Source organism: Thalassophryne amazonica, chromosome 14 (genome assembly GCF_902500255.1).
Source record: "Thalassophryne amazonica chromosome 14, fThaAma1.1, whole genome shotgun sequence".
In the NCBI taxonomy this organism is placed as follows: domain Eukaryota; kingdom Metazoa; phylum Chordata; class Actinopteri; order Batrachoidiformes; family Batrachoididae; genus Thalassophryne; species Thalassophryne amazonica.
Window position 1 is genome coordinate 79976498 of NC_047116.1, and position 72089 is coordinate 80048586.

The 72089-nt window shown below is 42.5% G+C and overlaps 2 protein-coding genes across 2 annotated transcripts in view; both read right to left on the reverse strand.

Moving 5' to 3' along the window:
- Positions 1-6546: 6546 nt before the first annotated feature.
- LOC117524306 (tRNA wybutosine-synthesizing protein 2/3/4-like) lies at positions 6547-45511 on the reverse strand. The gene is made up of 8 exons (XM_034186071.1): positions 45429-45511; positions 21996-22185; positions 19013-19095; positions 18815-18893; positions 14344-14390; positions 11482-11602; positions 10538-10726; positions 6547-6890 (listed from the first exon to the last, which is right to left on the reverse strand). The coding sequence occupies exons 2-8, from the start codon at positions 22162-22164 to the stop codon at positions 6547-6549; spliced, it is 1032 nt and encodes a 343-aa protein (XP_034041962.1). The 5' UTR covers positions 22165-22185; positions 45429-45511.
- Positions 45512-70576: 25065 nt separating this feature from the next.
- slc10a2 (solute carrier family 10 member 2) overlaps positions 70577-72089 on the reverse strand; it is a 17854-nt gene continuing 16341 nt past the window's right edge. Inside the window, exon 6 of the mRNA XM_034187187.1 lies at positions 70577-70795. Coding sequence (XP_034043078.1) covers positions 70671-70795 — 125 coding nt within the window. The 3' untranslated portion in view covers positions 70577-70670. The remainder of the gene's footprint in view (positions 70796-72089) is intronic.

Here is a 72089-nt window from a genome sequence, read left to right on the forward strand (position 1 = left end):
ATATATAATATATAAAAAACATCATGAGGTTTATGTCACAGAAATCCTACTTTACAGTCACACTGCAGTCATTGTTAAATTATTTCCTTTTGCATTTATAATAAACACTTGTATTTATTTAGTGTTTGTTTTTCTGGTAGAAATATGATATAATCTACCAGACTTCAAAAAACAGTTTCCATGTTATTTTATTTGTCTAAAAATAAATGTCTGAGGTTCCTTATGTTAAACAAAAAATTATCTAATCTGAATTAACAGGTGGTTTTAATACAGATGAAAGGTTTCTAAAGAACCATTTGATTTATTTACCTATTTTAATTACAAGTGTTGTAAACTTCTTTTTTTTTTTTTTTTAACAGTAATCAGAAATTTTGAGGTAACAACAACAACAAAAACATTTCCAATGATTTTTCTTCAGAAAACTGCTCTATAAATGAGCAGTCCTGTCACGTTAATGTTTTGTACTGATCAGTGGTTTCTGCACCAATCGGATTGGTCCAATCCATTTTGTAGAGATCAGTGGTTTCTGCCACGGGTCTTCCGTGTTTTGACCCGACGCGTCATTCCTATTGGACAATGCCAAGGTACATCACAGCTCAGAGTGTCGAAAGTTGGCGCACCTCATCTCGACAGAACACCGGCTCTGTGGTATGCAGGAGTCAATTGCACGAGCATCTATACGTTCAAATAATAATTAAAAAAATACTGTCATCACTCTTCACTCTTGGTCAGTCTCTTACAATGGTGCAGCGTAAATACACAAGCTTTCCAGGAGCGCACGTCTCCTCCGGTGCACACTATTTTTTGGGGAGAGGGGGGCGACCCCGCCCCCTGTGATAAACTCATCGCCCCCTTAATATTTTTTTTCTGGCGCCGGGTCTGACAAAACGGAAGCAAATGCACACAAGCAGAAAAAAGTTTTGAGAGAGAAACTACTGCTAGGATTCACACAGCAGCAATTAAGGAGCTGAATGTCCGTAGCTGTTGCATTTAAAGATTAACAAAAGTAAAGCACAGTTAAGATAAAAGAAACGATTCCAACCTTGTATCAGTAGAAGAGCGGAGAGAAGTCCCGGCGCCGAGGACTCAATCCATTCACAGGGGCGGGAGCGGCCGCCTCCTCTTCCTGCAATCTGATTGGCCACCCTGTATGCTTCTCCATTGTCATTGGCTGTTGGTCATGTCAATCATTGTGCTCAATGTAAGTCTCCGTTGTGTGATCAAACGGAAACAAAACTGAAACCTAGAATAAGACTGCGCCGTGTATGAAACACTACAGAACTTTTATTTTGACACAAATTCAGGAAGTGGCTCTGCAGCTGCGCCGATTAATGCTGTAGCTTCACCGATCACGGACTTTCCTCGTGTTGACCATAATCTCTATAAATATGGGAGGGCCGGCCCACGCACGTCTAAACGTGCAGCGGCCCCACCGGGCAAATGCCCAAAATCACAGATTATCAGTCCGAGCCTGTTGGACACTGATATCCTACTGTCAGATAATCACAACACAAAGTCTGTCATTTTTGAATGCGTAAGCAGTATAACTGAATGATCTATTAAAGCCATGGGAATGGGAATGGTTGACATGAAAAGAGTTTAAAAACAAAAATGTCTCACTACAATAAACTGAAGGAAGTCTCTATCATGGAGATGGATGAAAGAATATGTGCCATAAGTGGTTTGCAGTTTGAAGTCTTTATATTGTTTTTGTATTGTTATACACCAACATGACGCACAAAATACTGATAGACTACATGATTTAGAATTATACCTGTATAACAATTCAAGATAACATCAAGAAAATGCTACTTACAACATATAATCCTAATGACATTAAATTTCTAAGAATGTGTTGCCCGTGGGGATCCACAGGCTTTAGATTGGGTAATGTTTATAAAATAGGGTAGCTGACATTTTTGTGGTAAGGTGGCAATAAATTAAGCAAAGCTTGTATAATGAGTTGGAACAGCATGGTCCAGAATGTTTTTAGAAACACAGACCTCAACCATTTTTAGAACGCAACCTTTTATTTCCTGTTAATTATGTAATTTTTAATGTAATGTCTTAATGTATTTATAAATTGTTTTTGGTTCTTGTTATCATATACACACTTATTTTTATTTCTACTTCTATTTTGTCATTTGATTTTTAAATGGATCACAATGGAAATAAGTGTTTTCACTTTCTTGTGTCATCCATGTATTTTTAACGTATTTACAATTATATCATGTACTTACAATCCCAATTCCAATGAAGTTGGGATGTTGTGTAAAATGTAAACACAATACAATGATTTGCAAATCCCCTTCAACCTATATTCAATTGAACCACACCACAAAGGCAGATATTAACCTAAGTGAAGTTGTACCTCAAGCAAGAATGGGAAAGAATTCCACCTAGCATCAACAATTAGTGTCCTCAGTTCCCAAATGCTTATTGAGTGTTGTTAGAAGGAAAGGTGATGTAACACAGTGGTAAACATATCACTGTCTCAGCTTTTTTGAAACGTGTTGCAGACATCCATTTCAAAATGCGCAAATATTGACACAAAAACAAAGTTTATCAGTTTGAACATTAAATATCTTGTCTTTGTGGTGTATTCAATTGAATATAGGTTGAAGATGATTTGCAAATCATCACATTCTGTTTTTATTTACATTTCACACAACGTCCCAACTTCATTGGAATTGGGGTTTGTACCTTGAACTTAAAAATCACTCACATTCACACTTTAATGTAAAAGAGGACTTACTGCTCCCGCTGGAATGGCGTGTCCAGAAAGTAGTTAGGAACACACACGCATGTACAGCTGCTGTAAGCAGGTGGTTTTAATTTTACAAAGCCCCTGGGGTCCTCACAGTCTTACGTGTTGGATCATGCAGAGACATGCACCACATGGCCAAAATCTCAAAAATGGTACTCCCTTATAATGCAATACTTTTCTTCTGCGTCTCCTTAAGCAACTACTCATTCAACTCAAAGTCTTTCCGCTGGTACCCAAAGATTATCCAAAAACACCTATTACTAAAGATATCCACTCCAACCATACAGTAAGACAAGACGCAGCAAGACCCTAAACTTCGACCTTCATTTTCCTACAAGGATATGGTGTATCTGGTAAAGTATTCACAGCGCTTCACTTTTTCCACATTTTATGTTACAGCTTTATTGCAAAACGGAGTAAGGAGTCCCTTCGGCTTGCTCCCTTGTTTGCACTTGGGTCGCCACAAGCAAATCAAGGTGGATCTGCATGTTGCATGTTGAATTGGCAAGTTTTACGCCGGATGCCCTTCCTGACGCAACTCCACATTACATGGAGAAATGTGGCAGGGGTGGGATTTGAACCCGGAACCTTATGAACTGAAACCAAGTGCATTAACCACTTGGTCACCACCCCTGCTATTGCAAAACGGAGTAAATTCCTTTATTCCTGCTCAAAATTCTACTCACAAACCCCATAATAACAACATGAAAAAAATTTTTTTTAAAATTTTTGAAAATTTATTTAAATAAAAACTAAGAAATCACATGTACATAAGTATTCACACCTTTCGCTCAGTACTTTGTGGATGCACCTTTGGCAGTGTGGAAGAACCAATACCAGGTTTGATTCCCATGGGAACAGAAGGTTCAGCCAATGCCTGGAGTCCACAGGAAGCCGGGACCACATTAACTCAGGACAAGAAAATCACAGAACTGCTTAACCCTCATGCATCTGGTGGAATATTATTTCCACCTGGACCGGACCTTTGCAAATCTTTCACCCAACATCACCCAACCAGGGCAAAATAAGTGACCTTCATCAAGTACTCTGCTGGGTTTTAGGTCAAAAGCTAAATCACAAAATGGCTTTTTCCTCAACATCAGCGATATCAGATTTCTTTTGAATCTAAATTTACTATAAAATCCTCACCTCATATTTTGAAGCTCCTTCGAAATTAGCATATTTTCAAACAACCCGATTTATGATTTCACTGTATAGATATGTGCTAAGACATTATAAATCACGGTGCCAAAAATTAGACTGGCCTAGCTAGTGTATTCTTTGATTTGTGAGCAATCAGAAACATGAACACCATGTCAAATTTTTGGGCTTGCTACCTTGTCAGGCCTTTGTGAAAGACAGATCATATGAGATAGACCAAAACTTGCTCAATTTTCCCCACTCTACACAAAACGTAAGCCCAGGGTGTGTAGTTTCACATCTGTGAATCTAATTAAGTAGGTTATTAAAGTTTAAAGTTTGTACAAACAGTGTTTTCGCAAAATGTGTGTGTGTGTGGGGGGGGGGGGTCACTAAAATTTCCTATGGCTTGTAAACTTTTCAAGATACAGACCTAATATTTGGCATTTCACTGTAACTTTGTAACAGGAATAATATATCAACTTGGCTAAACAGGGTTGAGGGATGACCTGAGAGCCAAAGGCATATAGCGAGCTGTACAAGAAGTTGAATCATAAGGAAGCAGAAAAGGACTAATCAATTGGCCAGACAAAGGGACAGAGCTGGTAAAAGATGTAGATGTAGATGGATTGGCAGAAAGTATGTGAGGGTAGTGCAGGACATGTACAAGGATAGTGTGACAGTGGTGAGATGCACATTAGGAGTGACACTCATTCAAGGTGGAGGTGGGACTACACCAAGGATCAGATCTGAGTTCTTTCTTGTTCACAATGGTGACCGACAGGTTGACAGAGATCAGACCGGAGTCCTCCATGGACTATGATGTTTGCAGATGACATAGTGATCTGTAGTGAGAGTAGAGACAGGCTGAGTCCTAGCCTGGAAAGGTGGAGAAATGCACTGGAGAGTAGGAATGAAAAGTCAGTAGGAGTAACACTGAGTACATATGTGTGAATGAGAGGGGGGAGTCCAATGCTGTTACAAGTAGAGGTGGTGAAAGTAGATGAGTTTAAATTCTTGGGGTCAACTGCCCAAAGTAATGGAGAGCATGGTAGAGAGGTGAAGAAGAGAGTGCAGGCAGGGTGGAGTGGGTGGAGAAAGGTGCAGGAGTGATTTGTGACTGAAGAATATCTGCAAGAGAGTAGTGAGACCAGCTATGTTGTACGACTTAGAGGCGGTGGCACTAACAAAAAGACAGGAGGCAGAGCTGGAGGTGGCAGAGCTGAAGATGTTGTGATTCTCTTTGGGAGTGACAAGAGTGGACAGGATTAGGAATGAACATAGAGGGACAGCTCAGATGGGGTTGGTTTTGGAGACAAAGTCAGAGAGGTGAGATTGAGATGGTTTGGACATGTGCAGAGGAGGGACCTAGGGTATATAGGGAGAAGGATCCGAAGATGGCGCCACCAGGCAGGAGAAAAGAGGAGGTTGATGAATTGCAGGTGGTTGGTGTGACAGAGGAAGTTAGGGGACAGGGTGAGATGGAAACGACTGAATCTGCTGTGGTGACCCCTAACGGGAGCAGCCAAAAGAAGATTATCAGATAACTTCAGATGTAGTTTGAGTAGACAGTCAAATGGACTTTATAAACATTTGACAAAATACAATGTAAACCTTAAAAGTTTAGTCAAAAATTAGTCAAGGGGTATAATGGGCCTTTCTTTCATTCTTGTTCAGTCCATCCAAAGATCCATTTTATTTATTCATACAAATTCTAGACCTGCTTATGGTCAGTTTCCAAACAAAAAAACACTGCCATGTGGCTGTTTCCAGTTGCATAAAAGTTAATGTGATAATGTGATATAAGATCACCCTCAAGTACTGACGTAATAGCAACTCCGAGGTTAATAACTTGTACACCTTATAGCGTTTATGAATAACCAAAGACTAATTTAATTCATAAACTTCCAGATTTTCAATAATTTAATAATATAACTTTTAAATTGAAATTTTGCCTTTTAAGGATTGAGTATGACAAAATGTGCAAATGTATAATTACAGAATACAAAGTAATACACTGTTTCAAACTGTACAAAACCTTCTGTGAGTTCAAACCCCTGTAAATTAAAGTTAAAATATTCACAGTACATATAGTCATAACAGCTTGTGCATGTTTGCTGCATTCTACGCTCATGACCTAAAAAAATATATCTGAATGAGGAGCATGCATTCTACATTCTGTTGAAGGTGTTGCATGGAACGTATCGTCCGTCTTTTGACCGTTTCTTATTGCTCTTGGGTGAAGTGTGTCTTTGTTAAACTTGACAAATATAAGACTGGTGTGTTTTAACATTTGTCACATAAAGAACTGTTTGTAAGTTATTTCCTTGCAGGCTGTTAGGAGTCGGTTAAGGTCATCTGCCATATGGTGATAGATGTGTGCATAGTACAAGGTCGCCCCCCCAGTACCAGCAGCAGGTCAGGTAGGTTCTGGGTTATATCCCCGTGCTCATCATCAAACAGGTCTTCTTCGTCTGCACAGCTCCAATGTGTTCTGAAGGCTTGTTCTCAAAAGTCAAACAGTCTCTGACCAGCTGTCCACCTTTCTCCATCACAGCCTTCTGAATGTGGTCCAGTCCTGATAAGCTTTGGTCAGTGTTCTACCACTATAGTGCTTTCTGGAGTGAAGGTCTCTAGTTCTATATTGCACTCTGACCCCAGATATTTAAGTGGTGCTGGGAAGCACTTGTTCTTGAAGGGCCTGAACTTCTCCTCCAACAGCTTGCGCCCGAGTCCTGAGCTGGTGCACAGCTGCTGCTGGGGGTGATGGGCCTGTAACTGGGGCCGAGCCCAGTGCAGCGTGGTGAATTCTTGGTGGAGGCCTCAAACCACTGAGTGTAGCAACCTGCTCCCAGGTCTGCGTGGGGAAGCTGTACCTCCATAAGCAGTTCTTTGGGAAGTTTGGCTTTCGCCTCCTCCAAAGACAAACATACTGTCCTTATAGGTGACAGCTGAGTGTCCAACCAGTCTAGAAGGACCAGACCTATGACAGAAAATAAATAGGTGGTGTTAGTTACATGGGTGCTGGTGGAAACATTTCTTTTGACTGAACATTTTAATGGATGGCTAAGGGGGGTGGGTGAGCATGGATGCGAAACATCTGTCTGAGGACAGAGGGCCCAAGAGGAGAGATATATAGAGAGAGAGAGAGAGAGAGATCCCACCCCTCCACAAGAAGTAAAGTTTGAAAAGTTACATGCTTTTAGACATGTTTTGGGTTACCCTGAGGCACAACCAAGACAAGATGTGAGAAGACATCTTTAAAGAACCAGTGATATTATCACACACACTCACACAAACTAATATTCCTGAACATTATCATGCGAGACATATTAAATACAGGAATGGAAACTAAAAAAGAAATGGGTTTGTCATCTGCACTGTACTGTTCATCAGGATCTGAGGAGAGCAAATCTGGTTGGATAACGTACGTATACAGTGACTTCTGATGGAAAATGAGTTTGGACTCAAACAATATAACAATTGTGAAGAATCATCACATTGTTACACTGATTTAATCAAAAACATTTTCTATCTGTGACATGAAAGAATTTCAAATATCATCTGCAGTCTGCGGTGTGCATTCTGCTTCACCGTTTTCTTTTTTATTATTATTATAAACTAGCTGATTACCCACCCCAGAGTGGGTCTGATTCAAAGACTGAAATGAAAACTTCATCTTCACGAACAAAGCTATCACCTCCCACCTATCCCAGATTCAAGAGAACTGTTAGGGCACAACTAAAGCCGCCTCAAGAAGAGACAGCTGCTATTGCTATTACTACTGCTACTAGTACTGCTACTACTATGCTACTGCTACCTGCAAAAATGTCGAGGTTAAAAGGTCAAAGGAAAATAAGAATAGAAAAATATGACTTCACCTATTAGCACACTTGCTGATGACAACACAGCTCAAAAGTGTCCTCTCCCCTTAACTACTACTACTACTACTACTACAGTGCTCAATAGCCTGTGTCACTCCCTGCGTATCAAGCATACTGTATGTGCGCCAAGTCTGTCTCAAAGCCTGAGGTACTGTTTAGACAGGACACGGACACACACACACACACTTATCTCTTAGCATGTAGATATTCTAAAATGTTATGAATGATGTAAAACAAAGACAGATGTTAAACTTGCCAGTTCTTAGAATTTTTATTTTTCTTAAACCATTTGAGGAGTGTAGACGAGGACGATACTCTTCCTTTGCACAAGTCGCTGTTTACATTTACACTCTAAATATAAACTGGTTGAAATGACTGATCTCTGCATTGATGTGTGTCCAATCAGGCACTTATTCAGAACAACCAATCCAGATTGTTAACACTGAACTCTAACAACAGGTTTGCTTGTTTCAACAGATACATCAGTCAGCCTGTGGCCTCAGTGATCTGATCCCAGAGCTCATTTTTCACTCTGGAGTTTTCTCATCACCCTCTGATTCAAAACGTGCCACGTGATACAAAGGATTGCTGCTTTAATTTCACATTCTAATATTTCACCAGGGCACACAGCAGCACTGGAACTTAATGAGTCTTTTCATGGAAATGATGTGTTAAAGCTGCTTCTGTATTAATGGAGCAGACTCTTTGAGTAATGAAGCATCAAACAGACTCGTGGCTTTGACACTTAAGACCAATCTAACACTGCCCTGTCACTTTTTTATGTGGTGAGCATTTATTTTTATTTACCACAATGCTACATCACAGGACAGCTCTCTCTTGACTCCACTGTAAGCAACTGCGTCATGAAGCAGTGCTTCATGACACAGTCAGATTCAGCTAATGCAGACTTCCAACACTGTACAGGCTGCAACGCTCATTTCTGCTGCAGCGACAGTTGTTTTTCCGTGTTTGGAATATACGGACAGCTGTGTAAAAACTGCATCCTCAGTACCCACGGCACTACTGATAGTAGAAAAATGAGTCACATTTTCAGATTTTGGCTTCAACTTGGTACAGAAACGGTTACTTCTGACAGCCTTTTTGAAAAACGTTGCTTTCAGGCAGAAACACTTAATTTGCCACCAGAAGCGGGAAATTGATACATCCACTCTGGCTCACTCAAAACGTTTCTGATTGAAGAGGAGAAAAGTGTCGAGTTCTGCTTGTATTTTTGGCAAATCAGAATGCAGCTCTGCTGCACAGACAGAAAATAATGGCACAGTACATGTAGGCTAAAAAACGTTGACGACGTGAACGGAAAACATACACAAGTTTATATATTCATCAGATGGACTTGACAGAGATTATCATAATTTGGATGGAAAGCTGTCTGTAGATGGAGGTCTTGCACCCGTGACAGTAGGATGAATAACAGTAATGACCAGAGGTGAGAGTAGTCACCATCAAGTCACTCTCAAGTCATGAATCAGCAAGTCCCAAGTCATAATGACCACCAATTGTTTGCAAGCTGACTTGAAACTTGACTTGGGACCTGCAGATTGATGACTTGAGAAAGACTTGAAGTGACTTACTCCCACCTCTGGTAATGTCTATTGTGTGCTTCAGCCTTTTGTGCCATCATGTGTCAAGTTTCCAGCTGTGACGATGCACAAAGCAACAGTTCAGCAATACTCAACACATCAGCTAATTATGCACAGTGTATTTCTGACATTTAAAAGGACAAAACACTCCGCCATGCTTTACACAAGGCAGGTTCATGACACATGTATACCCTGCTTGTACACGTGATGAAACTGAAATGGGAAATAAAACTACCTACTCAAGAAAAAATACAAAACAACACCTTTCTGCTTCATCTCAGGCAGCTTTGGTGGCCACTGTCTACTGGCGCCCAGTGACAGGTTGGTCCTATTTACACCTGGTAAGCATTATATATTTCTTACATTTCGTATTAAAATCTCCATAGTCTACAGTGAAATCCAATTGACATGTCACTCATCACTCTGTCCTCTGGCTTGTGAGCATATCCATTAAAAACAAACAAAGGGAAAAAAAAACAGATGCAAGCTCTCCTCGTGTTCATGTCCTTGTGTTGTCTGCAAGTTAATGATCCACACTTTTGTTTAGTGTTTCATGAGTTTTGCCTGCCATTTTAGTTCTCGGATACCAGTTTTGAATGGCCTTCTATGTACCGACCACTTGCCTTGGTTTTGGGTTACCCTTCTGGCTTCTCTGTATCAGGAGACTTTTCCCTGAGTAGACTACCTTCTGTGATAATGACCCGATCCTGTAAAAGCAACAAGGACAACTTTATGGTGATTCTACGACTGTTGAATTGTTTTTAGTGCTGTAATGCTAGCATAGATTGTCTACATTGGAGTCCACTGTCTTACCCATTACAGTGGATGGAGATCTTCACAATGCTACATATACAACCAAAGTTTTGGTTTTAGGTCTCTGTCTGTCTTTGGTCTGTGTTATCGGTCTGAAACTGTTTGCACAGAAACCACTCATGACAATGAAAGAATTAATCAAATGCCTTTACACTCTGCATCCAACTTTGTACTCAAATTACATGCCCTATAAATCGTGACTTGAACATGCCCTATGCACCTTCAAGACAGCCCAGTATGATAATTTGATATTTGGCTGGTGGTCCTTTAGAAACTATAGCAGTATCTACAGCAGAAAAGGAAAAAAAAAAAAAAAAAAAACTACTGCTCACTTGTTTTCAGGCAACTCCATGTGTGATTGGTGGAGTTCCACCTCCACAAGTCCCTCTGCTCTCGTAAGCCTTGCAAACCGCCAAACAGGTACATGCAGTCCTGGTAGGACACTGCAGAATGGCTATGTCTGGGACCTGGACCCAGTGAGCCTTGTTGTGAACCATCTGTCAGAGACCAATCCATGGTATCTGTCAAAAACACACATACCAACACAAAAATGCACATCAGTTCATGAAGTATCTTCATAATACCAACAGTAAGTCAAATTAATGTCTCAGAACCACGCTTGTGCTGCAAAAAGGGTTACCATTATATGTTTAATGATGCTATGAGGTACATACAATCAGGTCCCTAAGTATTTGGACAATATGGTATGATACCAATTACCAATTAGACCTGTATGGTATAGTGGGCAGACAGAAGCCACTCCGTAAAAGGCACATGGCAATACACCTGGAGTTTGCCAAAGGGCACCTGAGGACTCTCACAACCAAGAGAAACAAAATTCTCTGGTCAATGAGACAAAGATTGAACTCTTTGATGTGAATGTCAGATGTCATGTATGGAAGAAACCAGGCACCATCATACTGTGGGGATGATTTCAGCATCAGGAAGTGGGAGAGTAGTCAGGATTGAGGGAAAGATGAATGCAGCAATGTACAGAGACATCATGGATGAAAACCTGTCCAGAGCGCTCTTGACCTCAGACTGGAGCAACAGTTCATCTTTCAGCAGGACAATGACCCTAAGCACACAGCCAATATATTAAAGGAGTGGCTTCAGGACAACTCTGTGAATGTCCTTGAGTGGCCCAGCCAGAGTCCAGACGTGAATCTGAATGTACATCTCTGGAGAGATCTGAAAATGGCAGTGCACCGATGCTCCCTATCCAACCTGATGGAGCTTGAGACAAAAAAAAAGAAAAAAAAGAAGGGAAACTCACCAAACTCCAAAGCCCAAAATTCCTGTGAGGACCCTCTAATGTCTATGAGGCCTCCATAGACAAGCATCTTGGAACCCAGTACCACAGCGCTGTGCCCCTTCCTGTTGGTTGGCATTTGGTGCTACAAACACAGACATACACACATGTAACAGCCACCAGTCTATTGTTAAGATCACTTGGTGAGAACACTCTGTCTCCAGAAACTTCACTTATTAATACAAGCAATAGTTGCCTTAGTTGCCACCAGGACAAAGAATCAAATGTATTTGATAGACCTGTCTAACTTTATTTTATGGTTACTGTCCTTCTTTAAAAAATACCAACATGACCCAAAATAATAAGTTTCCTGATCCTCACCTAGTTATCTATCTATAGACAAAAATGATACACAATTGACTGTTAGCATCAGGGGGCTAATAATTTTGACCCTCGCAGTGTTTGGTTTTGTGAAATATTTTGTTTCTGTGTTGAAAGTAAAATGATGTAAACATCCAAATAACACTAGCATGTTTGGAATGTTGTGTTGAAAATTCATTGCTCTGTTAAAAAGTACTTGGGAAAATTTTGAAAAAAAAATGTTACATTTTGTAGGGGGGGCTAATTACACCATGCTCATCTGTACGGCTTAGTTCCCTATTTTTTCACTTTGAGGATAACTTTTAAGTGTCGAGATCAATGCTGAAATACCATTTTGGCAACATGTCAAGAATAAAGTTGAGACATCAAGAAATAATTTGAACGTGAAATAATAAATCAATGAATCTGCACATATTGCTGCCTCTACAAAATGCCTTGCATAGGCAAACTGGTGAAACTATTTCAAAACAGGAAATAATGATATTATTGTAATATTATTTGATTGTTAATTATATAAATATCTATTATTATACATTTGTAATACTCATTTATATTGCACTTTCCAATTAAAAAAAAAAATCAAAGTGTTTACATGTAGAACAAACTTAAAATGTCACAGCCCTCAAATAATTTAACATTCAAATATATCCATTACAGCCACATCATGGTAATCAGAACAATGTCAATTAATATAATTTAAAAACCACACACCAATTGTCAATGTTGGAAAACAAATATGCCTTCAGAATTCATTAAAATTGTTCCATAAAGTTGGAGCACAATAAACAAAAGATCTGAATCCAGCAAACTTCTTAATCTTAGGAAGACAGTGTACGCCTGCATCCTGAATGGTATACTATATGACTTTTGTCAGTCACCAACAGGACCTTAAAATCAACTCTTACTCTAATAGAAAGCTAATGAAGGATGGCCAACACAGTGGTGATACGGTCAAATTTCCTCATTCATGTCAGACTTTTTTGGGATAACCAGAAAATAACAAGACCCAAAAGCCTAAATCAATGTGTCAGCATCAACCACAGACAGGATAGGTCTGATCTATACAATATTATATACATGTTAACAGGCAACCTACAGGTCAAAAAATAATAATAGATAAAAAAAAAGGTCACAGTTCAGAAACAGAAATCACACAAATGTGAAGAGATGGCCTTAGTCATACACTTATCTTCAACCACTTAACCAAGATTGGGTCGCGGGGGGCTGGAGCCTATCCCAGCAGTCATAGGGAGTGAGACAGGATACACTCTGGACAGGACGCCAGCCTGTTATAGGGCTTTAGTTACACAAACTGAAAAATCAACAGACGCAAGAATACACCTGTGTGCGATACCAATCAAGTCTCAAACCAGTGTTCTAAATGCTCCAGCACAAGCAGTGTAAAACAGATTTTGCAACAAATACAGACTATTGGCTTCTTGTTCTTATGCCCCCCCACCCCAATGTGCTCTGGACCAAGTTAAATTCACAGTCTTCACTGTACACTACCCTGGTGTTTCTGAAAAACAATTTCTCCAAATAAATTGCTATTTCTGTGATATATTTCTTTCTACTAAAGAAATATAGCATTTTCTCATCTTGAAAAGGTAAATCTATTAGTTGCACACAAAGTGTCAATTTCTTAAACCTTCACTCCATGACAAATGTAGTTTGTCTTCACTGACAAAGTATCTGGTTGCATTTCATATACTGGTGTATCAAGAAGGGTGGACTTGTAATGCTCTGATTACTTTTATGAACATCAGCTGTAATTTCTTGGAGAAGATAAGACCTATCACAACAATGTTGGTGTCATTTTAAAGCTTAGGGTGGTCTCTTTCCAGTGATATGCATTTCATAACATTTGGACATAAATAAAGGAACCTCTGGTCTGTTTAAATAATTTGTCAGGGGTGGACTCGGTGGCGGCGATTTAATAAACACACAGTCCATGTTTTGTCCAGATGTCTTTAAATATGGTATATTATGAAAGAACAAGTTATTCAGAACATTTTGACACCAGTTCCATGGAGTTTGCATACAAATTGACTGAATAATGCTATTTTTGCAAACAGAAAAAGGTCAATTCCGAGAAAAATGACAAAAATGTATTGAATTACAATACATTTTTCATTTATTTATGTCACATAAATTGTTTTTTTCCTCAAACTAAATGGAATAATTAAATCCAGAAAGTTGCATTTGAAAGGGATACATGTGTATACTTTACATAATGAATTTTGAAAAAAATGACCATTTTGACCCCGTTACACTTTTTAGGCTCAGTGAAATGCAACCATTTGGGAATTGGTGATGTAAACATTAGAGAACTGGTCTTGAAATCATATAATAACAATAATAATTATTCTTCTTCTTAGTAAATGTACACAAGTTGCCACATATTTTTGTATGTGCATGTACGACTGTATACAAATGTCCATACACTGAGTGATATGCTTGTTTGAGTCAGACTACTAAATATCTTGTAAGAAAAACATTCTGTACCTGGGATGAGGTCATCTTTCCCTGCCAGTGCAACCATTTCTGCTTTGCTGAAACACAAAACAGAGGACAATAACAATAAATCTGAACAAGAAGACACCCCAGCAAACACATGACAGTCAGATAATACCAGGTTTTGGTCAGGATTGAGTCATGTTAGTAATGACATCAGCTTGATGTTGAATCATGACATCCCAGTGACACGATGTCACCTGAGTGTCATTTTGTAGATCATGCTGTGACATCTATTCATGACATCCAGATGTTGCAAGATTGGTTGGGTGTCTTGTATTCTTTCAACAAATGAAAGCAGAGGACTTGGTCCATGTTAATGATAAGCAGAGTTCATGTGCATGAATCATCCACCTGCCTGTAAAATTTCTAGCAGAACAGAAATTAGCTAGTATTTATTGTGTGCCGTATTGATATGTGTGTTTTAAAAAAATTACTTCAGTGATTAAATAAGCTGCTTTCATAAAAGGCTTGTGAAAACCCAGTTTATCATGAGGGTTGGTTCAACCTCATTCCACACATTACTGATCAAAACAAGAAAATTACACATGCCGTGGCACAGCATTTTCTGACAACAGTCACAAGTGCTACTACAACTGCAGTGTGCAGTAGTGCTGTGAGTGTATTTTGTGCACACCGGTGCTTATCATGAGTACTAACTTGGGAGAGGGGGAGGGGGGCACTATGGTTGAGCAGTAGGTACACACAGATGTGAAGCCATGAAGCTTATGGTTAAATCACAAATCAAGTTACAAGTAGTGTGACGTCTAACGTTTGGGACAAGACCAGCCAAGACTGAGAAACAGAACCAACAAGCTCTGGTATTTTATGACAGGAAGCACATCCTGTCTGTATGTCACAACTGCAGCACATACAACCCCAATTCCAATGAAGTTGGGACATTGTGTAAACTGTAAATAAAAACAGAATACAATGATTTGCAAATCCTCTTCAACCTATATTCAATTGAATACACCACAAAGACAAGATATTTAATGTTCAAACTGATAAACTTTATTGTTTTTGTGCAAATATTTGCTCATTTTGAAATGGATGCCTGCAACACCTTTCAAAAAAGCTGGGACAGTGGTATGTTTATCACATCAACCTTCCTTCTAACAACGCTCAATAAATGTTTGGGAACTGAGGACACTAATTGTCGAAGCTTTGTAGGTGGAATTCTTTGCCATTCTTGCTTGATGTATGACTTCAGTTGTTCAACAGTCCAGGGTCTCCGTTGTCATATTTTGTGCTTCATAATGCGCCACACATTTTCAATGGGCGACAGGTCTGGACTGCAGGCAGGCCTGTCTAGTATCTGCACTCTTTTACTACGAAGCCACGCTGTTGTATCACGTGCAGAATGTGGCTTGGCATTGTCTTGCTGAAATAAGCAGGGACGTCCCTGAAAAAGACATTGCTTGGATGGCAGCATGTGTTGCTCCAAAACCTGGATGTACCTTTCAGCACTGATGGTGCCATTACAGATGTGTAAGTTGCCCATGCCATGGGCACTAACACACCCCCATACCATCACAGATGCTAGCTTTTGAACTTTGCACTGGTAACAATCTGGATGGTCTTTTTCCTCTTTTGTCCAGAGGACACAACGTCCATGATTTCCAAAACAATTTGAAATGTGGACTCATCAGACCACAGCACACTTTTCCACTTGGTGTCTGTTCATTTCAAATGAGCTCGGGCCCAGAGAAGGTGGCGAAGTTTCTGAATGTTGATGTGTGACTTTTGCTTTGCATGATAGAGTTTTAACTTGCACTTGTAGATATAATGACAAACTGTGTTAACTGACAATAGTTTTCTGAAGTGTTCCTGAGCCCATGCCCTAAGATCCTTTGCACAATGATGTTTGTTTTTAATGCAGTGCCGCTGAGGGATTAAAGGTCACGGACATTCAATGTTGGTTTTCAGCCTTGCCGCTTACGTGTACAAAGTACTCCTGATTCTCTGAATCCTCTGATTATATTATGGACTGTAGATGATGGAATCCCTAAATTCCTTACAATTGAACATTGAGAAACATTGTTCTTAAACTGTTGGACTATTTTTTCCACACAGTTGTTCACAAAGTGGTGATCCTCGCCCCATCTTTGCTTGTGAATGGCTGAGCCATTTGGGGATGCTCCTTTTATACCTAATCATGACACTCACCTGTTTCCAATTAACCTGTTCACCTGTGAAATGTTCCAAACAGGTGTTCTTTCAACTTTCCCAGTCTTTTGTTGCCCCTGTCCCAGCTTTTTTGAAATGTGTTGCAGGCATCCATTTCAAAATGAGCAAATATTTGCACTAAAACAAAAAAGTGTATCAGTATGAACATTAAATATCTTGTCTTTATGGTGCATTCAAATGACTATAGGTTGAAGGGGATTTGCAAATCATTATATTCTGTTTTTATTTACACTTCACACAATGTCCCAACGTCATTGGAATTGGGGTTGTACTTCAATAATTACTATTAGTAGTAGTAGTAGAAGTATTCCCAAATAAGTGTTGTTTGGGTATTAGAATTATATTGCATTTCTTCAATAATTTTGGATTGAGCAAGAATGTTTGGATTCCCTTCCTTTATGATTTAAATTTGATGATGCATTATATTTGGGCAACATGGTGTCTTATGGCCCAGTCACACGGCACTTGACGAAGGGCAACGAAGCCCTGACGAAACAAGAAATCTGGACTTTCGTTGGCATTGCTTAACCTTTGCGCAGCTTCGTTCCTGCAGCTGGCACTTCGTCAGGATTTTTAAACTGTTGAAAAATTTGAACGAAGGGCAAAGAAATCCTCAATTTGTCTATGTTTCATTTTGCTGTCATTCTTGACGTTTTTTAATCATTTGTTTAGTTTTTGTAACGTTATTGTTTAATTTGACTTCGTTGGAGCAGCTGAATGTTTTCACACAGTGCATAAGCCGGTTTGTGAGCGCCGAGGCTGGGTGGGGGGTCAGCTTCAATGTGCTTAGGCACCTTACATAGGCCAGAATTAATTTTTTGTATGGATACAATTAATTATTTTGCCACAAGCAACTGTTGAATTTGAAACAACAAAAAAGTTGTGCAATTTCCGATGGTACATGAATGCAGCTTTAGCAGCAGCAGCAGCTGTGCTTATTATTTTGTATTAAATATAACAATATGAGTGTAGGAATGACAATTCAGTTCTGTACATGTGGCAACAGGTAGATGAATCAAATGATTATATAAAGAGCTGTTCTGGAAGGCAGAATTCACGTTGTGGATCAGTGATCAGCTGGTGGAAATAACCGCACGTGAGTCAATGCGCGCGTTCACACGCACTGATTAATTTACTGCTCTGATAGATTCAATCATCTTTACACTTACATTTATTCTCCCTTTTGACAGGTTATGGCTTAGTAACGTAATACAGTGATACAGCAGTGATCACAGCACGCTTTTTTGTTGTTTTATTTATTTATTTTTTCTTAATTAGACCAAGACAGAGCGCGCAGCATGTCAACAGACAGTGAGGATTCTGATGATGATGGAGATGATCCCTCTTTTGTTCTGGACAAGGAACCAGAGCAGGTGGTCCCACCGACGTGCACACAGATCTCCACAGCTTCTGTCTGCAGTTTCTCCAGGACTCAGGCGCTATGAGCTCTGTCTCAGCGCCGAGTCCTGGAACTCAGAGATGAAGACACACACTGCTCCAGCTGTGGCTCAAGGTGCATTTCGTTAAAGCGTCGAGATCGTGAGCTTCGGTTTTGTTAAGTTCCTCTTTCGTCCCTTTTGCGCTCTTGCTTCGCAGGCTGTTCGGTGATAAAGCTCTTTCTTCCACCTTTTCTCAACGAAGTGTGACTTTTTTTTTACTTTTTCCCTTCGTTCAGGAATCGTCGTGTGCTGTGTGACTGGGCCATTAGTGGTTAGCACTGTTGCCTCATAGCAAGAAAGTCATGGGATTGATTCCCCCCTGTGGCGTTTCTGTATGAAGTCTGCGTGTTCTCCCCGTGTTTGAGTGGCCTCCTCTGGGTGCTCCAGCTTCCTCCAACATCCAAAGACATGCAGGTTGGGTGGACTGGAAACTTAAATTCTCTGTACGCGTGCTTGTGGGTATTAATGTGTTTGTCTGTCTACTGTACATGTGGCCCTGCGGCAGACTGGCATCCTGTCCAGGGTGTACCCCACTTTACACCCTATGACTGCTGACATAGCAGCCCCCCGTGACCCTTCACTGGAGTAAGCAATTGAAGATGAGTGAGTGAGTGATGCATTATATTTCTGACAATTCTGCAGCACAACAACATAATGAGAAGCTTTTCCAAGTTTCAAGCATAAATGCTTCAAGGCAATGCGATCACATATTATCACCAGACTTCTAATCCACATGCAAGTACAAGTTTTTTTTTGGTAAGCCTGAGCAGTGGAACCACTGCTGACAGTATTGGCTGCTGCACTGTGCAACACACATTAACAGTGGAACTCACCAATGTCAAATACCCAGAGGGGACATCTCCATTTAGAATATGCCGAATCCAGCATGCCTCCAAACACGTACAGAAAACCCTGTAATACAGTCAGACGGAGAATCGGACCAACTAAGATACATGTCAAGATACTGTATGTCATGACAATTCTATCCTGGCAATTAATATCAAATGTGATTGTCTTCTGTGGGTTTGTACCTCATGAGCTACCATAGAGTGATCCTCGAGTTCCTCAGGTGCAGCTTCGCCGGTGCAGTCTAATTCTGTCCACTCATTACACACTGAAAATAATCCTCAATTAAGTTTGTTTTAAAAGCAATGGATGTAATCAGAAAATTCTGTTGGTATAATGGTGTGTAACAACACATTATGCAATAACATTTACATGCAATACATTTTCACTTCATTGTGAAATAGGCCCCACATGTTGCAATGACACATTTTGTAATAAACAGCCTGAATGTGACATGTAATATTAATATTGTAGGAACACATCAGAATAGATGTCATTATGTCCGCCAACAATGCAATAAAATCACTGGCATTTGTTTATTTATTTGTCTGCCTGCCTGTTTGCAAGATTACGAGGTCTGTTAGAAAGGTATCGGACCTTTTTATTTTTTTCAAAAACCTGATGGATTTGAATCACGTGTGCTTGCATGAGCAAACCTTGAACCTTCGTGCGCATGCGTGATTTTTTTTCACGCCTGTCGGTTGCGTCATTTGCTTGTAAGCAGCCTTTGTGTGAGGATGGGTGGAGTCTCTCATTTTTTCTTTGCAAGGAAATGGCGGAACAACTGGAGCAGCACGACTTCATCAAATTTTGCCAGAAACTAGGCGACAGCCAGGTGGAAACCATTCGGATTATTCAGACAGCTTTCCGTGGCGATCCTCTGGGCATCACACAGATTAAGGAGCGGTACAACCGGTTTAAAGACGTCCGCACAATGGTGGAGAGCGAGCCGCGCTCCGATCGGCATCAAAACGCTGAAACGACCGGATCATTTCCAAAGTGAACGCTGTGGTGATGTGGGACCGTCGTGTAATTATCCGAGAAATTGCGGAAGAGGTGGACATCAGCACTTTTTCAGCACATTCCGCTGTGAAAGAAGATTTTGCCATGAAAAGAGTGGCAGCGAAATTCATCGGCACGAACCTGATGGTGCAGCAACAGCGCCTCCGTGATGAAGCCTCACAGAACATGTTGTGACATGCTCACCTCGTCCACAATTTCTCGGATAGTCACACGACTGAAAAGCCACCGAAAGCCGTCTGAATCTTCCGAATGGTGCAAGAGCTGGGCATGTCAGGGGATGTCCTGTGAGGCTTCATCACGGAGGCGCTGTTGCTGCGCCATCAGCTTCGTGCCGATGAATTTCGCCGCCACTCTTTTCATGGCAAAATCTTCTTTCACAGTGGAATGTGCCAAAAAAGTGCTGATGTCCACCTCTTCCGCAATTTCTAGGATAGTCACACGACGGTCCCACATCTCCACAACGTTCACTTTGGAAATGATCTGGTCATTTCAGCATGTTGGTGGCCGACCGGAGCGCGGCGCGCTCTCCACCGTTGTGCGGATGTCTTTAAACCGGTTGTACTGCTCCTTAATCTGTGTGAAGCCCAGAGGATCGTCACCGAAAGCCATCTGAATAATCTGAATGGTTTCCACCTGGTTGTGGCCCAGTTTCTGGCAAAATTTGATGAAGTCGCGTTGCTCCAGTTGTTCCGCCATTTCCTTGCAAAGAAAAAATGATGAGAGACTCCACCCATCCTCACACCAAGGCTGCTTACAAGCAAATGACGCAACCGACAGGCGTGAAAAAAATCACGCATGCGCACGAAGGTTCAAGGTTGGCTCATGCAAGCACACAATTTTGAAGGTGATCTGTATCCGGATCACGTTTCACTTTATATAGTCTTTGAAGGATTACGTTGAAACTACTTCATGGATTCTCACTAAATTTGCACCACACATAGATATTAGGTAGGGATGTGAATCATACAACAACTCACGATTCAATTCGATTCCGATTCTTGGGGTGACAATTCAATTCAGAATCAATTTTCGATTCAAAGAGCTCTGAGAAATAGTTATATTACTTAAAAAATGTTTATGTTTAAGAAAATGCAGCTTTACATGGTTAATCAAGTGATTCTAGATGTAAATTTACTTATCTGCTTTGCTCGTTCAGAGTTGGCTGGCTGTTTAGCGAAGCGCAGGTCAGTCATCGGCAGATACCGCTGTTCCCCTCTTTTAACTCCGGGTGATAGCGTAGCATGTGGGCTTGCGGATTTGAAGTGTTTCCAAAGTACTTGACTTTCATTTTGTAGATTTTGCACACTGTGTAAGTCATGTCAAGCTCCTTCTTACGCAGCAAATAATAAAATCCAAAATCCGCCCAAACATTTGCCTTCAGCAAAGACAGTGCTGGCTGTATTAGCTCTTTGTCCGCCATGCTAAGCTGCGGCTCACGAATGTTTGAAGCACGCCGGACCCCCCCCGGGGACGCTGCAGTCCGACAAACAATACACGCAGCGGGTAAGCAAGAAAATGTTTTTAAAAAAATGCTTTTTAAAAATCGATTCTTGGACATTTGGGATCGATTCAGAATCGTAATAAATAAGAATCGCGATTCGGACATGAATCGATTTTTTCCGACACCCCTAATATTAGGGCATGGAGGACTCCGCTGATTTTGGAGGTGATCCAGAACTGGATTGGTGGATGTACAGAGGCAAAAATCAAGATTGCAAATTTTAAAGAAATTTAGGAATTTTAGGGAAACTTATATATTATGTTCAGGCAGTTCATTCCAAAATGCAGCAAAGTATTACAAAACATGGGTGTTATTACATGATAACGTGAAAACGGTATCACATTTTGTTGAGTTATTACATAATGCAGTGTTATCAGCTAATACATTGTTACACGGTGCTTGATTTAATCATGAAGAACTTCAATCAACAGATGAATATCTGCAAACATAACTACATGAGTCACTTCCACCTCAGATGACAATGGCTAATTAGAGATCTAACAGACAAAAAAACCCAACACCACCACTGAAAGTGTTTTAAAATAATTACAATCATGTTTTAGATTTATCTCCATGAATGGAATTTTTCCTTACTGCCTATCAGATAAAATACACAAAACATTGTGCTTGCAAGCAGTCCTCACCCACACTGTATTTCCAGAAATCCCTCAGACTGCTGGTCTGCCTGCCTCCCAGGATATAGACACTTCCACTGTAGCTACAGCAGGCGTGCTTGAAGCGGTCGCATGGAGACTGTAGGCTCTGGGGGAGCTGAGTCCACAAACAGGAACTAATCTGACTCATATCTGGCATCCTCTGTCACTGAACCACTTTCTAAAACAGAGACATCAACACATTAAAAAAAAAGTTGATAAATAAAGGTAATACATCTGTCATAGCAGTACTGCTTGAGTAGGTATGGTCAGTTTCTTAGGAAATGAAAAGTTACAGCATGAACGCAGACAAAACTAATTTAGTTTTTAATAAATGGGATAACTCATACCAAACCAAGAAGTCTTCTGAGAGCAAATACACTCGCCAGGCCACTTTATTAGGTACATCTGTTCAATTGCTTCTTAACACAAATAGCTAATCAGCCATTCACATGGCGGCAACTCAATGCATTTAGGCATCTAGACGTGGTGAACAAGATTTTCTCAAGTTCAAACCGAGCATCAGAATGGGGAAGAAAGGTGATTTAAGTGACTTTGAACATGGCGTGGTTCTTGGTGTCAGACGGGCTGGTCTGAGTATTTCAGAAACTGTTGATCTACTGGGATTATTACGCAGAACAACCTCTAGTGTTTACAGAGGATGTGTTGTATGTCACCCTGGTACCTACTCCTCTGCTCTCCCTCTCTCTTTCCAGATGGCATCCCTTGTGGAGCTGATGAGCACACCTGCCTGCAATCAACCTGTCTCCATATAAACCCTGGTTCAACAGCTCATCAGTGCCAGAAACTCAGTGTTCACAACCTGTGACACCACCCTCCATCAGCTCCAGGGAGCCACCTGAACCTCAGACTACCACCACCTCATCTCTCCTTGGATCTCCACCTGCACACCTGGTCTCATCGGGCTGCGGCCTCCTGCTTCCACCACAACGGGCGCCGGGTCTCCACTATCCAGACCTCCTTATCAGTATACACTGTCTGCAGCATTTTACCTTGTACGCATTCCTGTACAATAAATCTGGTTTCCTTCATCTGTTGTTTTTGGGTCACAATGATAACAGGAGTTTCTGGCCAACATCATGGACTTCACACAGTCAGACCAACTCCAACAAGTCCTTTCCACCCAGGGCGCCTTCCTGGGTCAGCAGCAACAACAACAACTCGTGGCACTGTCAGATGACATCCAGGATCTCACCCAGCAGGTTTCTCACACACACACACACACCACTCTGTCCTCACTAACAGTAAAAGCCGATAAGCTTACCTTGGTCACACCTCCTGCTCCGGTTCCCACTCCAGTTCAGCTCTTGCAGGCCTCCACATCCCCCCAATCTAGTCCCCGAACCATTTATCTGACATCCAGAACCTTATTCCGGTGATGTCAATACATGCTCTTCCTTCCTCATACAGTGTTCTTTTGTTTTCTCCCAGCATCCTTCCCAGTATTCCTCCGATCTCAGCAAAACATATTACGTCATCAACCTGCTCCGGGGGGAGGCTCTCAAGTGGGTTACCGCCCTCTGGAGCAGGGATTCACCTCTGCTCCACTCATTTTCACTTTTTTCCTGAGAGTTCCATTTAGTTTTTGATCATTCCCAACGTCATTCCGTTTCCCAACAACTGTTGTCCCTGAGGCAGAAGCAGCAGAGCGCCATGGAGTATGCAGTCGACTTCCGGGTTCTCGGCTGGGATTTCACGGTGCTGCAAACTGTCTTCATTAACGGGCTATCAGAGTATTAAAAGATGAGTTGGCAGTCTGAGATGAGCCGGAGCCTCTAGATAAATTAATTTCATTAGCCATCCATACTGACAACCAGTTGACGGAATGTCGGCGGGAGAAAAGCCGGAGTACTGCCGCTTGGACCCCTCCATGGTCCGGACCGGGTCATTCTCGCCTGAGCTCCACTGTTGTGTCCATCCCCAGACCTCCAGCTCCCCCTGCTGACGAGCCCATGCAGCTCAGCAGGGCCAAATTATCACCCCAGGAGCACCAACAGAGACTGGAAGCTGGGAATGATTATATTGTGCTGCCACTGGCCACATCCACAGTTTCTGCCCCGTACGACCAAAAACCATTGCCCATCCTTAGACTCCGTGCTATGGGTGAGCCAGATAACATTCACGGGTGTTCAATCCAGAGCATGCTTTTGTTTAATGTCCATTCTTTATCTATCCTGGTACTAACTGACACTGGGGCTGAAGGGAATTTTCTGGATCACAAGATTGTAGCCAATTTTTGCATTCCAGTGGTAGCACTTGACACGCCCCTCTCAGTGCATGCTTTAGACGGCACTCCCCTTTCAGCTATAACATACCAAACTGAACCAGTCACTTTAGTGGTGTCAGGGAACCACCAGGAGGTGATCCAATTCTTTGTGTTTTCCTCCACATCCCCCCTGGTTTTAGGTCATCCCTGGTTAGTGAAACACAATACCCGGATTGACTGGCCGACCGGGACAGTCACACAGTAGAGCGAGGTCTGCCACCATGAGTGTCTTTAATCGTCCATACCACCCAGTGTTATAGTTAAAGAGAAGGTCGCTTCACCCCTTGATTTGTCTGTAGTTCCCGCAGAGGATCACGATCTTGCAGAGGTGTTCAGCAAGGATCGTGCTCCGTCACTTCTGTTGTGTGGGCCGCCAGAAGAGGAGGTACTGCTGGCCCACCACCAGAGGGCGCCCTGCCTGAAGTGCGGGCTTCAGGCACGAGAGGGCGCTGCCGCCACGGACACAGCCGGGAGTGACAGCTGTTACTCATTACTTCCTGACAGCTGTCACTCATTCTTCATCACCTCACTCCATAAAACCCAGACGTCATCTCCACCTCATCGCCGAGATATCGTACTTCATTGAAGGTAATATCCTCAGCCGTTTTGTGTTACAATATATCTGTATATTGTGAGTGTTTGCAGGAGTACCGGTTCCTCTATCTGTGGAAGCTGAGTGAGTGCAGGACGGCACTCTTTTCCCCTGAGGAATCACTGCGGTACTCATCACATATTGAGTGAGAGGTGGAGGTGGCATTCCCACCGTTGTTGTTACTGGGTGTACACACACCCACACTTGACTGTCTTTGTTCTCGCCAGCAGTACCAGATCCGACAGTCGGAGACGGTGATCACCTGGGAATTCGGGACTTGGCGGCTCCAGTATTCACCAGGTTCGGTGGTGGCAGAAATCGTGTGGTTCCGGCCCTTCTCAGGACAGACGTCTTCTATCCTCGAGCCTGCCCACACGTCACCTTTGTAATTTGACTGTAATCATATTCTGAGATTGTCTGTATATTCGTTGTGCACATTTCACAACATTAAATTGTTACTTTTTGGCTCATCTATTGACCGTTCATTTGCGCCCCCTGTTGTGGGTCCGTGTCACTACACTTTCACAACAACTTCCTCCACACCGACCCTATGAATGCGTCATTGACTTGCTTCCAGGTGTGAAGTATCCGGTCAGTGGGCTCTACAACCTGTCATGCCCAGAACGTGAGGCAATGGAGACCTATATCCGGGACTCCTTGTCTGCTGGGCTCATACAGCACTCTCCATCCCGCTGGGAGCAGGCTTCTTCTTTGATGGGAAGAAGGATGGTACCCTGCGCCCCTGCATCGATTTCTGGGGGCTGAACACCTTAATGGTCAGCAACCGGTACCCACTCTCCCCCACTGGATTCTGCGTTCAGCCCCCTGCAGGGGGCTTCTATCTTTTCCAAATTGGATCTTAGGAACACTTATCATCTGGTCCGGATGAGGGAGGATGATGAGTGTAAGACTGCTTTCAACACACCTCTTGGGCATTTTGAATATCTTGTCATGCCCTTCAGACTCACAAATGCTCCCGCCACCTTCCATCTCTTGTCAGTGATGTCCTTCGGAACTTTCTCAACCGGTTTGTTTTTGTCTACCTGGATGATATCCTCATCTTTTCACCCAATCTCAGTGAACATATCAGGCATGTGCACCTAGTAAGCAGGCAGTTGTTGGAGAACTGGTTGTTTGTGAAGGACCAGAAATGTGAATTCTACCAGTCTATCATTTCCTTTCTTGGTTTCATTATTTGTCCCAACTCTATCAAGTCCAATCCCAGTAAAATCACCGCCGTTACTCAGTGGCCGGTTTTTTGGTTTTGCCAACTTTTATCGTAAATTCTTCCGGAACTTCAGTCTGGTTGTCTTGCCACTCACAGCTCTCACTTCCCAGCAGGATACTTTTCAGTGGTCCACTCCAGCTGACAAAGCCTTCCAAGACCTCAAACACTGGTTTTCCACGGCCCCAATCCTACTCCAACTTGATCAGGACCACCAATTTGTAGTGGAGATTGATGCCTCCAATTCCGGTATCTTAGCGGTCCTGTCTCAGCGGGCAGCTGCAGATGACAAACTCCATCCACGCGCCTTCTTTCCCTGCCGGCTGACCCTTGCAGAGAGAAACTATGATTTTGGGAACCAGGACCTCCTGGCAGTCAAGGAGGCTCTGAGTGAGTGGAGACACTGACTGGAGGGAGTCACAGTCCAGTTCACTGTCTGGACTGATCACAAAACCTTGAATACATCAAAACAGCTAAACAACAACTCACGTCAGTCCAGGTGGTCTCTGTTTTTCGGATGCTTCAATTTCAACCTCACCTACCAACCAGGAACCAAGAATAGAAAACCCGACACCTTATCCCGCCAGTTCGACCTCTCGGATCCTCCCTCCACATTGGACCCTATCCTGCCCCGTTACATGGTCGTTGGAGACCTTACCTGGCATGTTGAGAGAGTCGTCTGGGAGGCTTTGGACAGATATCAGGATCCTGGAGGAGGACCTCCCAGGCAGCTTTTCTTTCCACCAGAAGCCCGATCGGAAGTCCTCACCTTCTGTCATACCTCCAAGCTCGCCTGCCATCCTGTAGTCTCCCGAACCCTAGACCTGATACGTTGTCACTTCTGGTGGCCCTCAGTCCAGGCGGATGTGCGCACCTATGTTCAAGCCTGCACCATCTGTGCCAGGGGCAAGTCTCTCCATCGTCCTCCTACTGAGCTTCTTCACCCGCTTCCCACGCCGAGCCGCCCCTGGTCCCACGTTTACCTGGACTTCATTACGGGATTGCCTCCATCCCAGAATAACACTGCGGTCCTCATGGTCATGGATCCGTTTTCCAAGGCGGCACACTTTGTGGCTCTGCCAGCCCTACCCTCGGCCGAGGAGACTGCTGACCTCCTGGTCCACCATGTGGTGCGGTTGCATGGCATACCTTCGGACATGGTGTTGGACCAGGGACCCCAATTCAGCTCTCAGGTCTGGAGGAGCTTCTGCTCGGTGCTTGGGGCCTTGGTCAGTCTCTCCTCAGGATACCACCCGCAGAGCAAAGGTCAGGCAGAATGGGCTAATCAAGACCTGGACTCCACCCTGAGGTGTGTCTCGTCTTCCCACGCAACCAAATAGAGCACCCACCTTCCCTGGGTTGAGTATGCTCACAATTCTCAGATCTCCTCTGCAACTGGATTTTCTGAGTTCAAAGTCTCACTGATATCAAACTCCTTTGTTCCCTCTGCAAGAAGCTGGCATTGCTATGCCTTCTGTTCAGGCCCACCTCAGGCATTGCCGTCGGGTGTGGAGGACTGCCCGTTCCGCCCTCCTGCAGGCTAAGGAGAGGATGGAATGTCATGTCAACTGTCACCATCTACTAGCCCGGGCAGGAGGTGTGACTTCACATCACGGGACATTCCTCTGCAGAGGTCTCCCAAGCTCGCTCCTCGATTTAGTGGGCCGTTGTGGTTGACCGGGTGATTAACCCGACCTCTGTGCGACTCAGTCTGCCTCGTCTTCCATGTGTCTCACCTCAAGCCTGTCAGTTCCAGTCCACTGTGTCCTCCTGCTCTGCCTCCTCCTCCTGCCCAGATAATCGACGGTCACCCGGCCTGAACAGTCAACAGCATCCAATAGCTGGTGGACTGGGAGGGCTATGGGCCTGAAGAATGCTCCTGGGTCAAGCGGAGCCTCATATTGGACCCGGTGAGGGGGGAGGGGTACTGCTCTCTCTCTCTCTCTCTCTCTCTCTCTCGTGGAGCTGATGAGCTCCTGCAGTCTATTTCTGCAGCATTTTACCTTGTACTCATTCCTGTACAATAAATCTGGTTTCCTTCATCCGTTCAGCCTCCCTGGTTTGGAGTCCAATTCTGGTTTTTGAGTCACGACCATAACAGGATGGTCCAAAAAAGAGAAGATATCCAGTGAGTGGCAGCTGTGTGGACAAAAATGCCTTGATGATGTCAGAGGAGGATGGGAAGACTGGTTGAATGGGCAACTGCGTGATGTTATCATGTCAATAAGGACCAACATCTCTGAGGAAAGTTTCCAACACCTTGTTGAATCTCTGCCACAAAGTATTAAGGCAGTTCTGAAAAAAAAGGGGGGGGGCAACTGGTACTAGCAAGGTGTTCCTAATAAAGTGGCCAGTGAGTGTACCATCAAGACTGATGTACATATTCTCACCACAGATTCTATAAAGACCAATCTAAAGGAGAAGAAAAACAAGATACTTTTTTCCACATGTGTTAACATGGGTTTACTTAAATTTGGCTTGTAGGATAACAAATTAGGCTTGAAACAAGTCTCACAAGCTCACAGAGACAGAGACAGATAGACAGACAGATAGATAGATAGCAGGTTTGCATCTGGAGAATAAAGCCACAACTCCTTCGGCTGCTCCCTTGTTTGCACTTGGGGTCGCCACAGCAAATCCAAGGTGGATCTGCATGTTGAACTGGCACAAGTTTTACGCCGGATGCCCTTCCTGACGTAACTCCACATTACCTGGAGAAATGTGGCAGGGGTGGGATTTGAACCCGGAACCTTCTGAACTGAAACCAAGTGCATTAACCACTTGGCCACCACCCCTGCTAGGAGAATAAAGCTACAACCCCTGACAATAATTATGGAACCACCGGCCTCGGAGGATGTTCATTCAGTTGTTTAATTTTGTAGAAAAAAGCAGATCACAGACATGACACAAAACTAAAGTCATTTAAAAAAAAATAAATAAATAAATAAAAAAAATAAATAAATATATATATATATATATATATATATATATATATATATATAATGTTGGATCAGGTCAATTTGTTGACCCCAGAGAAGAATCTTTTCACATAATTTGTCATAACAAAGACCTTTCAAGGATCTGCAGGAACCCTGGTTAGTGGAATTAAAGTGCTTCATACCTTCTCAGGTTGAGAATTTAAATGTACAGACAATTATGAAAAAAATAATAAAAAAAAAAACGGGGGAAAAAACCTGTTAAACTGAAACATCTGAAATGTTCATAGTGCTGACCAAAGGGTTTGCGCACTTGCTTCCAAAATAGAAGTGTACCAGTTCAAGACCACCAGTGCCCATTCTCCATGCAACACAGAGCTGCATCAGGAAGAATATTCAGCTTAAAACTTGTGCCAAGCCAACATGCAGATCCATATCAGGTCAACATGCACAATTACCTCAATTATGAAGAAGCTGAAAGAACTTACTTTTGCTGAAATCCTCAAAGTTTCATCAATTCCTGAGTTAAACTGACTACGAAATATAGTAAAGACAACTGAATCTAATATGACCACCAGAATGAAGAACACAAAACATGCTAACCTACTGAAAAAGCCAGATCTCTTGGAATGAGCCCGAAGGTGGACTCTATACAGCTTAGAAATGATTCTTTCAGGTCTGACAAAACTGCATGGACACTTTTTTTATTTTGCAATACTTTGATGGTAGCCGTTGAATTTGAGCAATGTGAAGCAATATTTCAGCTTTCACCGAACTGCCTTATGTTGCAATGCTTCAATACTGGCTACAATTTTCTGTTTCTTTGCAGCCACTTTTGTGGATTCAGAGCTTCTAATCAACTTGATGTGCGGCATCTGGATGAGGGCACACCCCTTGCACCCTTGTTGCATTAAACTGAAAAACATCCCATTATTTTTGCAGCTTTGTCTCCACTGACACAACTGTTTCCTGTACATATGCTGCAGAATTATTACAGCCGCTGCTCAATGAGTAGGGCAGGCACAGAGACCAGCTGGCCTCTGGTCTCTGTGACATGTGTGAAGAAGTCACACAGGACATAAATATTCTATTAATACTGTTGATGAAAATGAATATATATTAATTTGGATGTCAACATCTTACTGGCGGCAGCCTGACAGGAGCGCAACATTAAGAACTCCTGATGTCCATTTTAATTAAAGAAGTGTCAGAGTTTTAAAAACAAAAGACATCACAATCTCAGATTCACTCCACAGCTAAAAGGTAAAGAGCAGACTTTCACCTCCATCTTCAATATATCTTGTACTGCATTTGATTTTTTTTCATTAAACACTCAGCATCTGCAGTTGTTCCCATCAGTGCAGTTAGGTTTCAACAGGTGTCAGGCTTCAGAATCTGAGATTTCATCCACAGATTTTGACTCATTAGGAAAAAAGCAGAAGCATAGTTACTGTGCAACACATGAATGGGGGTTACTAACTGCTGCCCCGTGGGCCACATTAGACCCAGCCTCCTATTGTGTGCACATACTTTACCAGGGTGTCTGAACTTAAATTTTGAAGAAAAAGTGGCTAGGATCTGTTCGTGATAACTGGGAGGTATTCATATAAATAAAATTTTGCTTATACACCAAAATATTGTTTGGACCCGTACAATTGGTGCTGTAGCAGTTAGGGATGCCGAAACTGAGTTATCGATGTCACTGGGTATTCTTTAATATGAAAAAAACTTGTGTATTTTAAGAGGACATAAATAATGAGAATGTCACTAAACTTTAATATCATAATTTATGGACTACAGAGCGCACCTGAATATTAGCCACACCCCATCAATTTAAAAAAAAAAGAAATTGTACATAAATAGGTCACACTTGTCTATAAGCCGCGGGTCTCCACGTTGTAACATGACATATTTACACAGAAACATGTTAGACAGAAATAGGGATGGGTATTGATAAGATTTTATCAATATCAATACCATTATCGCTTCCGCTTATTGATCCGATTCCTTATTGATTCCCTTATTGATACCTCTTGTGAATTTTCTGTGTGCTAAAAGTAGGCTTTACAGGTTTTCTACAACCCCTGGCAAAAATTATGGAATCACCGGCCTCAGAGGATGTTCATTCAGTTGTTTAATTTTGTAGAAAAAAAGCAGATCACAGACATGACACAAAACTAAAGTCATTTCAAATGGCAACTTTCTGGCTTTAAGAAACACTATAAGAAATCAGGAAAAAAAAATTGTGGCAGTCAGTAACGGTTACTTTTTTAGACCAAGCAGAGGGAAAAAAATATGGAATCAATCAATTCTGAGGAAAAAATTATGGAATCATGAAAAACAAAAGAACGCTCCAACACATCACTAGTATTTTGTTGCACCACCTCTGGCTTTTATAACAGCTTGCAGTCTCTGAGGCATGGACTTAATGAGTGACAAACAGTACTCTTCATCAATCTGGCTCCAACTTTCTCTAATTGCTGTTGCCAGATCAGCTTTACAGGTTGGAGCCTTGTCATGGACCATTTTCTTTAACTTCCATCAAAGATTTTCAATTGGATTAAGATCCGGACTATTTGCAGGCCATGACATTGACCCCATCTGTCTTTTTGCAAGGAATGTTTTCACAGTTTTTGCTCTATGGCAAGATGCATTATCATCTTGAAAAATGATTTTATCATCCCCAAACATCCTTTCTATTGATGGGATAAGAAAAGTGTCCAAAATATCAACGTAAACTTATGCATTTATTGATGATGTAATGACAGCCATCTCTCCAGTGCCTTTACCTGACATGCAGCCCCATATTATCAATGACTGTGAAAATTTACATCTCTTCTTCAGGCAGTCATCTTTATAAATCTCATTGGAACGGCACCAAACAAAAGTTCCAGCATCATCACCCTGCCCAATGCAGATTCAAGATTAATCACTGAATATGACTTTCATCCAGTCATCCACAGTCCACGATTGCTTTTCCTTAGCCCACTGTAACCTTGTTTTTTTCTGTTTAGGTGTTAATGATTCCCAAATCATTGAGAATCACTGGTCTGGTTTTGGAACCACAGAATCTCGTCTCTGCTGTTTGTGGACGATATGGTTTTGTTGGCTTCGTCAAATCAGGACCTTCAGCGTGCACTGGGGTGGTTTGCAGCCGAGTATGAAGCGTCCGGGATGAAAATCAGAATCTGTACCTGTGCTGCTCCACAGCCTGTCCAGTGGATTTTTATTTTATTTTTTACCACTGTTGTCGTGCGTTACCTGTGCTGCTCCACAGCCTGTCCAGTGGATTTTGATTTTGATTTTATTTTTTTTGGGCGCTGTTGTCGTGCGTTACCTGTGCTGCTCCACAGCCTGTCCAGTGGATTTTTATTTAGCGCTGTTGTCGTGCGTTACCTGTGCTGCTCCACAGCCTGTCTAGTGGATTTTTATTTTGTTTTAGCACTGTTGTCGTGCGTTGCCTGTGCTGCTCCACAGCCTGTCCAGTGGATTTTTATTTTATTTTTTAGCACTGTTGTTGTGCGTTACCTGTGCTGCTCCACAGCCTGTCCAGTGGATTTTTATTTTTATTTTATTTTTTAGAACTGTTGTTGTGCGTTACCTGTGCTGCTCCACAGCCTGTCTAGTGGATTTTTATTTTATTTTAGCACTGTTGTCGTGCGTTACCTGTGCTGCTCCACAGCCTGTCTAGTGGATTTTTATTTTGTTTTAGCACTGTTGTCGTGCGTTGCCTGTGCTGCTCCACAGCCTGTCCAGTGGATTTTGATTTTATTTTTTTTGGCACTGTTGTCGTGTGTTACCTGTGCTGCTCCACAGCCTGTCTAGTGGATTTTTATTTTATTTTTACCACTGTTGTCGTGTGTTACCTGTGCTGCTCCGCAGCCTGTCCAGTGGATTTTTATTTTATTATTTTATTTTATTTATTTATTTATTTATTTTTTATCACTGTTGTCGTGCGTTACCTGTGCTGCTCCACAGCCTGTCCAGTGGATTTTTATTTATTTTTTAGCACTGTTGTCGTGCGTTACCTGTGCTGCTCCACAGCCTGTCCAGTGGATTTTTATTTTATTTTTTACCACTGTTGTCGTGCGTTACCTGTGCTGCTCCACAGCCTGTCCAGTGGATTTTGATTTTGATTTTATTTTTTTGGGCGCTGTTGTCGTGCGTTACCTGTGCTGCTCCACAGCCTGTCCAGTGGATTTTTATTTAGCGCTGTTGTCGTGCGTTACCTGTGCTGCTCCACAGCCTGTCTAGTGGATTTTTATTTTGTTTTAGCACTGTTGTCGTGCGTTGCCTGTGCTGCTCCACAGCCTGTCCAGTGGATTTTTATTTTGTTTTAGCACTGTTGTCGTGCGTTACCTGTGCTGCTCCACAGCCTGTCTAGTGGATTTCTATTTTGTTTTAGCACTGTTGTCGTGCGTTACCTGTGCTGCTCCACAGCCTGTCTAGTGGATTTTTATTTTGTTTTAGCACTGTTGTCGTGCGTTGCCTGTGCTGCTCCACAGCCTGTCCAGTGGATTTTTATTTTATTTTATTTTTAGCACTGTTGTTGTGCGTTACCTGTGCTGCTCCACAGCCTGTCTAGTGGATTTTTATTTTATTTTAGCACTGTTGTCGTGCGTTACCTGTGCTGCTCCACAGCCTGTCTAGTGGATTTTTATTTTGTTTTAGCACTGTTGTCGTGCGTTGCCTGTGCTGCTCCACAGCCTGTCCAGTGGATTTTTATTTTTATTTTATTTTATTTTTTAGCACTGTTGTTGTGCGTTACCTGTGCTGCTCCACAGCCTGTCTAGTGGATTTTTATTTTATTTTAGCACTGTTGTCGTGCGTTACCTGTGCTGCTCCACAGCCTGTCTAGTGTCGGATTCCCTGTTTGGGAATACGCTAGCTTAGCGTAGCTACTAGCTCTTAGCCGTTTTAGCATGGCGGCTTCTCCTGTCTCTCCCGTACTTTTCTGCTCTGGGTGTGAAATGTTTAGTTATTCCTCGGCCTCTTTTAGCAGTAACGGTACATGTAATAAGTGCAGCTTATTCGTAGCTTTGGAGGCCAGGCTGGGCGAATTGGAGGCTCGGCTCCGCACCGTGGAAAATTCTACAGCTAGCCAGGCCCCTGTAGTCGGTGCGGACCAAGGTAGCTTAGCCGCCGTTAGTTCCCCCCTGGCAGACCCCGTGCAGTCGGGAAGGCAGGCTGACTGGGTGACTGTGAGGAGGAAGCGTAGCCCTAAACAGAAGCCCCGTGTACACCGTCAACCCGTTCACATCTCTAACCGTTTTTCCCCACTCGACGATACACTCGCCGAGGATCAAACTCTGGTTATTGGCGACTCTGTTTTGAGAAATGTGAAGTTAGCGACACCAGCAACCATTGTCAATTGTCTTCCGGGGGCCAGAGCAGGCGACATCGAAGGACATTTGAAATTGCTGGCTAAGGCTAAGCGTAAATTTGGTAAGATTGTAATTCACGTCGGCAGTAATGACACTCGGTTACGCCAATCGGAGGTCACTAAAATTAACATTGAATCGGTGTGTAACTTTGCAAAAACAATGTCGGACTCTGTTGTTTTCTCTGGGCCCCTCCCCAATCAGACCGGGAGTGACATGTTTAGCCGCATGTTCTCCTTGAATTGCTGGCTGTCTGAGTGGTGTCCAAAAAATGAGGTGGGCTTCATTGATAATTGGCAAAGCTTCTGGGGAAAACCTGGTCTTGTTAGGAGAGACGGCATCCATCCCACTTTAGAGGGAGCAGCTCTCATTTCTAGAAATCTGGCCAATTTTTTGGGATCCTCCAAACTGTGACTGTCTAGCGTTGGGACCAGGAGGCAGAGCTGTGGTCTTATACACCTCTCTGCAGCTTCTCTCCCCCTGCCATCCCCCTATTACCCCATCCCCGTAGAGACGGTGCCTGCTCCCAGGCCACCAATAACTAGCAAAAATCTATTTAAGCATAAAAATTCAAAAAGAAAAAATAATATAGCACCTTCAATTGCACCACAGACTAAAACAGTTAAATGTGGTCTATTAAACATTAGGTCTCTTTCTTCTAAGTCCCTGTTGGTAAATGATATAATAATTGATCAACGTATTGATTTATTCTGCCTAACAGAAACTTGGTTACAGCAGGATGAATATGTTAGTTTAAATGAGTCAACACCCCCGAGTCACACTAACTGTCAGAATGCTCGTAGCACGGGCCGGGGCGGAGGATTAGCAGCAATCTTCCATTCCAGCTTATTAATTAATCAAAAACCTAGACAGAGCTTTAATTCATTTGAAAGCTTGTCTCTTAGTCTTGTCCATCCAAATTGGAAGTCCCAAAAACCAGTTTTATTATTATCTATCGTCCACCTGGTCGTTACTGTGAGTTTCTCTGTGAATTTTCAGACCTTTTGTCTGACTTAGTGCTTAGCTCAGATAAGATAATTATAGTGGGCGATTTTAACATCCACACAGATGCTGAGAATGACAGCCTCAACACTGCATTTAATCTATTATTAGACTCTATCGGCTTTGCTCAAAAAGTAAATGAGTCCACCCACCACTTTAATCATATTTTAGATCTTGTTCTGACTTATGGTATGGAAATAGAAGACTATTAGACTATTAGAGAAAAAATTACTCATAACCATCCCAAAGATGTATCGTTATCTTTGGCTGCTTTCAGTGATGCCGGTATTTGGTTAGACTCTTTCTCTCCGATTGTTCTGTCTGAGTTATTTTCATTAGTTACTTCATCCAAACCATCAACATGCTTATTAGACCCCATTCCTGCCAGGCTGCTCAAGGAAGTCCTACCATTATTTAATGCTTCAATCTTAAATATGATCAATCTATCTTTGTTAGTTGGTTATGTACCACAGGCCTTTAAGGTGGCAGTAATTAAACCATTACTTAAAAAGCCATCACTTGACCCAGCTATCTTAGCTAATTATAGGCCAATCTCCAACCTTCCTTTTCTCTCAAAGATTCTTGAGAGGGTAGTTGTAAAACAGCTAACTGATCACCTGCAGAGGAATGGTCTATTTGAAGAGTTTCAGTCAGGTTTTAGAATTCATCATAGTACAGAAACAGCATTAGTGAAGGTTACAAATGATCTTCTTATGGCTTCGGACAGTGGACTTATCTCTGTGCTTGTTCTGTTGGACCTCAGTGCTGCTTTTGATACTGTTGACCATAAAATTTTATTACAGAGATTAGAGCATGTCATAGGTATTAAAGGCATTGCGCTGCGGTGGTTTGAATCATATTTGTCTAATAGATTACAGTTTGTTCATGTAAATGGGGAATCTTCTTCACAGACTAAAGTTAATTATGGAGTTCCACAAGGTTCTGTGCTAGGACCAATTTTATTCACTTTATACATGCTTCCCTTGGGCAGTATTATTAGACGGTATTGCTTAAATTTTCATTGTTACGCAGATGATACCCAGCTTTATCTATCCATGAAGCCAGAGGATACGCACCAATTAGCTAAACTGCAGGATTGTCTTACAGACATAAAGACATGGATGACCTCTAATTTCCTGCTTTTAAACTCAGATAAAACTGAAGTTATTGTACTTGGCCCCACAAATCTTAGAAGCATGGTGTCTAACCAGATCGTTACTCTGGATGGCATTTCCCTGATCTCTAGTAATACTGTGAGAAATCTTGGAGTTATTTTTGATCAGGATATGTCATTCAAAGCGCATATTAAACAAATATGTAGGACTGCCTTTTTGCATTTACGCAATATCTCTAAAATCAGAAAGGTCTTGTCTCAGAGTGATGCTGAAAAACTAATTCATGCATTTGTTTCCTCTAGGCTGGACTATTGTAATTCATTATTATCAGGTTGTCCTAAAAGTTCCCTAAAAAGCCTTCAGTTGGTTCAGAATGCTGCAGCTAGAGTACTGACGGGGACTAGAAGGAGAGAGCATATCTCACCCGTGTTGGCCTCCCTTCATTGGCTTCCTGTTAATGCTAGAATAGAATTTAAAATTCTTCTTCTTACTTATAAGGTTTTGAATAATCAGGTCCCATCTTATCTTAGGGACCTCATAGTACCATATTACCCCATTAGAGCGCTTCGCTCTCAGACTGCGGGCTTACTTGTAGTTCCTAGGGTTTGTAAGAGTAGAATGGGAGGCAGAGCCTTCAGCTTTCAGGCTCCTCTCCTGTGGAACCAGCTCCCAATTCAGATCAGGGAGACAGATACCCTCTCTACTTTTAAGATTAGGCTTAAAACTTTCCTTTTCGCTAAGGCTTATAGTTAGGGCTGGATCGGGTGACCCTGGACCATCCCTTGGTTATGTTGCTTTAGACGTAGACTGTGTTTCATAATTATTGTATGGCCTTGCCTTGCAATGTGGAGCACCTTGGGGCAACTGTTTGTTGTGATTTGGCGCTATACAAGAAAAAAGTTGATTGATTGATTGAAAATCAGCACCTCCAAATCCGAGGCCATGGTTCTCGACCGGAAAAAGGTGCTTTGCCCTCTTCAGGTCGGTGGAGTGTTCTTGCCTCAAGTGGAGGAATTTAAGTATCTCGGGGTCTTGTTCACAAGTGAGGGACGGATGGAGCGTGAGATCGATAGACAGATCGGTGCAGCATCTGCAGTGATGCGGTCGCTGTATCGGACCGTCGTGGTGAAGAGAGAGCTGAGTAGGGGGGCAAAGCTCTCGATTTACCGATCGATCTACGTTCCGATCCTCACCTATGGTCATGAGATTGGGCTCATGACCGAAAGAACGAGCTCATGAGTACAAGCAGCCGAGATGAGTTTCCTCCGCAGGGTGGCTGGGCGCTCCCTTAGAGACAGGGTGAGGAGCTTGGTCACTTGGGAGGAGCTCGGAGTCGAGCCGCTGCTCCTCCACGTCGAAAGGAGTCAGTTGAGGTGGCTCGGGCATCTTTTCCGAATGCCCCCTGGACGCCATGCTGGAGAGGTGTTCCGGGCATGTTCCATTGGGAGGAGGCTCCGGGGAAGACCCAGGACACGCTGGAGGGACTACATCTCTCGGATGGCTTGGGAACACCTTGGGGTTCTCCCGGAGGAGCTGGGGGAGGTGTATGTGGATCGGGAGGTCTGGGCAGCTTTGCTTGAGCTGCTGCCCCCGCGACCCGACTCCGGATAAAGTGGAAGAAAATGGATGGATGGATGGTTTTAATGATGGCTTTCGTTTAGCTTTTCTGTATGTAAATCCCATTTCCTTTAGGCGGTTTCTTACAGTTCGGTCACAGACATTGACTCCAGTTTCCTCCCATTTGTTCCTCATTTGTTTTGTTGTGCATTTTCGATTTTTGAGACATACTGCTTTAAGTCTTCTGTCTTGACGCTTTGATGTCTTCCTTGGTCTACCAGTATGTTTGCCTTTAACAACCTTCCCATGTTGTTTGTATTTGGTCCAGAGTTTAGACAGCTGACTGTGAACAACCAACATCTTTTGCAACACTGCGTGATGATTTACCCTCTTAAGAGTTTGATAATCCTCTCCTTTGTTTCAACTGACATCTCTCGTGTTGGAGCCATGATTCATGTCAGTCCACTTGGTGCAACAGCTCTCCAAGGTGTGATCACTCCTTTTTAGATGCAGACTAATGAGCAGATCTGATTTGATGCAGGTGTTATTTTTGGGGATGAAAATTTACAGGGTGATTCCATAATTAATTCCTCAGAATTGAGTGAGTCCATATTTTTTTTCCCTCTGCTTGGTCTAAAAAAGTAACCGTTATTGACTGCCACAATTTTTTTTTCTTGATTTCTTAGTGTTTCTTAAAGCCAGAAAGTTGCCATTTGAAATGACTTTAGTTTTGTGTCATGTCTGTGATCTGCTTTTTTTCTACAAAATTAAACAACTGAATGAACATCCTCTGAGGCCGGTGATTCCATAATTTTTGCCAGGGGTTGTATGTCAACATTTTATTGAGTCTTAAAGTAAATAAATATGAAATTGGTCACTGGATCCTTAAACTCTGGACATAATAAACTCTACATGATCCATCCTTGATTTCTGTACATGAATAGAAATAAACAAAATCTGTAGTTTTTGTCAAAAGCATTTCCTTTCAGACATTATTGGCATGAATGTCTTTCCATACATCTGAGCTCAGCTCAGCTGGCTGTGCTGCACGTCAGGATGTAATTCATAAAGAATGCAGGACGTCTCTTTTTGGGAGGAAAAAAAAGTTTTAGTCTATTGTACTTTATTGTCTGTATTACAGTGTTTGGAAAGAGGTATCATTTTATTTAAAGCGGTAATTCGTTTTGAAGTTATTAATTCTGACCAGACTGTCTCGGCAGAGAGCCGCGCAGCGTTTGGAGCTGTGCCAATGGAACGGAGGACGATTCTCGTTTCTTGACTGCAACAAGAGTCCCAGTTAGTGACTTTAATCCACACAAAAGTGACTCACGATTGACATATTTTAATGGCTTTGAGAGGGGTAAAGAAGCACACTTGCCGCTTCTGAAGAGCAGCGAATCAAAGAACCACCGAGCCAGCGGATTGAAGCATTGCTTCATTGGTTCACGCTTCAAAGCGATGCTGCACTGCAGAAGCAGTTCATTACAAGCTGCTGCAGGGTCTGTAATCAATGTAGAGGAATGATCATTTTCTCGACCAACACCCTTAAAAACAACGGCCGCTCTCAAAGACAGGTAAGGGAATCATTAAGCAAAAAGGCTATTGATGTCGGTGGATCGAATCATTTCTTAATGATACCCGAAAAGAACCGGCTCTCGATACCCAACCCGAGACAGAAAGATTTTTTAACTTTAATTAAATACGTACTGTAAATGCTTTTTTCCCTTAAGTGTTACACATAAATATTGATGCACACATCATCCAGCGCACACACACACACAATGTCCCTGCTCCACACAGAGAACTGAGTCATTTTAACTTTTTTCATTTCTAACTTTCATCGTGTACAGGCAGGATCGGATGGAGTCTGTGGTAAGTGAGACGTTAATGAGGCGCTATGACTTTTTCGACTTGTTGCACCAAGACAGAGAACCGGTTTGAAAGGGTGGGGGGAGAAGGCTCCGCTCCACTAACTGATCTGATGGCGCAGGAGAGGGACTTTTCTTCACTAAGATGAAAGGGTAAGACTCTATATTTACACTGTGTGTGAATTTACACCGCATGAGGAGTGCAGCTTTCAGGAAATCAACTGACGTATATAAGTAGTTTACAGACCAGAAATTATGGTAATAATAAAAGTGTAATGGAGGCATCGCGGTAAGACATAAGAGACTTTATTGTCATTGTAATAAACTCTGTTGGTGACGAGTTGGTAGCAGCAATGATTAAATATAAAAATAAAATAAAATAAATAAAAATAAAATATGAGGTGCATAAAACAACAACAACGGACATCTTATGTTATTTACAATGTAAAGTGAGATGCCAAAATTGCACTGCCCACAGCTTTTTAAAATACGGTAGCTTAGCTAGTAGTTAGCACTGCTGCCTCACAGCAAGAAGGTCAGGGGATCGCATCCTGCCTTTGTGTACTTTGCATGTTCGCCCCGTGTTTATGAGGGTTCCCTCCAGGTACTCTGACGTAAATTGACCGTAGGTCTGTTTGTCCATCTATACACTCACTGGCTACTTTATGAGGTGCATCTGTTCAATTGTTTGTTAACACAAATAGCTTATCAGCCAATCACATGGCAGCAACGCAATGCATTTAGGCATCGAGACGTGGTGAAGACAACTCACTGAAGTTCAAACCAAGCATAAGAATGGGGAAGAATGGGGATTTAAGTGACTTTGAATGAGTATTTCAAAAACTGCTGATCTACTGGGATTTTCACACACAACCATCTCTAGGGTTTACAGAGGATGGTCCAAAAAAGAGAAGATATCCAGTGAGTGGTAGCTATCATGCCAATATGGATCAACATCTCCGAGGAATTTAGAATCTAGGCCACAAAGAATTAAGGCCATTCAGAGGGCAAAAGGGGTTCCAATAGGTACCAGCAAGGTGTACCTAATAAAGTGGTTGGTGAGTGTATGTGGCCCTGTGACAGACTAGCATCTTGTCCAGGGTGTACCCTGCCTCACTCCCTGCGACCGCTGGGATAGACTCCAACAGCCCTCCTGCAACCCGTGACTGGAGCAAGCGAGACACAGAAAATGAATGAATGAATGAACAAAAATGTAAGGGAATCTCCTTTCATGTTAAGGTCCCTTTCACACAACTTTGAGATGTCAGGTGATGTAGCCGATACAAATCAAAGTAACTCTGCAATTGTGTCATTTGCTACTGGTGCATCGTCGAGACAGTTTCTACACATTCCTTCACATTTCTACATTTTCTTCATGCCTAATGGATCCAGAAGAGGTGGTGCCTCCAGCCAAGCCTCAGACGTTGGCCAGCGAAGGCTGCGAGAGGCAAACAGAGCTGTAACACGCACTGGAGGAGGTTATGTAGCAGTAGCAGAGCATAACTCTTACCGCTGTTTTAACATGAATGGCAAACATTTTAAGACAGGCTAATTGTCAAAGTGTGAATGGGCCATAAGGTTAGTGAACCCATTGACTGAATCATCATCAACAATGGGTAGAATGTATGAACTGGCGGTAATGCCAAAAATTTTCAGCTGCACTACAAATTACTCAGAGAAAACTCAAAACACCAGTCCCACTCCTATGCAATATTTGAAACCCCTTCAAAGCACCTGTTTCAAACGCTATTCCGCAGTCTACGTGAAAAGGAACGCATCACATGTTGTGCTGCCACCTGCTGGACAACGGAGGAATTTGCAACCATAAAAAATGAATATCTCAAACCAACAGCTCATGGTCTGTGATAGCATGTACACTGCTTGCTTCTCTTATTTATTTCAAAGAGGAAAAATAGTACTAAAGTAATTACACAATTTCTGTAGTTGTCAGTCACCAAGAATGAATGGCTTATGTTGGTGTAACTGCCAATTGACTCGCTTTACTATTAACATTAACAAAGCTAATATTAAAATAGATAACCCATGAAGTCGGACAGCTGGTGTCGTGGTCTGATTCCCCCCCCCCCACCCCCATCTGATCGGTCCCCCTATCTTGACTGCGCATGCGTCATTTCAGAGTGTCAGCAGCAATTAGCCGATTATCACTTCATTTTTGCTTAAAACTCCACTTTAGGATGATTTAAGAGGTTTTACTTTGGTTTTCTGAGTAATCACATTATTCCCTTTGATCAGTTTGGGTGCCGTGCCGGTCGGTCACCCCATCTTTTTTTATGAAATAATGCTGAATTTATGTAGAAATGATTGTTGTACAAAAGCTTCAGATATCTATCGCTGAGATAAATAATGACTGGAGTGCAAATTTTGAAATTCGGTTGTTAAGCTCTGACGTAACGCATCACGTGATAAATCTGTTTCCGGTGCCAAAGACCTGCAAGTTTACAATTAAAGTTACGTCTGTGTGATCCTTTTAAGGACCTACAGTTTAAGTTTAGTTTGTGTTTACAGTGTGCGCAAACCTCCATCCCTCCCTTCTCCGCCTCCATCTCTGTTAACCGCATTCGTCTGTTTCTAAGGTAAGAACCCTTAATAAAACGTTTTTCTTTTACTTTATACATTTTATTATGCACAGGTAAAATATATATGTCTGTTAATAAAAAAATACATTTTTCATAATTTAGAGTGATTTGGGGATGTTTTACAAGGCTGGAATGGATTAAAATTATTTTAATTATTTTCAACGGGGGAAATTAATTTGAAATATGAGCAGATTAGCTTAGGAGCTTAGTCACGGAACAACTTAAACTCATAAATCAAGGTTCCACTCTACTACTAAAATGTAATTTTTTATGCTTTTCATCACGTAAATAAGAGACTGCATCCATGAGACCCTGAAAACTTGCCAAAACAAATATTACCAATGATCCGTGTCTGCTACGTTTAACCTGCGTGGAATTTAACCCTCTGGGGCCGACGCCGTCATATACGATGGCTAAGACCAAGCTTTACTAAATTATAAATAACTTTTTAATGATATGAGATAGAAACTGACTTTTTTTGCTGACAAGTTAACGCTGCGAACTTTCGAGCCAGCCATCAGCCATCTTTGTACTCCTCATAGAAGCTGTGTGATGACGTGCGCAATGTGAGTGTCCAATCAGAATTGGTTCACCGTCACATGGGTTTCCAAAGTCCAATCGTAAGGCAGATTCACCTCATGTAAAAAGCCAAAGATCGTTTTCAGGAGTGATATGTTACTAGTTGGCCTGTTTGAATAGCCCCCTGGGTGCTCCAATGAGTACATACTATTGGGTTCCAAATGTGCCCTGCGCCATTACGCACAGCGATCACTGAAAGCATACGGAGCAGACAGAGAGCCTCTGATGACAATCTCACGTGCTCAAACAAAGAGTGTGTAACTATCAGGATTGCTCCACTAGTTTGCATGTGAATGTTACTGGATAACTCTATTGCTTTTACCATGAAGACAAAAAACGCATAGACCATTTTGTATATATTGTTTAAAATGTGCATTTGTGTTTATTGTTTGAACTTTTTTGTTGTACATTTCACACAAGACCTCAAATTACCTTTATAAAGTGTCAAAACAGTTGTTTATTATAGTTTGCTGTGTTTTGAATAAATGTGCGTGGAAAATTATTTTCCGCTTTACTTTTTCCTTCCTTATTTTTAATTGTAAACCTTTATTAGACTTATAAAACACAACAAAGGCATATATATTATGAAAGCACAGGTTGTCCAGGAAAAAAAAAAAAAAAAAATAACTTGATTGTGGGATGCAGGGAGAACTGTTAAGAGCAATAATAAAACATTTACGCCAGGCAAGTGAACTGTTCAAAAAATGCCCTCAGACCCCAGAGGGTTAATGCTGTTGTCCGTGTGCAGCGGTTTAAGTGCAGCCTGATCAGAGTGTCTCAGTGCCGTTCTCAATGTTAATGGCAGCGCGCCTTTTTTTGTTTGGACCCAGAAGTTGAAAATTACATGATGCGCTACGTAAGGATTAAACAACGAGAAGCCGTGCATTATACAGTTTGAATGCACGACGCGGAGTCTAAAACACCACGACGTGAAGTAGAGTCCATTCAAACCGTATAATGCACAGCTTCGAGTTGTTTAATCCGCTTATACCATGGTCCCACACAGTGAGCTAACACACAAATATTTATTGAAATTAACAGAACTTGATAAAAATGTGTGAGTATTTGGGGCTATTTTATACCAGTCTCAAGATATTTTGTCTCCGATGTGCTTACTGAGTCTGCGGGCTCGGTAAGCACTGCAGCGGCCCACTCACCCCCCACCCATTGTGTGGAGCTAGTCAACTCTGGCAATGGGTCCAGAAACTACGCTCGCTGTTTTGATGCGGAGCGCTCCGGATAGAACCGTTCTCTTCTTTCCCATCTTCAGTCTTGTCCAGTTCGTCCGATGTTAAATCTTTACACCGTTGCTTTTGCTGTTCTTCTCGTTTGCTCTCCACCTCTTTCCATTCCTCAAATGTTTTATTTAGGCCAAAAATATTAAAATTCACTTGGAAATCCATGTTTTATTGCATTTCTGTCATTCACCTGTCAAAACACAGCTGATCTCCACCAACTGATTTGCGCATTGCTGTGGTGACGACCAGAGCGGAGTGATTATAACAGTGACTTAACTCGCCGAACTACGTGTGCGTATACACGAAAATAATGCATGCCAGTTAGACATGGAATTCTCACTGACCATGGTATAAATCACACTTAACAACCGGATAAGGTGATAATTTGTTAATTAATTTGTTAATGGATGCAGACTCTGAAATGAGCATGCGCAGTGAAGGCAGGGGGACCGATCAGACCGCGACACCGAAACATTGGTCTTGTGACCTGCATAGCAACGCCTCTCCATTTTTTTTTTTTTTTAGTGGATGAAAACATCTAACTTCTGTGTTTTGTCGAGTGATGTCGGAGTTGTGTCGCTGGCTGTACAATTAAACAAACAAAAAAAGACCATAAAGCAACTGACATTTTTTTCTGCTAAGCACAAAACAATACTGTCACCTGTTTTAAATAACTTTCTCGTCAAACAAACGCAGCGCAACGCAAGTTTAATCAGTACAACTCAGATTTCACGAGTGTAGAATAACTTCAGTAGTGTCTTACTTTGCTACTTCAACATCGCAAACGTCACAAATAACTTATGTGTCTACAGCCACAGAACAGAAAACGGTGTAACGGAAAGTACTAATAACGGTAAAGTTGAAACACAAACAGGAAACGAACTTTTACTCAGCACCTTTTATCAATTGTAACGTTGCTAAAGAGCGAACAAAAACGAAACACGGCTTCTGCTTCTCTGCTAAATTACAAAGGCGCTATTATACTGTGTGACAGACATATCACGTTTGAGAAAAATGAAGTAAACTTTTTTTTTTTTTTTTACTTACAGGAAACAGCAGCTGTCCGCTCTTTGCTGCTTTTGGATGCCGTCTGGAACTGACTTGTGTTGCGTTTACAGTCGCCTCGTAAAAGGCACAACTGGGTGGAACCACATATTTCAACCGTGGAAAATTCCCAAAACGGTCTATGAGGAGCTCATTGAGTAATCGAGGGGATGTGGGGAGAAAACGCACATTTCTGATTTTTGTACTTCTGAAAAAAAATGAGCTTGCATTCATGAGCAAACGTCCACAATAATAGTATTCATAAGTGTTCAGAAAATAAATTGAACAATAAATAAATAAATTGTAACATTTTATTCATGGAGAAAAAAGTGACATAAGAACAACTTGTTGCTGTATGAAAATACAATAATTGTGCACTCACTCATCTTCAACCACTGACTTCATTTAAGGGTCACAGGGAGGCTGGAGTCCATCACAGCAGTCATAGGGCATGAGGCAGAATACGCCCTGAACAGGACGCCGGTCTATCACAAGACCACATATAGTCCATGGGTCCAAGCAGGTTTTCGGTACTACTTAAGGGGAATAAAATGACACTTAGAATCCAGCCTCAGTGTATCATGGCCTACACAAAAATGTATGATAGCCATCCCCAGGGTGATAGCTGTAGCCAGGTAGGGGTCAATGAAGAATTACACAGAGGTCAAACCTTAAAAAATGCTCTAATCCTGTTGAAAACTATATCACATTACTTGTCTGATCATAAAAATTCCAAAAAGGTATAGCTTGGACTATCTATGATGGAATGTTCTGTAGTTATGGGGTCAAAACAGCAAAAATGGTGACAAAGGTCAATTTCAGTTTGTACAGGGGTCAAATATTAAAGTTGCTCCAATTTCAGTAAAAAAATTATGCAAATTATTGTTTGGGTTCTAAAAAGGAATAGTTTGCACCATCTGTCATGCTTAGTTATCATGTTAAAGGGTAACATATGTCATAGAATCCAATGGATGTTGACCTCGTTTGACCTTTACTTTGGAGACAAAGCTTTCAACACAGTCAAAACTATTCCATTTATTGATCCTTTTATTTCATCCAATAATTTGCATCATTTTTTGCTGAAATTGGAGCAACTTTAACTTTTGACCCCTGTACAAACTGAAATTGACCTTTGTCACCATTTTTTCTGTTTTTACCCCATAACTCCAGAACATTCCATCAGAGATAGTCCAAACTATACCTTTTTGGAATTGTTATGATCAGACACATAATGTGATATAGTTTTCAATATGATTGGAGCATTTTTAAGGTTTGACCTCTGTGTAATTCTTCATTGACCCCAACCTGGCTATAGCTACCACCCTGGGATGGCTATCATACATTTCTGCGTAGGCCATGATACACTGAGGCTGGATTCTAAGTGTCGTTTTTTTTCCCCTTAAGTGGTACAGATTAGGTCAAAATTCATGACTGGCTACGTCACTTCCGGCGAAGTGGTAAATCCGAAGGTGAGAATTCGTATTTCCGCGACTGGCCGCCCGCTGAAAACAGGCTTGGGCTGTATTGATTGTCTGTTGAAATCAGCTGGTTTGGTTTTGTCTCTAGCTTGCTCCTAGCTGTCATTGCCTGGAACAATGCGATTTATACACCAAACTGACGTGAAATGAACGACTGTACATGAAATTGACTTTGAAAAGTGACCAAGTTACATGTATTTGTATTGAGTTCAGCAATGTTTTCAGCAGCCAAAAAATGGCCACCAGAGGGCGCTTGGGTAAAGCCCGTGCCTGCCTATAGAATAGGCTGTTTTATTTCTTTAAAGGCAGTGAATGGACAAAGCTTTCATGCTTAATGACATAATCACATGACACATCTTATGTCCAGAATTGTCAAAGTCTACTTTACAATACGTGTCACGAGTGGTAATTATCTTATGACTGACAAAAAAGCTCTGACCTTGTAGCTGCTTGGTCAACATGCTCTATAAATGTTAAGATTTTATGACATCATCTTATGAGAAAATAAATTGTCAACTGCTACATAAATAGATGTAAAGGTTCATGATCCTCAAAGAAGCTTCAGTCAAATATTTTATGTCAAATTGTGAAAATAGATTTCCATTTGGAGAATCACCAGTCATTGTTTTTGTTGCAAAGTGGCTTTTATGTGTCAAAACAAAGAAATAAAGGAGTACAAAATAAAAGCATAATAAATTGATTGAAATGATAGAACTCAAACTGTTAATTAGTTCAGCTAAAGGTGCAAAAACGTCACAAACAACACACAAAAATTTTTTTCATGATTTTCCTTCCCATACTGTTGATAAAACAAGAAAATGCATAAGTTATGTCATATATTGTACATCGAGGAAAAGTCACACAGTAACATAGAAAATGTCAATGAACTCACTGTAATTTGCTTTCATTAGGTCTGCTCACTTATTCCAGCTTGAAAAGTGGTAGAAATAATTATTGTGAAAAATGAATATCATTTACTAAAGCATATTTCAAGGTGTAAATTCAAACACTAACTGCTGTTTTCAAATATACACAGTAAGTACGTCCCTTCGGCTGTTATCTCGTTTTCACTCGAGGTCGCCACAGCACATCCAAAGTGGATCTGCGTGTTGATTTGGCACAAGTTTTAGGCCGGATGCCCTTCCTGACGCAACTCCACGTTACATGGAGAAATGTGGGAGGGGAGGGGTTTTCCATTTTCAAATATACACAATAAAATTAACAAATAAATTAATAATGGTGTGAATAAACAGACCTGTGCAAAGGTTTGAGGAACACAAATCAGTGGGTCAGTAAAAACAAAAACAAATCTAATTGTTGTGTGAGCCGCTGAAGAGGAGGTACTGCTGGCCCACCACCACAAGATGGTGCCCTGCTTGAAGTGCGGGCTTCAAGCACGAGAGGGCGTCGGAGCGACTGGGAGTGACAGCTGTCACTCATCATCCGTACCAGCTGTCACTCATCCACCACTCAACACCATCACCATAAAGGCCGGACTGCAACTCCACCTCCCCGCCGAGAAATCAGCTACCAAGCAAGGTAACCTTCTCTGCGTTTATATTGAGATTAAAATATTGTTCTGTGTGCAGCCGTGTTCCTGCGGGCTCTGTCGGAAGCTGGATTGGCGGACAGTGAGAGGGCGACGTTCTTCGCCTCTCACTCCATCCAGGAAAGAGACCAACAGGAGCTGCACGGGTGACATTGTTTCTGGAGGTGGAGGTTCTCCCTCCCGGAGGAACTACTCGGGACGATTACTGGGTGTGTCTTCACACACCCACCATTAACTGTTTCTGTTTCTGCCAGCAGTACCTGGTCTGACAGCTGGAGACAGTGGCCACCTGGGACTCGGGACTTGGCGGCTCCGGTGTTCTTTAGATCCGCTGGCGGTGGAAGCCGTGTGGGATCCAGCTCTTCTTTGGACAGACGTCTTCTATCCTCAAGCCTGCCCACACGTCACCTTGTATACGATTGACTGTACTCCTCTATTTGTTTTTGTCTGTATTCCGTTGTGCAATTCACAACATTAAATTGTTACTTTTTGGCTTATCCATTGTCCGTTCATTAACGCCCCCTGTTGTGGGTCCGTGTCACTACACCTTCCCAACAGGATTTCTCGGCCAGCGTCATGGATCCCGAGGGGCGTCAACCATCGCTTGAACAGCCAATGGAAGAGCGAGGTGAACAGGCATCAGCAGGAGGCGTGTTAGGTGAGCTGCAGCAAATCTTAACCGCTTTCACTGCTCGGTTGGACTTAGTCACTGAGCGGAATGTTATTCTCAATCGGAGGATGGAGGCTCTCACTGCCCAGGTGGAAGCGCAGGCTCAGGGCGCTGCTGCAGCACCTCCTCCTGCTGACCGGAGGCCTGAATCAGACATTCCACTGGTCGTTCAACGACCCCCCCCACCATCCCCTGAAGCTTGCATAAGCCCTCCGGAGCCGTACGGAGGCTGTGTCGAGACGTGCGCAGACTTCTTAATGCAGTGCTTGCTCATCTTTTCACAGCGTCCCGTCATGTACGAGTCAGACGCTTACGTAATAAATTTGCTTCGAGGAGAGGCATGCGCCTGGGCTACGGCGCTCTGGGAGCAGAATTCACGGCTCCTAATGACGTATACTGGGTTTGTGAGGGAGTTCAAACAGGTTTTTGATCACCCCCATAGAGGCAAATCTGCTTCTAACTTGCTGCTGTCAATCAGACAGGGGCGTCGGAGTGCAGCGGAGTACGCAGTCGACTTCCGCATCGCGGCAGCGAGGTCCGGCTGGAACAACGTTGCGCTCCGCGCTGCCTTCGTAAATGGACTGTCTCCGGTCCTGAAGGAGCATTTACTGGCTAAGGACGAACCGCGGGATTTCGATGGGCTTGTTGATCTGGTTATATGATTAGATAACCGATTAGAGGAACACCGTCGGGAGCAGGGCGGGGGGCGTGGCCGGGCACAAGCCGTCCCTCTTCCTTCCGGGTCCGAAAGGGTGCCGCCTTCCCCACGCTCCACAGCCCGTGACTCCCGTGTGGCAACAGCTTCCCCTACTGATGAAGCTATGGACACGAGCAGGGCCAAAGTTAAATCAAATAACAGACAACGGAGGCTGGCCCGCGGGGAGTGTTTTTTCTGTGGCTCGAGTGAGCATCTACAGAGGAACTGCCCCAAGTGGTTAAATGACAACACCCGCCTTTAGAAACTGGGCTAAGGGTGGGCTATAACACGCACGCGGGGAAACCCCGTAAATCAGCACGCATCCCAGTTACGATCCTGAGCGGGGATCTGACCCTTCACGCCCCAGCACTGGTAGACACGGGGTCGGAAGGGAATCTGTTGGATAGCAGATGGGCAAGGGAGGTCGGGCTCCCTCTAGCGGCTCTACTTCACCTTTGAAGGTACGGGCACTAGATGGCACCCTTCTTCCACTAATCACACACCAGACACAGTGACATTGGTGGTGTCTGGTAATCACAGGGAGGAGATTGTGTTTTACATGACACCTTCTACCTCCCGTGTGATTTTGGGATATCCATGGATGATAAAGCACAATCCCCGGATTGATTGGCCGTCTGGGGTTGTGGCTCAGTGGAGCGAAACCTGCCACCGGGAATGCCTCGGATCCTTGGTTCCGCCTGGTGTGACGGCTAGTGAGGAGGTCAAGATTCCCCCCAATCTGACGGCGGTGCCGGAGGAGTACCATGATCTTGCTGATGTCTTCAGCAAAGATCTGGCACTCACTCTTCCCCTGTGCCAACCATACGATTGCGCCATTGATTTGATCCCGGGCGTTGAGTACCCGTCCAGCAGGCTGTACAACCTCTCAAGTCCTGAGCGAGAATCAATGGAGACCTACATCCATGACTCATTAGCTGCCGGGCTGATCCGGAACTCCACCTCCCCGATGGGTGCAGGTTTCTTTTTTGTGGGCAAGAAAGATGGCGGACTCCATCCATGCATTGATTACAGAGGGCTGAACGAGATCATGGTTCGCAATCGATACCCTTTGCCTCTGTTGGATTCAGTGTTCACACCCCTACATGGAGCCCAAATATTCCCGAAATTGGATCTTAGGAATGCGTACCACCTGGTTCGGATCCGGAAGGGAGACGATTGGAAGACGGCATTTAACACCCCGTTAGGTCACTTTGAGTACCTGGTCATGCCGTTCGGCCTCACCAATGCGTCCGCAATGTTCCAAGCATTGGTTAATGACGTCTTGCGGGACTTCCTGCATCGGTTTGTCTTCGTATATCTAGACGATATACTCATCTTCTCCCCGGATCCTGAGACCCATGTCCAGCATGTATGTCAGGTCCTGCAGCGGTTATTGGAGAACTGGCTGTTTGTGAAGGGCGAGAAGTGCGAGTTCCACCGTACTTCTTTGTCCTTCCTGGGGTTTATTATCTCCTCCAACTCCGTCGCCCCTGATCCAGCCAAGGTTGCAGCGGTGAGAGATTGGCCCCAACAAACCATAGGAAACTACAGCAGTTCCTCTGTTTTGCTAATTTTTACCGGAGGTTCATCAAAGGCTACAGTCAGGTAGTTAGCCCCCTGACAGCCCTGACCTCCCCGAGTCCATTGTCGTGGCCACCCTTACCTGGGACGTGGAGAAGACTGTCCGGGAGGCCCTGACACGGAACCTGGACCCAGGGACTGGACCCAAGAACAAGATGCATGTCCCACCAGAGGCCAGGGCTGCAGTCCTTGACTTCTGTCATGGTTCTAAACTCTCCTGCCACCCGGGGGAGCGAAGAACCATGGCAGTGGTCTGGCAGCACTTCTGGTGGGCGTCTCTGGAAGCCGACGTCCGGGAGTACGTCCAGGCCTGCACCACCTGCGCCAGGGGCAAGGCCGACCATCACAAGACCCAAGGCCTACTCCAGTCTCTGCCTGTGCCTCATCGCCCCTGGTCTCACATTGGCCTGGACTTTGTCACGGGCCTCCTGCCGTCCCAAGGCATGACTGCCATCCTCACGATAGTGGACCGGTTCTCCAAGGCGGCCCACTTCGTGGCCCTCCCGAAGCTCCCGACGGCCCAGGAGACTGCAGACCTCCTGGTCCACCACGTCATGCATCTGCATGGGATTCCATCGGACATTGTCTCAGATCGTGGTCCTCAGTTCTCCTCCCAGGTCTGGAGGAGTTTCTGCAGGGAACTGGGGGCCACCGTAAGTCTCTCGTCTGGGTACCACCCCCAGACGAACGGGCAGGCAGAGCGGACGAACCAGGAACTGGAGCAGGCCCTCCGCTGCGTGACCTCGGTGCACCCGACGGCCTGGAGTGATCATCTGGCCTGGATCGAGTACACTCATAATAGCCAAGTTTCATCTGCCACCGGCCTCTCCCCATTTGAGGTGTGTTTGGGGTACCAGCCCCCATTGTTTCCGCTAGTGGAGGGAGAGGTCGGGGTGCCATCGGTCCAGGCCCATCTGAGGAAGTGCCATCGGGTGTGGCGTACCGCCCGCTCTGCCCTGCTCAGAGCCCGGATGAGGGCTAAGGCCCATGCAGACCGCCGGCGTTCCCCGGCCCCTGCATACCAGCCCGGGCAGGAGGTTTGGCTATCCACAAAGGACATCCCCCTGCAGGTGGAATCCCAGAAGCTAAAGGACAGGTACATAGGACCTTTTACCATACTCAAAGTCCTCAGTCCGGCCGCAGTGAAGCTGAAGCTGCCACCTTCACTGCGGATACACCCCGTTTTTCATGTGTCAAGACTCAAGCCCTGCCATACCTCACCACTGTGTGCCCCTGGACCGGCACTGCCTCCTGCCCGGATCATGGACAGTACGCCAGCTCCTGGGCATCTGTCGAAAGGGCCGGGGGTTCCAGTATCTGGTGGACTGGGAGGGTTATGGACCCGAAGAGCGCTCCTGGGTGAAGAGGAGCTTCATCCTGGACCGACCTGGCCGACTTCTACACCCGTCATCTGGACAAGCCTGGTCGGGTGCCAGGAGGCGCCCGTTGGGGGGGGGGGGGTCCTGTTGTGTGGGCCGCTGAAAAGGAGGTACTGCTGGCCCACAACCACAAGATGGCGCCCTGCTTGAAGTGCGGGCTTCAAGCACGAGAGGGCGTCGGAGCGACCTGGAGTGACAGCTGTCACTCATCATCCGTACCAGCTGTCACTCATCCACCACTCAACACCATCACCATAAAGGCCGGACTGCAACTTCACCTCCCCGCCGAGAAATCAGCTACCAAGCAAGGTAACCTTCTCTGGATTTATATTGAGATTAAAATATTGTTCTGTGTGCAGCCGTGTTCCTGCGGGCTCTGTCAGAGGCTGGATTGGCGGACAGTGAGAGGGCGACGTTCTTCGCCTCTCACTCCATCCAGGAAAGAGACCAACAGGAGCTGCATGGGTGACATTGTTTCTGGAGGTGAAGGTTCTCCCTCCCAGAGGAACTACTCAGGGGACGATTACTGTGTCTTCACACACCCACCATTAACTGTTTCTGTTTCTGCCAGCAGTACCTGGTCTGACAGCTGGAGACGGTGGCCACCTAGGACTTGGCGGCTCCGGTGTTCTTCAGATCCGCTGGCGGTGAAATCCATGTGGGATCCGGCTCTTCTTTGGACAGAAGACGTCTTCTATCCTCGAGCCTGCCCACACGTCACCTTGTATACGATTGACTGTACTCCTCTATTTGTTTTTGTCTGTATTCCGTTGTGCAATTCACAACATTAAATTGTTACTTTTTGGCTTATCCATTGTCCGTTCATTAATGCCCCCTGTTGTGGGTCCGTGTCACTACACCTTCCCAACACTAATTTGACATCACCAAACATTTCCAATCCAGTATGACATCACTGAACTTAAAGCACCAAATAAAATAATAATTAATAATAATAATAACTGTTCCCTTTGTATGTGTATATATGGTGCACCCATAAAGTATTCACAGCGCTTACCTTTTTCCAGATTTTGTTATGTTACAGTCGTATTCCAAAATGGAGGAAATTCAGTTGTTACTCAGAATTCTACACACAATACCCCATAATGACAATGTGAAAATGATTTTTTTTTATTTATTAAACATAAAAAACATCTAAAAGAAATCACATGTACATAGGTATTCACAGCATTTGCCATGAAGCTCAAAATTGGCCTCAGGTGCATCCTATTTCCACTGATCATCCTTAAGATGTTTATACAGCTTAACTGGAGTTCACCTTGGGTAAATTCAGTTGATTGGAAATGATTTGGAAAGGCACGCACCTGTCTACATATAATGTCCCACAGTTGCATGTCAGGGCACAAACCAAGCATGAAGTCAAAGGAATTGTCTGTAGACCTCCGAGGCAGGATTGTCTTGAGGCACAAATCTGGGGAAGGGTAAACATTTTTGCCACTTTGAAGGTCCCAATGAGCACAGTGGCCTCCATCATCTGTAAATGGAAGAAGTTCAGATAGACCAGGACTCTTCCTAGAGCTAAACTGAGTGATCGGAGAGAAGGGCCTTAATCAGGGAGGTGACCAAGAACCCAATGGTCACTCTGTCAGAGCTCCAGAATTCCTCTGTGGAGAGAGGAGAACCTTCCAGAAGGACAACCATCTCTGCAGCAATCCACCAATCAGGACTGTATGGTAGAGTGGCCAGACAGAAGCCACTCCTTAGTAAAAGGCACATGGCAGCCCACCTGGAGTTTGCCAGAAGGAACCTGAGGGACTCTCAGACCATGAGAAATGAAATTCTCTGGTCTGATGAGACAAAGATGGAATTCTTTGACGTGTTTAGCAGGCATCATGTTTGAAGAAAAGCAGGCACCATCCCTACAGCGAAGCATGGTGGTGGCAGCATCATGCTGTGGGGATGTTTTTCAGCAGCAGGAACTGGGAGACTAGTCAGGATTGAGGGAAAGATGAATACAGCAATATACAGAGACATCCTGGATGAAAACCTGCTCCAGAGCGCTCTTGACCTCAGACTGGAGCAACTGGTCATCATTTAGCAGGACACTGACTCTAAGCACACAGCCAAGATATCAAAGGAGTGGCTTCAGGAAAACTCTCTCCTTGAGTGGCCCAGCCAGAGAAAAGACCTGAATTCGATTGAACATCTCTTGAGAATTCTGAAAATGGCTGTGCACCGACACTCCCCATCCAACCTGATGGAGCTTGAGAGGTGCTGCAAAGAGGAATGGGCAAAAAGGCCCAAAGATAGGTGTGTCAAGTTTGTGTCATCATATTCAAGAAGACCTGAAGCTGTAATTGCTGCCAAAGGTGCATCAACAAAGTATTGAGCAAAGGGTGTGAATACTTGTGTACACGTGATTTCTTAGCTTTTTATTTTTAATAAATTTGCAAAGGAAAAAACAACAAAAAACATTTCTCATGTTGTCATTATGGGGTTTTGTTGAACTTTGAGGAAAAAAAAAGAATTTACTCCATTTTAGAATAAGGCTGTAACATAAAATGTGGAAAAAAATGAGGCACTGTGAATATTTTCTGGATGCACTGTATGTGTGGTCTTGAAATGAAAGGTCTGTGTATACAAATGGCTGTAATTCCTAAATCGTTAATGCCTTATTTTTGTTTAACCTTTTAAATTGTAGCTGAATGTCTATGCTAAAAATACATCCTGTCTGTTTCATTTCCATTCTATTGTGGTGGTGGACAGATGCAACATTACAAATATTGTATTACTGTCCAAATACTTATGAACCTGACTGTGCAACTATAGACTTTATAGAAAAATCTGACATTTTCCTTTGTGGGGGTCTTTATTTAAACAATCACAGTAAAACTGTTCCATTTCAGAATTTCTTCAGAGATTAAATGACGACAGATTGATGACGTGTCTGCATCTGTCCTGCAGGGACACTGAGACAGCTAATTATGTGTTCAGTTCCAGACTATAAGCTCCAACGGACTGATGCAGAAGGTGGCAGCAATGCATTCAGAGTGGAAGGAGGATTATTTTTTTGTGTGTATTCGAATGACAAATCCATCCATCGTATCTGAAATATAAATGTGGCTTTACAGAAGAAAGAGAATATGGAGCGGCATTTCAAGACCTACGATGCAAACGTCCTGGCTAAATCACCTCTGCCCACCCAAAAAGTCCAGGAATTGAAGAAAGTCAGCTAGCAGCACAACAGTCCCTAAATATTTATTGTTTGGCAGTTGTGAATTTTGCACCATCTCGTGGTCCGTGACTTTCACGAGAGGTTGGTTTCAGTGGAGTTCTGGTTTAGGGCACAATGTAAACACACCCCATAAAGTATGGACAACAAGACAACATTGGGGCACAGCAGAAGTCCATCACAGGTGCTACACCTCTTCTAGATAACCCTCTCAACTTGGGAGAACGTGTCATCATCATAATCGCTCATGAACTAGCTGAATCCACACCATCCATATCTTCACTAGCCATTGTTTACATGGTTTTGAAACACCGGAACTCTGCTCATACCGCGGTGCATTCTGGGAAGCGCAGGGGGATTATGTGAAATGTTAAAGCAGCGAATGGAAGATGTGATGGATGTCACTAACAAGATTGCTTGTTCTGTTTAGGTCAGGACAGAGGCGATTATTTCATGAGCAGCTGGAGGAGACAGGTGCAGAACACACAGATGTGCTGCACACAGACGTTAGGTGGCTCAGCAGAGGTCAGTTTCTGGAATGTTTTTTTTTTTTTTTTGAACTGTTGCCCAAAATTAAAGAATTTCTGAAACGTTCAACCCATGCTGAATATGCACAGCTTTTGGATTTAGTCTTTCTTACCGATCTGACCTGTGGCGATTTCTCTAAGACTGCAAGGCAAGCTCAGCTTCCCCTAAAATGTCAAAAAATTAAATGGTCAAATATGTACAGTTTGTTATCATTTTATTGACTACAAATGCATTAGAACACATTCATTTTGAAGACGAGTTTGTTCAGAATCAGCTATTTATCACAAATCGACTGACTTTATTTTGTTAACTTCTCATAAATCTTTTTCTTATACGGTCTGTGGTCAATGCATTTGCCAGTAGAAGTCAAACATCCGTTCACTTCAATGGGACTGCATGAAACAGTTTTTTCATTGCCTCGAAACACGATCATTGGATAAAAGCTATGATTTTGTCCTGCCCCCGGATGCTCAGCATCTCTGGGGATGAATGGAGCTGTGGGCGGGCCTTAAAACTAGGCCTCCACACAATGATTGGACGATCAGTCGAAATGCTGAATCCTGTTTTGATTGACAGCTTTTTTGAGACATAGGCACGTGAGAATTAATTTGTAAATTTTTGTGTATTTATGCATTTTTAAATTTATGGCAAAATGTTTTGCATAGCTAGAAATCTGTCTGTTTTAAAGGTGCACATTAGATATCATGTTTATACAATGCTACCAAACTAAACAACAACAACAACAAAAACTGTGTACCACAGCCAAACAAAATTAGTCAAAAAATAACCGCGGTTCAAAAAATATGGAAAGACAAGAAGCAGACATCAGTTACCTGTGGGTTTGGACATTGTGTGAGATCCAGGTGAGTTACTCTGTTTCGTTCTTGAGTAAGTTAGTGTTTAAAGGACGTTGCACGTTAATTAATGTCCCGATTCGCAACACAACATCAAAACATTCATGATTGTAAGTCTATCCGTGCACATGTGGTAATAATTAATGGTCGCTGATGTATTTTATTGATGAAAATTAGTGACAGAGAATCTGAAGCGTTTTGAACCACTCAACATGAAACAATGGTTCAGTGTTTCAAAGCTTTTGATACAATTAGATATGGCGACATCTGCTGGCCAATCTTTTACATAACATTTGTATGGAACAATAAAGGGCAAGATGTCATGAAACAGTCAAGCTCTGTTATGTATATTTGATAATAAAGGTTCTATGTGCTCTTTGAGATTTTTGACGATATTTTCGTTTAAAAACATTAATAATATACTTATGTTATAATGTGATTGTGTCATCATAAAATACTGTATGTAATAGATATAAAAATTGTGAAATGCTTGTGAGATTATGGACTGTTATGATGATTTTACATATTTGAATTTACATATTTTTATGATGTAAGCTGACATTGAGCTTCCCTTCTTAGAAAGACCAGCAGCCGCCACTGGACCTGACTGACAAGCACAAGGACAAATCCATCATCAACATGATCAGCTATCAAGCAGGTTGCAACCGTGTGACCTGCAGAACCTTTCACGCATGGACACAGAACTTAAGTGTCAGGCCAAAGACTGTGAGAGTGCACGTGATGATGATCAAGTGCACAGCATCTTGTCAGAATTTGACAGGTGCTTCACTGACTTTGCTTCCATTGAGGCTGTTGTAAGTTTTCTCTGTTTTCCATTTGGGGAAAATATAGATGTGGATTGTATGGCATCCAAAGTGGCATCACTCTTCAGTCTGGATAGTTGTGCTTTTGAGAATGAGATCCTCACACTGAAAAATGACATTGTGCTCAAATGCAGAGCAACACCTGGCATGAATGTCCAATTCTGGAATTTAATGCAGAAAGAGAAGCAACCTCAGACAATCTACATAGAATTTGACTGCACTTTTTGGATCATCATATTTGTGTGTTTGCCTTTTGACATATGAAATTCATCAAGTCAAAATACAGATCCACCATGAGTGATGACCTCCTTGCGGCCTGCTTTCAGCTGGCACTCAGCTCTTACTGTCCAGACTATGAGAGACTAGCTGCCTCTTCTCAGTGCCAGAAGTACCGCTAAGGTAGGGATCAACTTTTCCAACTTCAATTCAGTATTGTATAATTTGAGTTGTTTGTTGTTGTGTTGTTACGGGCCAGTCCTAGGCCTACTTGTGCTTATTCTTTGCACCATGCACATTTACTTCAATAATACATTATTATTGTTAAAACTTTATCTTTGTGCCTCAATAAATTGTGGCTACGCTATGGCTTTTGATATGGCTTGGTAGATCTTGATACACTGTCAACTTTAAAAGTAGATCTCGGTTCAAAAAAGGTTGGGCACCCCGGCTGTACCTTATCTATATCGTATAACTCTGTGTCCTTGTGTAAACTGTATAAAACAGCTATATTTGTGCTCCGTCTTTAGTTAAGAAAATGCAATGTCTGCATAGAAACATAGGGCCTGATTTACTAAAGGCTTGCAGGTGTAAAAAGGTGTGCAAACACCATTACACTCACAAATACATTTGCATGCTGAGTTATTAACAGTGTCCAACAAGGATTGCATCTGTCAAATGCACAAACTACTTGTGCATTTGCCTTAATGAAAATTAAATTTGGGGTTTGTACACCTGAGTGAACAAAATTCTGGGAGGGAACATTATAAATTGAAAAACTGAAACATTATAGGGTGATATCAAACCTATCATTACCTCTGCCAACGAAGTTGGAGAAGGTTATATTATCATGCCTGTTTGTTTGTTTGTTGGTTTGTGAACAGCCTGGAGCCGACAATTTTTCATATTTCATTATGATTTTTTTAAACTGAAGATTCATAACGTGATAGGCATGAACTGATTCAATTTTCAAGATCATAGGTCAAATGTCAAAGTCAGGAAAAATCTTGGAAAATTGGAAAAATCCCCAGCTTTAACACTGAACAAATTTTCAAAAATTCAAAACTTTGTCAAATTTCTTTCATTTTAATTTAATTTTAATTTAATTTAATTACTTTATAATGCACCAAATCACAGCAAAAGCCGTCTCAAGGCACCTTACATAAAACAAGTCAACATAAAATTGAATAAATAATTAAAAATGAATTAAAAAAATTCATATACATAAATAAAAACAGAAGTAAAAGAATAAAACAAATAAAAATAAAAACTATCCATAAGAAAGAGAATAAAAATAGGTTTTGAGTTTTTACCTAAAAATGTCCACGGACTCAGACTGCCTCGCAGGTCGCAGGAAGACTGTTCCACAGGGTGGGTGTATGATACGAAAAGGATCTTTGACCTGCTGACTTCTTCTTCACCCTGGGAACACAGAAAAGTCCCGCATCCTGCGACCGCAAAGCACGGGCCGGCACGTAGAGTTCCACCAGATCAGCCAAATAAGATGGCGCCAGTCCATGAACAACCTTATAAGTCAATAGCAAAACCTTAAAATCTGCTCTCACAGAGACAGGGAGCCAGTGCAAAGATGCCAAAATGAGTGTGATATGTTCAGACCTTCTGCTACGTGTCAGAAGTCTGGCGGCAGCATTCTGAACTAGCTGAAGACCCCTAACGCTGGACTGTGGTAACCCTGAAAATAGAACATTACAATAATCTAGTCTAGAAGAAACAAAAGCATGAATCAAGGTCTCAGCATCAGCCATGGACAGGATGGGGCGGATCCTCGCTATATTTCTCAGATGGAAAAAAGCAGTCCTAGTAACATCCCTGATGTGGAGGTCAAAAGACAAGATGGCATCAAAAATTACCCCAAGGTTCCTCATTTTGTCCATATGATGTATGACACATGAACCCAGGCTGAGCGCCAGCTGGCCAAACTGATGCCGATGTCTCGCTGGACCAAGAACCATCATTTCAGTCTTATCAAAGTTTAAAAGTAGGAAGTTACTAGACATCCAACTTCTCACTGATAGAAGACAGTCCTCCAGGGATTTTATGGGAGTGAGATTTCCTGCAGTTATTGGCATGTACAATTGAGTATCATCAGCATAACAATGAAAGGCAATCCCAAAACTCCGCAGTATACGCCCAAGGGGTGCCACATACAGGGAGAAAAGCAAGGGGCCTAAAACAGATCCCTGTGGAACCCCAAATCTCACTTCAGCAAGGTCAGAGGTAGTGCCATTATAAAAGACACATTGAGAACGACTGGACAGATATGACGTCAACCAGGCAAGGGCACTTCCAGTAATCCCCAAAAAAATTCTCCAACCTATTGAGCAAAATATAATGATCCACGGTATCAAACGCAGCACTGAGATCTAACAACACCAAAACCATAGTGGTGTCTGAGTCCATTGCTTGCAAAAGATCATTCACTACTTTAGTGAACGCTGTCTCTGTGGAGTGATATTTCCTAAAAGCAGACTGCAGCGGCTCAAAAAGATCATACTCAGTAAGGTGGTCTATGAGCTGCCGTGAAACCACCTTTTCTAAAATTTTGGAACAGAATGACAGATTTGATATCGGCCTGTAATTTTTCAATACACTAGGGTCAAGATTAGATTTCTTAAGTAATGATTTAATCACTGCTGATTTAAAACATTTCAGAACAGATCCAGAGGTTAATGACAGATTAATAATTTCCAGCACAATCGGCTCAAGAGTGGGCCATCAGCATGCCCAATGAAATACTATTAAATTCTGTCAATCTAGGTAACACCTCAATGGTAGCGCCCACCTCCATAGCAGGTTTTAATGGCTGGGCCGAGGCATGCTGAGATATGCTCAACCTAATATCTTCTATTTTCTTCTCAAAATAATCCAAGAAATCCTGTGCTGAAAAGGGAGAACGACTAACAGGTGGCTGCCCGTGAATAAGAAATGTGACCGTGTCAAACAAAAACTTTGAGTTATGTTTGTTTTTACTGATCAAATCAGAGTAATAGGTCTGCTTCGTGGCCAGTAGTGCATGCTTATAATCTAAAATAGCATGCCACCACACAAGGCGGAACACCTCTAATTTGGAACAACGCCATTTCCGTTCCAAACCTCTAGCCTTCTACCTGAGGTCACGCAAATAGTCATTGAACCAAGGTGACTGTGCCTTAGGAGGGCGTGACTTTAAAAGAGGAGGCGCAATCTTATCAAGTCTAGTTTTAAACATTAAATTTAGACTATCCGCGAGGCTGTCCACTGATTTAGCATTCTCCAGATTGAAAGCTAAAATATCAGGTAGTCTGGCCTCAAGTTCAGTCATAGTTGAGGGTTTAATATGACGCCGCAGTTGTAGACAAGGTTGTTGTTCCACTAAACGCGGCAGCATAAATGTAAACCTGATAAGTGAATGGTCAGAGACTATAGATGCGAGAGGCAAAATGTCAATATTTGTGACAGCAAACCCACGTGCAAGAACCAGATCCACGGTATTTCCACTAATGTGGAATCCTAAAGCATCCACAATTTGCATAAATGATTTGCTAAGGGGATCAGAGGGCTTATTTATATGAATGTTAAAGTCACCAATAATCAAAATGTTATCTGCACTAGTTGACAAACTAGAGATGAACGCACCAAATTCATCTAAGAAGTCCAAATATGGGCCAGGGGGCCTATAAACAGTGACAAAATAACATAGCTGAGCTCCAGTTTTATGACCCTGACAGTACTTAGCATCATGGGCATAACAGAGACTCAGATGCTCAAAGGAATTATATTTGTGACCCCCAACAGCTAATAAAGAAAACCTAGATTTGTAAATAAAAGCCACACCCCCGCCTTGCTTCACACCACGAGACACATGATTAAATGTGTATGCTGGTGGACAGGCCTCATTCAGAGGAAAGAGAGTTGTGGGTTTGAGCCAGGTTTCACACAAGCCAATTCATTCATATTCATATTTCCATGTGTTCCTAAAACCTTTGCACAGGTCTGTTTATTCACATCATTATTAATTTATTTGTTTATTTTATTGTATATATTTGAAAATGACAAACCCCGCCTATGCCAATTTCTTATTTTTAAATTCAGATAAGACTGAAATGATGGTCCTTTGCCCAGTGAGACGACATCAGTTTGACCAGCTTAACTTATACTTGTGCATTTGTGCGTCATACGTCACACTGACAAAGTGAGGAACCTTGGGGTGATTTTTGATCCCATGTTGTCCATTGACCTACACATCAGAAAAATCACAAGAACACAGCAAAAACTTGTCCCATCCTGTCTATGGCTGATGCAGAGACTGATTCATGCATATGGCTCTTCCAGATTGGACTACTGCAATGCTCTGTTCTCTAGTTTACTGCAGTCCAGCATTAAGGATCTCCAATTGGTTCAAAATACTACTGCCAGAATTTTGCAGAGAAGCAGAAAGTTTGACCACATTACACCAATTTTGGGCTCCCTTCACTGACTTTCTGTCTCTGTGGGGTCAGATTTTAAGGTTCTGCTATTAGTTTATAAAATCATTCATGGATTAACACTTCCCTACCTAGATGACCTAATTAAACCCTACATACAGTGAAGAAAATAAGTATCTGAACACCCTGCAATTTTGCAAGTTCTCCCAATTAGAAATCATGGAGGGGTCTGAAATTTTCATCTTAGGTGCATGTCCACTGTGCGAGACATAATCTAAAAAAAAAAAAAAATCTGGAAATCACAATGTATGATTTTTTTAAAATAATTTATTTGTATGTTACTGCTGCAAATAAGTATTTGATCCCCTACCAACCACCAAGAATTCTGGCTCTCACAGACCTGTTAATTTTTCTTTAAGAAGACCTCTTATTCTGCACTCTTTACCTGTATTAATTGCACCTGTTTGAACTTGTTACCTGTATAAAAGACACCTGTTCACACACTCAATCACACTCCAACCTGTCCATAGCCAAGACCAAAGAGCTGTCTAAGGACACCAGGGACAAAACTGTAGACCTGCACAAGGCTGGGATGGACTACAGGACAACAGGCAAGCAGCTTGGTAGAAGACAACAACTGTTATGATTATTTATTAGAAAGTGGAAGAAACACAAGATGACTGTCAATCTCCCTCGGTCTGGGATCCCATGCAAGATCTGACTTTGTGGGGTAAGGATGGTTCTGAGAAAGCTCAGAACTACACAGGAGGACCTGGTCAATGACCTGAAGAGAGCTGGGACCACAGTCACAAAGATTACATTAGTAACACATGATGCTGTCATGGTTTAAAATCCTGCAGGGCAGCAAGGTCCCCCTGCTCAAGCCAGCACATTTCCAGGCCCATTTGAATTTCACCAGTGACCATCTGGATGATCCAGAGGAGGCATGGGAGAAGGTCATGTGGTCAGATCAGACCAGAATAGAGCTTTTTGGAATCAACTCCACTTACCATGTTTAGAGGATGAAAACAACCCCAAGAAAACCATCCCAATCATGAAGCATGGGGGTGGAATCATCATACTCTGAGGGTGCTCTTCTGCAAAGGGGACAGGACGACTGCACCGTATTGAAGGGAGGATGGATGGGGTCATGTATTGCGAGATTTTGGCAAACAACCTCCTTCCCTCAGTAAGAGCATTGAAGATGGGTCATGGCTGGGTCCTCCAGCATGACATTGACCCCAAACACACAGCCAGGACAACTAAGGAAGGGCTCCGTAAGAAGCATTTCAAGGTCCTGGAGTGGTCTGGCCAGTCTTCAGACCTGAACTCAATAGAAAATCTTTGGAGGGAGCTGAAACTCCAAACCTGAAAGATTTGGAAAAGATCTGTATGGAGGAGTGGAACAAAATCCCTGCTGCAGTGTGTGCAAACCTAAGAGGGAGAACTTGCAAAATCGCAGGGTGTTCAAATACTTTTTTTCCTCACTGTACCAGCCAGGGCTCTACATTCCCAGGGCGCAGGACTACTTTGTGTCTCTAACGTTAAAAAATTCAGCAGGCCACAGAGCCTTCTCTTATTGTGCGCCTGCCTTGTGGAATAGTGTCCCTGTAGAAACAAAACAGTCAGTTTCCGTAGACACATTCAAGTGCAGACTAAAAATACATCTATGCTCCCTCTCGTATGGCTAGCATACCAATGTAGTATGGAACTTGCTTCCTCTCCCTTTAATTCATATTATTAGCAACGGAACTCTGCCTCATTATGTCTAAATTCTTGGTCTGTTAGTGAACCACCGGGCTAGCGACCACCTTAGCAGTCTCTTTGCTTCCCTGTTGATTTACTGCTGGTGAATTATTACCTCAGATGCAGTTATTTCCGGCCGACTGATTCTGCTGTTTTTCTCTCTGTCCGAGGCACTGGCAACTCTAATGACTGATCCTGGCCCTGCTCCCCAGGGTGCCGGACTGACCTCAGGATACCACACCTGTTGCACCACCAACCGTAGGCCCTGTAGTCTACAGCTGCTGAACATGGATGCCTATGTACACTCAACAAAAATATAAACGCAACACTTTTGGTTTTGCTCCCATTTTGTATGAGATGAACTCAACCAACCAGCTCACAACCGCAGACCACGTGTAACCACACCAGCCCAGGACCTCCACATCCAGCATGTTCACCTCCAAGATTGTCTGAGACCAGCCACTCGGACAGCTGCTGAAACAATCGGTTTGCATAACCAAAGAATTTCTGCAAAAACTGTCAGAAACCGTCTCAGGGAAGCTCATCTGCATGCTCGTCGTCCTCATCAGGGTCTCAACCTGACTCCAGTTCGTCGTCGTAACCGACTTGAGTGGGCAAATGCTCACATTCACTGGCGTTTGGCATGTTGGAGAGGTGTTCTCTTCACGGATGAATCCCGGTTCACACTATTCAGGGCAGATGGCAGACAGCGTGTGTGGCGTCGTGTGGGTGAGCGGTTTTCTGATGTCAATGTTGTGGATCGAGTGGCCCATGGTGGCGGTGGGGTTATGGTATGGGCAGGCGTCTGTTATAGATGAAGAACACAGGTGCATTTTATTGATGGCATTTTGAATGCACAGAGATACCGTGACGAGATCCTGAGGCCCATTGTTGTGCCATCCAAGAACATCACCTCATGTTGCAGCAGGATAATGCACGGCCCCATGTTGCAAGGATCTGTACATAATTCTTGGAAGCTGAAAATGTCCCAGTTCTTGCATGGCCGGCATACTCACCGGACATGTCACCCATTGAGCATGTTTGGGATGCTCTTGACCGGCGTATACGACAGCGTGTACCAGTTCCTGCCAATATCCAGCAACTTCGCACAGCCATTGAAGAGGAGTGGACCAACATTCCACAGGCCACAATTGACAACCTGATCAACTCTATGCGAAGGAGATGTGTTGCACTGCATGAGGCAAATGGTGGTCACACCAGATACTGACTGGTATCCCCCCCCCCCAATAAAACAAAACTGCACCTTTCAGAGTGGCCTTTTATTGTGGGCAGTCTAAGGCACACCTGTGCACTAATCATGGTGTCTAATCAGCATCTTGATATGGCACACCTGTGAGGTGGGATGGATTATCTCAGCAAAGGAGAAGTGCTCACTATCACAGATTTAGACTGGTTTGTGAACAATATTTGAGGGAAATGGTGATATTGTGTATGTGGAAAAAGTTTTAGATCTTTGAGTTCATCTCATACAAAATGGGAGCAAAACCAAAAGTGTTGCGTTTATATTTTTGTTGAGTGTATTATAGACCCAAGATGGACTCCACTTTATTTTCAGTTAAAGACTCTGTTTTTGTTGCTCTTCTGTTACTTTTGTCTCTTATGCAATCTGTAAAAACCTTTTAACTGTTAGAATGGCCTAAGCAGTTGGTCACCCCTCTGGGTCTAACCTGCTTGAGGTTTCTTCCTCATTATAACCAATGTGACTTTTTCCATACTACTGAGGCCTGTGTGCTTGCTCAAGGGGTTTGTTAAGGTTCGACCTTACTTGTGTAAAGCACATCGAGGCAGATTTGGTGCTACACAAATAAAATAAATTGGGCAGCATGGTGGCTTAGTGGTTAGCACTGTTGCCTCACAGTAAGAAGGTCATCGGATCAGTTCCAGCCTGTGGCCTTTCTGTGTGTTAACGACATGCAGTTTAGGTGGACTGGAAACTTTAAATTGTCCTTAGATGTGCGTGCTGGTGTGTATATGTTTGTTTGTCTATACATTGCCCTCCAAACGTATTAGAACACGTTATTTCACACATTTTAATTTGTTTATGCCATTCCAAATACAAAACATACAAAAAAAATTGAAAATTATATTCCTTAAACTGAAAGTAAATCTCTACAACTTGATATAAATTAATTAAAAATATGAAAGCCAAGATGATGGGTTGCATAAGTAATGGGCCTCTTTGGTATAATACCTGTAAATAATCAGTTTTATTGCCAGTTTTCTTCAGACATGTCAGGAGATGGATACATGAACATTTCCAAGTCACTGAATATGTCTTGGACTTTACATCAGTTATGAAGAAATAGAAACAGTATGGCAGTCTATGGTAATTCTGTATGGAGTAGATTGTTCTCAAAAACTGAGTGACTGTGCAAGAAGGAGAAGAGTGAGGAAAGACACTCAGACAACCCAGAAGAAGTTAACAGGCTTCTGTGGCTGTGACTGGAGAAACTGTGCATAGTACATGTTTTGCATTTTGTATCACCAGTTATACAGCTTCATGATGAAGTGGTATGGAGGAGGATTTTCATCAACATCAAATTTAGGCTTGAACCTTAGATGTACCTTCTGGCTGAACTTTTAGGTCTTCTTTTTAAGAAAAAATATACTTGCTTTTAACTATACACCCGCATGCATGATGACTATACTCGTGATTCTGAGTCTATATGATGCATCGATTAAGTGCATCCTCAGAAATAAATGAGAAATATATACTTGAACAGTAGAGGCCGTATCGAGATGATCAGCAGCAACAAAAATTTTTGACGAGAAAGTTTTGACGAGAAGTTAGATGACCAAGTCCAAGTCTGCAATGACCAAATTAGAAATGTTTGTATGTGTGTGTTCCAGCCCTCCTCTGAGGTGCTTGGGCAAATTTCCACCAAACATGCTGTGTGCATATAGCTTGCCCACTGAATTTCCCTTAAGGAGTGTGTTTAAGCAAAGATCAAGGTGATCAAAGGTCCAAATTTATGTTTTTTCACTCAGATTTTTGCCGTATAGTGTAGGCTCATTTGCATTGAAATAGAAGTTTGTGTATTTTTTTATTTTTTTTTTTATTATTTTTATTTATTTATTTATTGTAAAAGCAAAAGCTCACCTGAATCTGTTAGAATACGATTTAAACATAAAAATAGGGTGCCATTTTTTTCTGCATTCTTATGCCCTGAAATCCAAGATGGCTTCCATGATACAAAAATGACATAAATGTGACATTATGATTGTAATAAATCTGGTTCCAATATTTATTTTCAGCATTGATTCCTTGTAAAACTGTATTTAGAAATTCCCACATGGATAACAACTTCCCTGTGACTACTAATCTTTTTTTATTTTTCAAAGTTTAAGACAGACTGCCATCCTGAACTGCACATGGCAGGACCAAAATTTATGTTTGAATGAAATCGCTGGATGCAGTTTTTTCACATTAGGTTAAGTTTTAAACATTTGGTGTTTATATGTATGCAAAGATAAATTTTCTTTGTATTTGCAGGACACCCACAGCAACTATAGCATTGCTTAGAGTCCATATATTAACCAACATGGCAGAATCTTCAACTAAGAAGAAGTCAAAAACTGTGAATTTTGAACTTTATTTTTCAGCTGAGCAGCAAACAAACAGATTATACAAACCACTAGCGTGTTGTCTCTAGGGATCCACGGGCTCCAGGTTGGGTAATGTTTATAAAAAAGGTAGCTGTCATTTTTCAAGGTTGGTAAAAAATTATGCAAAGTTTCTATAATGAGTTGGAATGGTGTGTGAGTCCAGAATGTTTTTCAAACCTTAGACCTTAGAAGAAAAACTCAACCCCTTTTATATCCTGTTAATTACATAATGGAATTACATAATTTGATGATTCCATTGGTTCCCTTGTGTCAGAAAACCTATATTTAGACATTTTGTAATTATATCTTGTGTATTAGCAAAGGTATTGCATTATTGCTAAAGGAGGCCATTTTGGATGCCATCTTGGATTTTGGATCCTCAGAATGTGAAGAAAAAATGGCACCCTATTTTTTTAAGCTTATGAGATCTTCTTTTCAAAATCAAGTGAGTTTTTGCTTTTACAAAAACAAACAAACAAGCAAACAAACAAACAAAATTACAAATTATCCTATGGTAATAGCTTTTAGTGTGTTTGCAACTGCTGCTAACATGATGCATCACTGCTGTTGCACAGCGACAAATATGCTTATCAGAACAGCTGGCAAGAGATCACTAAAATTTATAACTTGACATGGAAACAAATCTGGAAGTATGGCCTGAGTATCGCGTTGTGTCTTCTGCTGGGAGCTTCCAGTAACTTAGCCAACTGCAGGATTGTCTTACAGACATAAAGACATGGATGACCTCTAATTTCCTGCTTTTAAACTCAGATAAAACTGAAGTTATTGTACTTGGCCCCACAAATCTTAGAAACATGGTGTCTAACCAGATCCTTACTCTGGATGGCATTACCCTGACCTCTAGTAATACTGTGAGAAATCTTGGAGTCATTTTTGATCAGGATATGTCATTCAAAGCGCATATTAAACAAATATGTAGGACTGCTTTTTTGCATTTACGCAATATCTCTAAAATCAGAAAGGTCTTGTCTCAGAGTGATGCTGAAAAACTAATTCATGCATTTATTTCCTCTAGGCTGGACTATTGTAATTCATTATTATCAGGTTGTCCTAAAAGTTCCCTAAAAAGCCTTCAGTTAATTCAAAATGCTGCAGCTAGAGTACTGACGGGGACTAGAAGGAGAGAGCATATCTCACCCATATTGGCCTCTCTTCATTGGCTTCCTGTTAATTCTAGAATAGAATTTAAAATTATTCTTCTTACTTATAAGGTTTTGAATAATCAGGTCCCATCTTATCTTAGGGACCTCGTAGTACCATATCACCCCAATAGAGCGCTTCGCTCTCAGACTGCAGGCTTACTTGTAGTTCCTAGGGTTTGTAAGAGTAGAATGGGAGGCAGAGCCTTCAGCTTTCAGGCTCCTCTCCTGTGGAACCAGCTCCCAATTCAGATCAGGGAGACAGACACCCTCTCTACTTTTAAGATTAGGCTTAAAACTTTCCTTTTTGCTAAAGCTTATAGTTAGGGCTGGATCAGGTGACCCTGAACCATCCCTTAGTTATGCTGCTATAGACGTAGACTGCTGGGGGGTTCCCATGATGCACTGTTTCTTTCTCTTTTTGCTCTGTATGCACCACTCTGCATTTAATCATTAGTGATCGATCTCTGCTCCCCTCCACAGCATGTCTTTTTCCTGGTTCTCTCCCTCAGCCCCAACCAGTCCCAGCAGAAGACTGCCCCTCCCTGAGCCTGGTTCTGCTGGAGGTTTCTTCCTGTTAAAAGGGAGTTTTTCCTTCCCACTGTAGCCAAGTGCTTGCTCACAGGGGGTCGTTTTGACCGTTGGGGTTTTACATAATTATTGTATGGCCTTGCCTTACAATATAAAGCGCCTTGGGGCAACTGTTTGTTGTGATTTGGCGCTATATAAAAAAAATTGATTGATTGATTGATTGATATGTGTACAATTGCATTTCCATCACAGCTGGTTGTCTCCACGAAGGCGTGATTAAAAAGCAAGTACATTTATGTCGTAAAGGAGGTGTTACCAAGTTGCAAGGAGAGAAGGGCCTGTAATACACACCTCCAGCCTGCAGAGTTCAGTGTTTCTCCATTGATCTTCAATGATAAGTCCCTGCATGTGAACACTTAAGTACAATGTGATGAGAGGTGATGGTCTAGTGGTTAAGCGTTGGGCTTCAGACCAGAGGATCCTTGGCCAGACCGGGAAAATCACTAAGGGCCTTTGGGCAAGGTTCTTAACCACTGAGTGGCTTCCAGTGTGTGTGCTTTGCATGGCAGCACCCTAACATCAGTGTGTGTGAATGTGTCTGTGTGAATGGGTGAATGAGAGGCATAATTGTAAAGCGCTTTGAGTGTCTGATGCAGATGGAAAAGCGTTATATAAATGCAGTCCATTTACCATTGTACCATTACAAAGTCAGTATTTTTGCAGCGCTGTTGCCTCACATCTGGATATTCTTATCCAAGCTCTTATACGTTCCCTCGGTGTTGAAATTCTCATCAAACTGAAAGCCTCCATTCTCCATAACACGTTCCTTTACTTTTCCTGGCTCCACATCGCCAGACTGTCCATTGGCCTCCGATGAACCTTGACTTTGTGCACGTTTGTATGCCTGGTAGACTGCAAAGCAGAAAGCATGGCATCATCAGCGCAAGTGAGTTTTCATGACATGCAACATTTAAATCAGCAACAAACATTTTTATTTCCATGTTTCACTTAAAGGAGAAACATGACTTCAGGGTCTGGACACAAGTGTGAAAACTATTTTCTGTCCTTTTTTTCCTTTTAAAATTTTAACACAATCTGATATACTGACATAATTTCACCAACATTCTTTCCTATAGAGTTTGTATTCTTTTCTGGGTCATTTGTACACCACTTGAATCATTGCAGAATGACATTGTTATGATAGAAGTGGATCTGAATTTCCACAAGGTTCATCTTGAAACATTTTTGTTGACCCTAAACAAATTATGATGCTATCTTTAACAACCTCCATGTAAAAAAAAAATGATGTCTTCTCTTTCTGGTCTACCTGTCCAACTATGCCTGCAACTATAACAACTAGTTTTTTTTTTAATTGATCGATTTTAAAAACTCTTATGAATGTGATTATTTAATGACAAAGTTTGATAAAATGGCAGTGGGTATTTAAGGAAACCGTTCATTTATCAGACCAAAATGAGTCTAATATCTTTTTTTTTATTTTGGCCAAACCAGATGGTCACACAACGAGTCTGGCCTGCTTGAGGTTTCTTTTAATTAACACACACACACCACCAACAACACCACCAAATTGCCAGAGGGACTTTTTCTTTACGACTCTTACCAATGTGCTTTCTCAGTGCGTGGGTAAAGTTGAAAATTTTAATCATTTCTCGTGCCTTGGAATGACTTATGTTGTATTAATAAACTGAACTGAAATGAATTTACAACACTGTGATCCTGGTATAAATCCAGTGAAAGTAGCCAAAACATAACTTCTTACTTCTGTGTAGTGATGGCCACCTGAGCCCACTAGATTGTCTCCTTTCAAAAAAGGGTTTAAAGTACACTGTACACAGTGTGCTTTGAACTCTTAAAACAATACTGCCATCTAGTGGATTCAGAATAAATCATAAAATTCTTCATGAGACTTCATTTGGCCATCACTACTCATGGGAGGGCTTTAAATTTTGAAGCCCTTTACTGTATTTTTATGGTGCATTAAGAGAGGATTTGGTTGATGAATTGGTGATCCTATCAGCTTTTGTTCAGCCATGGCAACAGGTGCCTTTTTTCCATGCATAAACTATGAATCAAATAATGTGTCTCATGAAGCTGTGTAGAATGATGAAATGAAAAAAAAATGACAATGATGTGTCAAGAAAGATGACTTTAAGCTTGCTTTCAGCTTGTTTTCATCTTGGAATATAATA

Excerpts from the sequence above, each read along its gene's own strand:
- LOC117524306 (XM_034186071.1), bottom strand. The coding sequence starts at position 22,164 with ATGCCAGATATGAGTCAGATTAGTTCCTGTTTGTGGACTCAGCTCCCC. Across the intron at positions 18,894-19,012 it reads ACTCTATGGTAGCTCATGAG|GGTTTTCTGTACGTGTTTGG; the intron begins GTACAAACCCAC and ends ACTGTATTACAG. Across the intron at positions 10,727-11,481 it reads ATTTTGGGCTTTGGAGTTTG|ATACCATGGATTGGTCTCTG; the intron begins GTGAGTTTCCCT and ends TGTTTTTGACAG.